The sequence below is a fragment of the Tursiops truncatus genome, chromosome 6, assembly GCF_011762595.2.
Source record: "Tursiops truncatus isolate mTurTru1 chromosome 6, mTurTru1.mat.Y, whole genome shotgun sequence".
NCBI classification, from domain to species: domain Eukaryota; kingdom Metazoa; phylum Chordata; class Mammalia; order Artiodactyla; family Delphinidae; genus Tursiops; species Tursiops truncatus.
This window is the reverse complement of record NC_047039.1, coordinates 21,243,972-21,316,060: the sequence shown is the minus strand read 5'-3', so window position 1 is coordinate 21,316,060 and position 72,089 is coordinate 21,243,972. Positions and strand designations below refer to the sequence as shown.

Sequence of the window (72,089 nt, the reverse complement as noted above, 5' to 3'; positions counted from 1 at the left end):
GTCCATTCTGATGTGAGGAAGTGCAGAAGTAAAATGATTCCTGCCCTTCTGTCCTTGATATATAATTATACTTTAATTAGAACATAACTTTTTATATTCCCTGAAGGAACATTCTGCAGGAACCAAATTGATTGGTAAGTAATAAAGTTGTAAACAAATTGATAGTTAGTATTTTCCCACTGTGAGCATTGGATGCAATGCTTAGGTTTCTTACAATATTTGCTCTATAGCCCTCATGAGGTCCAGATAATATTATTCAGTATACAGAGCAGATATTATCATAAAGAGCAACTCATTTAAGCTTTTTAGAACATTCTCAAATTATGCAGCCTTTTGTTTTTAATTGGATTTTTGTTGTAGGTAGCAATTAGAGGTTTCCAAGGGAAAGGCTCATCTGGCAGTTCTAACATTATTATAGAAGTTAATCATAGATGCTTAGGTTCAAGATCCCAGGACAAAATAAAAAGTCACCCCATTTTTAAATCCAGTGGGCACAGGGCCTTTTCAGCCACCCTTGTAAGTATATCATAGAATCTAACTTTGACAGCCTGGACTGGGGCAACCAAGACTAAAACTTCTTAGAATTATAGAAGTAAATTACAGACCCATCTTTTCAAGGTTAACTGTATATTCCACAGCTATGACAGTGAAGCACAAACATATTTTTGGATTTACAATATATTCTTCTTTAAAAAATATTGTCATTCCTAAATAATATTTTCCTTTTTAAATTAAAAAAAGTCTATTATTCGGAGAAAACACACATGAACTTAAGATATATCTATGTGCTGTAGAATATGTGATCAGTTAACAATTAGCTGGTATTAGCTATCTGTAGCTGCATAAAAAATTACTCCAAAATGGAGAGAAATTACAACATTTATTATTCCTCCATCTTTGTGGGTCAGAAACCCAACCATGGTCCAGCTCTGGCTCAGGGTTCCTCATAAAGCTGCAATCAAGATGTTTGTTGGGGCTACCATCATCTCAAGTCTCAACTGGGAAAGTTCTGCTCTTGAACTGACTTATGTGGTTGTTGGCAGGATTCAGTTTCTCACAGGCAACTGGTTGGCTAGAAGCATCTCTCAGTTACTTGTCATGTGTGTCTCTCCTTAGGACAGTAAGCCTGAGTTCATCAGTGTGAGAAAGTGAAAAAGCCACACAGAGACTGAGCAAGATGGAGGTTACAGTCTTCTATAACTTACCCTCAGAAGTGACATCTCATCACTTTTGCCTTATTGGTTAAAAGCAAGTCACTGTGTCCAGACCCTAGACAGAGAGGGATTACACAGAGGGGTGAACATGAGGAGATGGGTCTTGGGAGCCATTCTAGAAGCTGTCAACTATAGCTTAGCATATAAGAAAACTGGCATATTATGAATAAATAGAATTCCCAAACTGAATAAATACTTCTTGGAGGTCCCTTACATCAACATTCTCCTTACAGACCATCATTACCCTCAGATTCAATCAAACAGAGACAGCAAAATTAATTTTTCTTTTTTTTTTCTATTCCTAATTGGTGATAAATTTAAAGTACTATTCAAAAGAAGTCACTCAATGACAAAGAGCAATCGCAAAAACACATAAACTGTCTCCATATTATGACATAATGTAATTAAATGATCGACTAATTATTTTTCTATAATATAAAATATATTATATATATAAATATCATATATAACTATATCATAAAATGAAATATTTTAAAAATCTGTACTAAAAGGTAAATTAAGATATTAATGGGCTACTGTTTTTCTCTTATCACATTGGAAAAATTTATGATTGAGAGTATATATGCATAGATTTTTAATTAAAAAGAATTTACACGAAACTGTAGTGAACTGAAGTGTGCAGTTAAAGAAGAGTCGAAGTGACTCTGAGAGGAATCTGCAGAGTTTTAATTTGTAATGATGAGCACGTACTACTTTTATAAACTTACTACATTTTTAATAAACAGGGAATCAATAAGAGTAAATTCTGAAAATGTAACCTATATGCTCATTTATTCATGTGTAGTTGTTTAATGATGAGTTTAACAAGCCCTATCGGGTACACATTTGGTGTCATGGTACCAGGTTCAATGTTAAGTTACATACTAAAGGGAGACAGGCTTTCTGCATCCAGGTGTCATCCATACATATTATTCTAGTCTATATTATGTAATTGTCTTTGGTTTGAATAGGTTGTATTTCCAAAGGTTTTACCTCATAGACACCAATAAAGTGAAATGGCTCTGGGTGCTGGATACTTGATTCCAGAATGTCAAAACTATTCACAAGTTCTCATTTGTTATCATGGAAATCTTTTCTCAGCAATACATCCATCCTTTTTCATTTCACTCTCTTTCTGGTTGACAGTCAAGATGGTTTTCTGCACTTTCCAAAATCAGTATGGTTCAAGCATATAACTAAAGTGAGTTCCTACAGGATGATAGAAGTTGTTAAATATAAAAGATATTCAATGGTCAAATGCATCTGAGTACCACTTAAGTGAAATTCACCAGTAGCTCTACAAGAGGGCCTCTATGAGCAGGGTGCTGAGAAGCAGAAAGAACCTCTCCAGGAGCATGCATACCATATCTTCAGACTTCTCATCTACAGAAGCCCTTTCTCTTACAGAATTGATCTAATGCTCCATAGAACTAAAAAGGGGAAATGCAACTGTAGTCAACACAGTGATATATGCAAAAGATTGCCTCAATATATATTTTTCATATTCATAGAATTTTTTTTGTTTTCCTAGTCTAAGTGGTAACTATCTCCTGTGACATGCTGCTCTCTTCAGGGTTTTGTAAAGGCATGGAAACAGCCCCATGAAACAACAAAGCCAAAGCACAGATGGGAGAGGATAGACGAAGCCCTTGAGATTGATGCCCCTGCTTGATCCAGCACCCACATATTCCTGACAGATGCATATGTGTACATTTCAGAAGGAAGGCAGAACATCAGTAGTGCCCCGTCACTCTCAGACCTTAAATGTCTACAAAGGCCCAGGACTGCTCTACACTGATCCATGATCTAAGGAGTTACTTGCTAATACTGAAACCAACAAATTTCTTGTTCTTGTGCTAAATACTTTTCAGACAAAGACACTTTCCCATTATTGTGCTAAATAATAGTGGGACCAGAGAAAGATAACATAACTACTTGTTCCAGGAAATACTTGCTTGAAAGATAAGACTGTGAACCAACTATTAAAATAGCTTATTATCAAAACTGACATATAACCAATACTTTCTTCTCAACCTTCCCTCTCTATGCACACCAACCCCAGGCATAAATTCTGCCCAACCCAACCAGTTCCTTCATGGAAAGACTGCTGCAAAATCAGCCATCTGCATCCTTAAAACCCTGTGAACCTCTTCCCCTGACTTTCCACTCTGAGACACTATGACTACCAAGGTGGTGTTCTCCCATACTCAGTAAATCTAGAAAAAATTAACTTTACTTGATCAACATGAATTTGGGGACTAATTTTTTCTGGGCAATTGACAGCTAACATTTAAGGACCATGAACCTCTAAGAGATCCCTACCCTTAATGCAACATCACACAAATATGTGAGTACTCGCTTTGATTTAATAGGTTGATGTATTAAAATGGTCTTGAAATTGGCCATTAACATGATATAAGAAAGGCTTCATGTCCTATATTCCCTAGGTTTGTCAAGGTCCTCCCAAGACATGGAGGTGTTAGCCTCCAACTGATCAATATTTAGAAAGGGTTGAGCCTTTCTAGTACACTGGGCTCTAGACGAACACTTAAAGACTGACCATGAACTGCCTACCCCAGCCCAACTTTCCCTTTGCAGGTCCTTTGCACTGTCTTCCTCATATCAGCTACAGGATAAGTGACGATGTGCAGGAAACCCAGAAAACCACTCAGCTTCCTCAGTATTAGAAGAATGCTCTCCTTAGTAGAAGGCTCAATCAGGGAATTAGTTCTTATAACAGCATATTCACTAAGGATAAATAAAAAACTATTTCTAGTAGTCAATTAAAGTATGAGTGTTTGCAAGTGTGCATGGGTTTCTGTGAAACTACACACACAGGGGGCAGGTGTCAATAATCTCAGCTCATGAGTTTCCTGAAGTTACCAAATTAGAGAAATGATGGTTTAATAATCACTGAAATGATACAGTAATGGTGATTACAGCAAGAACATGTCTTTCTTGGACCAGTGTGTAATTTGCTCTATTGAAACTATAAGTCAGTGGCTCTTTCTCACATAATTCAACAGAAATATATGCACTTGGAAAACCTTCTAATAATGAAGGAGAGACAGACATCATTTATTGATGGTCTTCTACAGGCCAAGAAACTTTCAAATATTATTTTAATAATATTAATAAAAATTAATAATATTTAAGTTCTCTAAACCAGTGTTTATCAAATTTTAATGTTCCTGAAGGCCTTGTTAAAATGCTGATTCTGATTCAGTAGGACTGGGGTAAGTTCCAGGAGTTTTTTTGTGAGAATGGACCTATTTCATGTGTCTTAATTCTTACAGGAATTACATGAATCTATGCATGTCTTCAAATTCATAGAACTGTATATCAAAAAGTGAGTCTCTTTTACTGTATGATACTTTAAAAAATAAAATTTAAAGTCATATATGTATATATGTCTACTGATGTGAGACCCTGAGAAATTCATAACATCGCTATGTAGAACTCCTTCTGAAATGTTTATCCTCAATCTGGCCATGAGAAAACAATCCATTGTTCCAAATTGAGAGACATTCTACAAACAATTGGCCCAGATTCTGCAAGATTATCAATATCATGAGAGGGAAAAACAAAAAGCCTGGAAACCTGTCAGATTTAAAAGAGTAAATACAGAGAGATGACAACTAGATGTGATGTGGAACCCTTGATTGGGTCTTGCATTAGGAGAAAAAAATCACAATAATAAGTGATATTATTGGTATAACTGGAGAAATTCAAGTATGAACTCTTTTAGATAAAAGTATTACATCAATATTAAAGAAGCTGACTGTGACAATTCTACTGTTTACATAAAAGAATGTTCTTGTTCTTCACTTCATGCTGAAATGTTCTGGGGAAATGTGACATGATGTCTACAACTCATGTTCAAATGAGTCAGCCAAACACATGCACATATAGAAGGAAATTAAACATGGCAGATGTTAATCCAGGTGAAGGACATATGGTTGTGCCTCATACTATTCTTGCAACTAATCAGAAGTTTGAAATTTTCAAAATAAATATTGGTGTATTAATTTCCTATGAGTGCTATAAGAAATTACCACAAACTTAGTGGTTTAAGGCAGCACACATTTATCATCTAGAGGTCAGAAGTTTGAGATGGGTATTATGGGCTAAAATCAAGGCATTGGCAAGTCTGGTTCCTTCTGGAGGCTTCAGAGGAGAATCTGGTCCATGCCTTCCATAACCTCCTGCATTTCTTCACTCTTGGCTCTTTCCTCCATCTTCAAAGTGCGTTACTTCAGCCTCTGCTAACATCACCACATCTCCATTCTGCTTGTGGCCCTCCTGTCACTCTCTTATAAGGACCTTGTGATTTCACTGGGCTCAACTGAATAATCCAGGATCATCTCCTTGCTCAAGATCCTTAACTATCACATCTGCAAATTCCCTTTTACAGTGTTAAGTATCATAGTCACAGGTTCTGGGGATTAGGATGTGGACATTGAGGGGAACATTATTCAGCCCACCATAGTTGGAAAGTGAGTTTTCCAACCCTTGTGAAAATTTTTTTAAAGAAAATATTTTGAACAGAATAAAAATCACAGTACAACTTATCAAAATGTGTGGGATACAGCAAGAGCAGTACTTAGAAGAAAATTTATATCATTAAATACTTACATTAGAAAAGAAACAGATCAACAACAGATCACTTAACCTCTTGAACTTTCATAATTATTTGAATCATAGGTGTACTTATTTTAAAGTACACTTAGCACTGGCAGGAGCTGTTTTCACTCTGTATTGAACCTGAGTCTATTGGAGTTAGTGGAACCCCAAGAGATCCATGAACAGTGATTGGCTGGCATTAGATAACTACTAAATTTTCTATCTTAAGTTTGTAATGTTGTATACAGATGATGTGTGCGTTCTAAAAATTAGCCTTTTTACAGTTTAAAAGGCTGTTGAATACAACACCAAATTAGTGGCAGTAATTGAGTTATTTAGTTACACATTGCTTTTGCTTTAACTTATTTTTAAATCATTATAAATTTGTAGGAATTTTAAAAAACAATGTTCGGGATGCCCTGCACACATTTCATAAGCCTTCCCCATATCTCACAGCTATAGTACATATCAAAACCAGGATATTGACATTGGTACCATCCATAGAACTTATTCATATTTCATGAGTTATGCATGCACTTGTGTGTGTAGCTCTATGCAGTGTTATCACATGTGTAGATTCATGTGGCCACCACCACAATCAAGATACTCAACTGAACCATCAGCACAAGACTCCCTTATGCTACTCCTTTGTAGCCACCCCAACTCTCCCTTATTTCTAACATCTGACAAACACCAATCTGTTCTCCATCTCTATTAGATTATTTCATGAATGCTATAAAAAAGGAGTTACCCAGTATGTATCTTTTGAACTTGGCTCTCTTGGCTTTCTTCACTCAGTATAATTTCCTTGAGACCTACCCAAGCTGTTGAGTACATCAATAATCGTCTAATTTGATTGATGAGGAGTATGCCCTAGCATAGATGGACCACAGTTTGTTAAGCCACTCACCTATTGAAGGACATTTGGGTAAATTCCTGTTTTGAGCTATTACAAATAAAGCTGCTACGAACCTTCCTGTACAAATTTCTGCATAAAAATAAATTTTCTTCTCTCTGGGAGAAATGCCCAAGAGTGCAATTGCTGGTTCACTGGGCAAATTCATTTCATATTTTTTCTATGTTAAAAAACATGCTCTTTATAAAGTGCTGGAACCAACTCTTCACAAAGTAACCTCTGTATAGTCATATAAACCCAAAGAGATGTGAACAAAGATGTTTTGGTTTAGCATGCATGTTGGCACCTATGCTTGAAGAACAGGGGTTATCACCTGTGCCCACAGTCTCTCCTGAGAAGGTTCTTGCCTTACTTCTAACAAGATCTCTTATTGAAGGGGAGATTGGAAAGAATGCAAAGAGAGAAAAAAGACTTTCCTCCTTCTGAAATAAGGAGTATTGTGAATGCCCTTTCAGAAACAAGGCTTAAGAGCCCATTGGACCTGTGCAGCTTGGCATGAATAAAATCTCCTTGGATTTTGTGTGCCTGGCTAGCCTTTTCTCCTGCAGGTGACCATATGCCTGCAGAGGTCCTGCTACTCAAGTGGATCCTGGCTCCAAGGACAGGACCAATCTGGGGGTGGGGAATGAGGAGGTGGGGTGAACTTCTTTTCCTATTAAAAATGCTTACAACCCAAATTGGCAAAAGACCTAAATAGACATTTCTCCAAAGAAGACACACAGATGGCAAACAGGCTCATGAAAAGCTGCTCCACATTGCTAATTATTAGAGAAATGCAAATCAAAGCTGTAATGAGGTATCACCTCACACTGGTCAGAATGGCTATCATCAAAAATTCTACAAATAATAAGTGCTAGAGAGGGTGTGGAGAAAAAGGAACCCTCCTACACTGTTAGTGGGAATGTAAACTGGTACAGTCACTATAGAAAACAGTATGGAGATTCCTTAAAAAACTAAAAATAGAGTTACCATATGATCCTGCAATCCCACTCCAGGGCATATATCCAGAGAAAACTCTAATATGAAAAGATACATGCACCTCAGTGTTCATAGAAGCACTACTTATAATTGTTAACACATGGAAACAACATAAATGTCCATCACAGATGAATGGATAAAGAAGACACGGTACATGCAGAGTGAAAGAAGCCTTCTATAAAGAGTACATACTTTGTGATTCCATTATATGAAATTCTAGGAGAGGCAGATCTAAGTGACAGCATAAAAATATAACACTGGTTACCTCTGACGGGCGTTGAGGGCAGGGAATGACTGGGAAGGGGCATGAGGGAGATTTCTGGTGATCCTGTTCTGTATCTGGATAGAAGTTTGGATTACACACTTGTATGTATATGTCAAAACTCAGCCAATATATCACTTAAGATTCATACTTTTTGTTATATGTAAATTTTACATTAAAAGAAAAAAGAACCTTAGAAAATTACTGAACTCTAGCTAATGACATGCATACTGAAATGTTTAGGGAGAAGTGTAACAAAGTCTTCAACTTACTTTGGTCTCAAAACAATAAATACAACAGATGATGAATGTATAAATAGGGTAGCTAGATGGGAAAGTATGTTATAAAACAAGTTCAATAAAATATAAATTGTAGAATCTAAAAAAGAAGAAGACGTGGTATATATATATATGTGTATATATATATATATATGTATATATACATACATGTATATATACATACAATGGAATACTACTCAGCCATAAAAAAGAGTGGAATAATGTCATTTGCAGCAGCATGGATGGACCTAGAGATTATCATACTAAGTAAGTCAGAGATAGACAAATATATGATATCATTTATATGTGGAATCTAAAAATATAATACAAATGAATTTATTTACAAAACAGAAACAGACTCACAGACATAGAAAACAAACTTATGGTTACCAAAGGGGAAAGTGGGGGGCGCATAAATTAGGAGTATGGGATTAACAGATACATACTGCTATATATGAAATAAACAACAAGGATTTAAAATATAAAAGAACAAAAATAAATTTAAAAAAATCTTATATGGTATCCACCTTTTTAAGCCTGTCCTCATCAGGGATCATGAGGAAACTGTGTTTGCAAGTGATGTTGTCCAGACCTGCAGGGCTCTTTTCAGTCTCCTGTCCCTGTGTAGGCCTCCGGGCCACAGTCACCTTCCCCACACAACCTCCAACTGTCCTCTCCAATCACAGGAGCCCAGACCCACACCTCTTTTTTCCCTTTGTAATGCTTACATCATCTGCACTAACCCTTGGGTTTCTCCACCCAAACTGGGTATAGAATGGGACAGAAGCCATTGGCTGTCTGTTTCTTAGATATATCCATAGGATTTGGTGAAGATTCAAGGCTCACAAACAACCCCTCTTCATTTTCTTGAGGTTCCTATTTTTCCAGCATGTTGCTGTTCCTCTTTTTTTAATTTACTGCGAACTTTTCAGACATAGACGTTCATGCTGAGTGATGTAAAGGAAAAGTCTACTTCCTGTAAAGCCGAAAGGTGATTTTCACCTGCCACTGAAACTTCCTAACTACTAAAGCTTGAGTTTTATTTTCAGCTTTGCAGCCATGCACTACAGATTACAATCCAAATTTATGACCATTTGTTTTTACTGCACATATCACATCATTACCAAACCAAGTTCACTTTGCCTGATGGGAAGCAAGCCAAAACGCTGAGATGTCTAGGTTTGCAGCAAAGAGAAGGTTTACTTGCAAGGCATCCAAGCGAGGAGACAGGAGAACAAGTCTCAAAACTGCCTCCCCTGACACAAGGGGCTCAGGGTATTTATGGGATAATGAATAAAAAAGCAAGGTGGTCTGAGGCATGGGGAGCATGGGGAATGGTTATTGGAAAAAGGTGCAAATAACTATCGTTCTGTACAGGCGTAACTAAGCTACAGGCCTCTGCATATTCAAAAGGGTCACTGAGCTAGCAGACAGTCGCGCATGCCCAGTTGAAGGGTCAGTGTTCCTACCAGCCTCAACCAGCTCAGCTCAAACTAGACACAGCTGGAAACAACTCAAGCAAACATCATATCGTTTAGATTACATGCAGCTCAGAGGACATGCAAGTCTTAAAATGACCTTGAAGAAAGGTGAATTGGATTTGACTAATTACCCATGGTTTCATCATTTCTCAAGGAACTAATCAATTTCTATCGCAGACAATGTCAATGACATTCCACAGGAACTATTGGGTTGGCCAAAAAGTTCGTTCAGGTTTTCTGTGACATTTTATGGAAAAACCCGAACGAACTTTTTGGCCAACCCAATATAATGAATATAGAATTTTTATCAGAAGTTGATGGTGATATCAGTTCATCCTGTTGTTTTCTAAGGTGGGCAAATTATTTTAGTACTTTGGTGCATCTATTTATTTGTCCTTTCAGTGTAGGTAGAACTTAAGTATATGAAGCATGTGAGCATGATTACCATGGTTCAATGTGCCTTGGGGGCTTATAGAGAAAAACACTATATACAAATGTAATGTGTCAACAGTACAATTCTCTCTTTTACATAAAAATTTCCATTTCCCTGTAGTTTATAACTGATCAGTTTCCAGTTTCCATTTTTTGCTTCTTTTTGTTGTGGGGAGAAGAAGAGGCAGAAATACAAGTATTGTCAGATTTTGCCAAGGTTTCCATGGCTGCCAATGACATTCATGTTTTTCTCTTGATAGTGCATAATAAAGTATGTATTATGTAAATAATTTCAAATGCCATCTAAAATTATGTTTCCATGCAGAATTAGACAACTTGGAGGCTAAGTATGTCTCTTTTCCTTCAAATGCTCTAGAATCCCTCTTTTGAAAAATGATCCCACCTTCCTCCAACTAATTGTCATGGAAACAACTTCCAGTATTTAGAATTCACTCTCAACTGGTAGTAAGAGTCCTTGGATGCTACTCCAGCATTGGCTGCTCCCTAGAGCCTCATTAAAACCACCTACCTCACCTTTCCCACCTTAGCTGGTACTTTTATTTACAGGGAATTAAAGTACCTTTCCTCAATCCTCATAGGGGTATTCCTACCTCCAAAATCTTGCTCAGCAGGACAGCCTTCAGCAAGCTTCTCTGATGAGACTGTGACCTTTGTCTAAATGCACGAAATTGAACAAAATAACTAGTCAGTATAGACCAAAATGGTAGCTGAGATTGGCTAGGCAGACACTATCCTTCCCACATGGCACATGATCTCATTTCCAACCATCAGTATAGATGGTTGTAACCTCCTTCATAAGTGCATATTATCAATAAAAGCTGTAAATCTACCAACAGAAGGAGCAATGCTAGTCACTCAAGGTAGTTTCACTGCTTTTTAGCGGAAACCCTCAACCCAGCCAGAATGCTGGATTAGGGGGCAATCATTAGTGCTATTTACCAGTCATTTCCTTCCTCATTTGCTTCTTCCCTCTCAGAATATGAAAAAGCCATATTTCTTAGTTCCCTTAAGGTTGGGTCAAAACAGATGACTAACTCTGGTCAATAAATTGTGAGCAGAAATAATGTGTGTCACTTTTATTCCAGAGCTCCTGATTGCCTGTCTCAAACCCTCCAGAGCTCTCTTTCCTTGTGTCACAGAATTCACAGTATTTAATTTATGCTGCATTAACATCCTAGATCCTGTCAGAAGAAATGTCCAAGCTAAGGAAAAGAAGACATATAGGAGGATAAGAAATAAACCTTTGTTAAAATTAAAAAAAAAAAAAAAAGAAAGAAACCTTTGTTGCTTTAAGGCACTGAGATTCTGGGACTATTTGTTATCACCATGCAACAGAGCCTATCCTAACTAATACAGTTGGGAAGTTCAGTTTTTCACAACTAATTTCAATCTTATTTCCAGAGTTATTTGTGGACACTAGGCAATGAGATGATTCAGTAAAACAAGCAGAGGAGGGACTAGAAGAGGAAATTCATCCAAGTCACATTCAACAGTGAGAGCAATTCTAAATTGTAAGTAAAGGAGGTGGACTAGTCAGGGCCTAGAATAACAATGTCTTAGGGCCTAGGGGCACTCATGGATCTGGTAACCCTCCACCAGGAGCACTTCCTGGAGGATAAGGGGGAATGTCCTATCAGGATCAGAGAGGGAAGGATGCAATTTGACAGAAAAAAAAAAAAAAAAAAAGGAAAGAAAGAAAGAAAAAGAAAATGCAAGTCATTCTGAAATACCACCCACTGCATTTCCCCTGCCTTCCTCCACTGTTTTTAGTGGACACTCCCAACCAAGATAGAATGCTGGGATAGTGTGTGGTCATTAATTTCTTAAGAAACTGCATCAAAAAATTCTGATGTTAAATTATATAGCAAAATCATAAAAATGTTCTTCTATCAAGAGACTGGTAAACTCATCTCTGCCTCACTTAGCTCCAGGTTTTCCAGTGTGCCAAACTCTCGCTAGTCCTTGCTGTTGATGAGAGAACTGACTTTTCCTTTCCCCAACCCACTTACTGCAAGGCTCTGAACAGATTTCATACAAGGCCAAAAGCATGGAGACACCTAATTAAGCTGTTTTATTCTCTTAAAAATATGAGACATTTATATGCTGAAAGAACCCAATTTTCCCCTTCACCCACTTCACCCCCATTCTTAGTAGATAATAGGACTTCCTTGAGATTCTAATCAAACTTTTATAAGCAGAAGTGTTGCTTTTTCTGGTTTTCATATTCTTAGGAAGTTTCTTATTTCAGGAATTACCTAGAGGCAAAATTTGATGGGAACTGCAGAGAGGGAAATAGAAGGAGTTAATTGTTGCCACCGCAGGCAACAATAGGAGGATCACCTGAGATGACATCCTGCCTTGAAACCCCACTTTTATCTATGATACCCTCAATACCAAGGGAAATTAACTTTATTTATCATTGGTGGGAAAGAAATGGAAGCCAAATGGCATCTGGGGCACTATGAAATAATCATTTCTGCAATGAGTTGAGAAACATGAGACCTGAGCCAGCACTTAGCACACTCTGCCGCAGGCATCCACACTGCAGAATCAGAGCCATGGGTGCCTCACGCATCTGAGAGCAGCCACTGAGGATAAAACCTGTTCTCCATTAAATCAATTGTGCTAATTTGATTTTAAGTGATTGCAAAAATTGATAGTTTTGTTTGAAATTGCTGGGAAATTTTGTTTTTGTTTAAAGATGCATAAAAGCCAAAAGCTTAAGAAGTTCAACCAAGTTCTGTATTTTACATATTAAGTAACAATTAAAATACAAATAGTGTAGATCACTACCCAGAGGTTCACCAACCTCTTTCTTTTCAAAGTTATCCATTCATTATTCAAGTTAGAGAAGCGCTGTTTTGCAGTGAATAATTGAAACTTTGGGTAACTGCTGAGGATAAGAGCATAATGTGGTGAAGTTCAGAGACCCTTTTGTGTGTGTGCATTTGTGTGTGTGTGTGTGTGTGTGTGTGTGTGTGTGTTTGTGTGTGTGTGTGTTGGGTGGGAGTTAGGGGTGTGTCCTGAATTTTTTGGAAAAGACATTTTGACAAGGACAGCAACAAAGTCAAGCTAGGAATGAGGTTGTTTTTTATGATTCAGTCGCCTTTAGTTATCCCAGCTCTTCAAGGTTTCTGACAGACAAATACAGTTGTGCAGGGTGACAGCGTAAATAACAAAGGGACAAGGCAAGTATGCCCTCTCTCCTTTTCTACCAAAATACCAACTTCATTGTAGGTAGCCTGGTCTACCAGTAGTACTCTCACTTCCTTTGTGGAGGGGTGGCCATGGAAGATAATCCTGGCAATGAAATACAAGCGCAGGTTGTGAGGTAGGGATTCCAGAAAGCTCCTTTAAATGGGGCCTGCCTCTGCATGCTCGCTTCCCCTTTGTCTTTCCTCTTGCTTGCTGCATGGAATGTTGCACATTACTGGTGCTGAAGCAGCTATCTTTCAAGTAACAAAGATGGAGGTGCCTGGAGAAATCGGAGGACCCCTGCGATGCATCCCTTCAAGCTTGCTGATTACCAAGAGGAAGATCTTGTTCAAGCCATTGTCACTGGAGTTTCCTGTATATACAACTGAGCACAGGCCTTCAGAAGAAGGACACTCCAGCCCATCACAGCCCTCTGCTGATACTGTGTGGGGAGGGTAGCAACCTATCACAGAGACCCTGACCTGCAGTAAGGTGGCCACTGGCGTCAGTTGGCCTGGCAGCTGGAGGAGGAGGTCCCAAGACAACATGAGGGGCCACTGGAGTTTACATCAGGAAAAGGAAGTGAAACCCTCCCCCGAGCAAAACTTCTTCTCAAAGAACTCAAAGGGAACAGGATCTTGAAGGGAAGGATAAAACTGGCTCTTCCAGATTACCTATATTTAGCACTTCCTGAAAGCAGCTATTTTGAGTTGTGTGTGAATGAAAGCAACAGAGGATTTTAAAAGAGGAGAGAGAGATAGTGTGGAAGGAAGCAGTGTAAATTTAACCCAGAAGAAAAGTAATTCAGGGCGCCACATATTTTGTTTCGATTCTAGTTGATTCATGGAAAACATGGTCTTACAATTATAAAAAGAAAGAGGAAGACAAAGGAAAGTAGTATTCAAGATTGAATGTAGGATTCAAGATAAGGGGATTCAAGATAAGGAATGAGGTACTATCTCATGTGCCCTGGCTGGGAACAGCTCTCCCTGATTGAGGCAATCATTGCTGTGACATTTTGAGTGTTTACTATGTGATGACATTGTGCCAAATCTTTTGCCTCTGGGGTTTTATTCAATCCTAAAAGATATCCTAAAAGATATTGCTCCCAGTTACAGCTGAGGAAATGAGGGTATCCTTTTGCCCCCCATCACAGGGCAGAGCAGAGCTTACCCAGCCCTCCAGAGCTAGGCTTTGGCATTGTTATTTTCTTTTTATCAAGTTTTATTTTAAAAATTTCAAAAACTGTTGTAAAGCTAACTCAGGTGAAAAAACAAGTACAACATGTCAATGAAAGATTAAAAAATAAGTATAATGAGTGTGTATTGTGATAAGTCTAGTAGACTGCATACTAAGGAATGAGCTAAAAAAACAGGGACACATGCTAATGTATGTATGTTTAGATATTAGGAACATTATTAAAATGTGAATTACTCAATAATTAGCAGCAAAAAACTGTTTAATTTCTGAATTGGAGAAAGAGTCTTACCCCAAACCATATTTCCTCTCTCGTCTTCTCTCCCCAACCCCTGAAATTCAAAAAGTAGAAAGAGTTTCTGTCAATTATTTAAGAAAGGTTGATTTTTAAAATATTATTAGGGTTCTTATAATCATTAGGAAAACAGATGACCACACAGAGAAAAAATGGTTAGAGGGTGGTATCAGGCAGTTCTCCAAAGTAATATGAATGGTCAAAAAATTTTTGAAAATGTATCAGCATTTCTTGTAAATTAAAGTCAGACCTAACTTTTGCATATCAAATTGACTATTTTTATTATTATTATAATACATAGGATTGGTGAAACTGCTGGTAAAATGCATTTATACCTTGATGTTGGAGTATGAATATACATATTTTTGGAGGTCATAAACTGCCAAGTCTCATAAAACAAAATTAAATGTACAAACCTTAACCCTATCATTTTCTTTCTTTTAAAAAAAAAATATTGGAGTATAGTTGAATTACAATGTTGTGTTAGTTTCAGGTGTACAGCAAAGTGAATCTGTTATACATATATCCACTCTTTTTTAGTTTCTTTTCCCATATAGGCCATTAGAGAGTACTGAGTAGAGCTCCCTGTGCTATACAGTAGGTCCTTATTAGTTATCTATTTTATATATAGTAGTGTGTGTCAATCCCAATCTCCCAATTTATTCCCCCCCATCCCCTGGTAACCGTAAGTTTGTTTTCTATATCTGTGACTCTACTTCTGTTTTGTAACTAAGTTCATTTGTACCTTTTTTTTTAGATTCCACATGCAAGCAATATTAAGTGATATTTGTCTTTATGTGACTTACTTCATTCAGTATGACAATCTCTAGGTCTATCCATGCTGCTGCAAATAGCATTATTTATGGCCGAGTAATATTCCATTGTATATATGTACCACACCTTCTTTATCCATTCCTCTGTTGATGGACATTTAGGTTGCTTCCATGTCCTGGCTATTGTAAATAGTGCTGCAATGAATATTGGGGTGCATGTATATTTTCAAATTATGTTTTTTTCTGGATATATGCCCAAGAGCGGGATTGCTGGATCATATGGTAGCTCTATTTTTAGTTTTTTTGAGGAACCTCCATACTGTTCTCCATAGTGGCTGTACCAAATTACATTCCCACCAACAGTGTAGGAGGGTTCCCTTTTCTCCACACCCTTTCTAGCATTTATTGTTTGTAGATTTTTTGATGATGCCCGTTTTGACCGGTGTGGGTGATGCCTCATTGCAGGTTTTTTTTTTGCAGTACGCGGGCCTCTCACTGTTGTGGCCTCTCCCGTTGCGGAGCACAGGCTCCGGACACGCAGGCTCAGCGGCCATGGCTCACGGGCCTAGCCGCTCCGCGGCATGTGGGATCTTCCCGGACCGGGAAACGAACCCCTGTCCCCTGCATTGGCAGGCTGACTCTCAACCACTGCACTACCAGGGAAGCCCCTCATTGTAGTTTTGATTTGCGTTTCTCTGATAATTAGTGATGTTGAGCTCCTTTTCATGTGTTTGTTGGCAATCTGTATGTCTTCTTTGGAGAAATGTCTGTTTAGGTCTTCTGCCCATTTTTTGATTGGGTTGCTTGTTCTTTGATATTAAGCTGCATTGTTATTTTCTATCTACACTAACTACAGCAGAAACAGCCCAACTCTAAAGACTCTGCAAAGCTTCTTGTTTTAAGTGTGATTGCAAAAGTCTCAGTTAAGAGAGTCTTCAATTAATCGAGTGTTCCGGGAAATTTAATTTCCTGTCTTAATTGAGCACTAACCAGAAAAACTTTTCCAAATGTTTTTCCAAAGTATACAAGACACACTTTCCTGACTTAGTAAACCTGATTTAAATTTTCTTCTATAATTAAGTCACTGACAGTGCCTCGGGCTGACTGTTCTCACCATCCAATAGCACACAGAGCTTGGTGTTGTATAGACATTTTTAGGTTTTCTCCAATCTTCTACTAATTAAGGCTGAAAAGGACATCTCTGAGCAGAAGACTATTTCTTCTATATTTCAAATTAGTTTCAGATGTGCCTAAAATGAAATATTAGGTCACTGGGTTATAACATATTTCAGAGTTTTTTTTAATGCTTCCAAAAATATTTCCAAAATGCTGAACCAGTTTTCACCATAGTGTTGCCAGCCCTCAGTATTATAATTTTTAAAAAATCTTAGAATGTAGTTGTTTGTGATAAATATAACAATAAACTGGTAACTGATGAGCTGGGACCCCAGTGAAGAAGATTCTAGTCAAAGTAGGATGAAGATGGGTAGCAAGCAGGAGGGTAAGAAAACCCTCAGAGAACAAAGTCTCAGAGGGCAAAAGAAGTAAAACACTTTCATACATTGCAAGCAACAGTGTCCTGGTAAATGTTTAACAACCAGCTCTTCAGGGGAGGAAGGGGAGGGAAGGAGAAAGGAGGGGAGGGAAGGAAAGGAAAGCCCTAATCTGCAGAGATTGTTAGGATGTACATGTTTCTGTTGTGGCTGATCTCAACTCACTTAACTCAGAGTTAGGAAAAAATGGGCCCAGTTGACTGTTTCGATGCAGTAGGAGCTGGCACCAGCACACCACTGACTACAGGGACCAAGGGGACTATTGGAAGGGGTAGTAAGGATGAGGATCCTTGGGTGTGGATGTATCACCACATCCTCCACACCGTGCCCTGTGAGACTTGCCATCCAACAGTTCTGGACACTTACAGGGACCTCTACACAGAGAGCTGGGGGCTGGATGCTCTGTGTGGTCAAGAAAAACTCATATCCCTTGACCATGGCACAGCTGAACCCCACATGAAATTTCCTATGCTTGAGAAGAGGTGTCCTCTAGGAACAATCATGTCCCCTAATCTTTTCAAGAGGTCTTTTTCAATCTGACCAGACAAGGGATGCCTTGAACCATGCATCAGACTTCATAGCTTAGTCAGTATCTCTCTCTCTCTCTTTTTAAAAACATTTATTTATTTATTTATTTGGCTGTCTTAGTTGTGGCACGTGGGATCTTCATTGCTGCGTGTGGGATCTTTAGTTGTAGCATGTGGAATCTAGTTCCCTGACGAGGGATCAAACCCAGGCTCCCTGCAGTCTTAACTGCTGGACCACTAAGGAAGTCCCCATAGTCAATATCTCTTATTGCTCACCTATTTCTACCAAATTAGAAAAACCTAACAACCTAACAACGATTTTGGTTAGGGAGCAAGTAACACTCAAAAGCCAGAAGTTAAAAGTTTCAATGGAGAGATCATAGCAAATAGATTCTTAATATAGTCACTTATTTCATTTGGCTTTAGAAAGAGCTTCTTCAATGTTTGTTTGTTTTCTAGCATTTGGATATGGTTTTAAAATATTCGTTGCCTTATTTCTCTAACAAAATTAGAAAAACATAAGATATTGGGAAAATGTTGATTTGAGCCATCTCATGAAATCTTGATATCCTATCCATGACAGAGATTGCCAGTGTATTTATCATGTCTTGTATTTTGTGTATTTCTGATGCTTTGACATCTGGGGCTTTATTGACCCTGGAAGGACTGTCCCTCCCAGGGTTAGCCAATCCCCAGAGACAATAAACAACTTACCTATGAGCATACCTTTTTTATGCAAGTCAACTGATACAGAGCCCACATCCCAACCACCTACTTTCTGGGGCTTTCACACTCAGGTCCTTCCCTAATCACCCCAAAGCCAGATAACAGACAACCAAAAACAGCCCTTTTGCCCCAGAGTCTGCTGAAATTATTCAAACTAGCCAGTCCTAAACTTGTTCACCCTGTCTTGCTCAGCTCATTCCTTCCCACAGAAACCACTATAAAGGCTCTTGTTCACATTTTCCCTTCTCCCTCTGCCTCCTGGTACTTCCCTGTATGCTCCCCCACCCCACAGCATGGCATGTCATGCCCCTCTTCTTAAGATCTATGAGTATGACAAACTATCTTTTCAATGACAATTGTTTCCTAATCTGTTGGTCTAACCATACCTGAAAAATAAAACCTACATTTTAAAATAGCCAGTTGCCTCTCAATACCCATTTCCCCCCTCTTAATAGCAGATCCCCAACTTCTAGAAAAGCACACTGCCTCCCAGATAGAAAGACAGTCTTTCTGGAGTGTTCCTGGCCACTAGCAGTGGTTATATGAATAAGTTCTACTCAGCGAGGGGACAGAAGTGCTGTGGATTATGCATACTTACTTTTGTGTCCATCCTCTTACTGTCAGCCTGCAGAGAGTTTGATGCCTGGAGCTCCAGGAGCCATAATGGGTCATTAGTATGTGTCCCACACCCCAGAGAAGGGGAAGCTGAATCATCTAATGAATCTAGATCCCTCATGATTTCATGAAGCCATTGGACTCCTTTCAGTAAGAAGGAAAAATATATATATTTTTTGTTTCAATAACTATCATTTGAGATTCTGCTGTTACATTCAGCCAAATAAGTACATATAATACATTCTCCTTAATGTAAAAATATCATAATATCTTGACCTGAAGTAAGAGTTCAAGCCTGTCAAGGTACTCAATGTGTCCCCAAAATATATCACTTGATCATGCTACTGACATTATCAGTATCAAAAAGAAAATAGTTTAACTCATTTTTAATGTCAAAAACTTGGTAAATGCCTTTTCTTTCAGCTGTCAACATACTCAGTGCTGAAAAGCAACATGCTATATGTCCTGGCCTCTCCGCTTTTTCTAAACTTAGAAGACTGCCAAGGTGCTGGTGGCTGTGATTTGATCATATTCCCAATTTTCACTTCTTCTTTGAACCATAAATAAGGAATGGGAGGCAAATCATTAACCACCAGTTGCTTTGGAGAATAAAGCAGTGCATGATTTGGCACTCAGGTGAAACCTTTCCCTACCAGTTCTGACCACAGTGTACCTTCTGCAGAACATATTTCCTTCTACAAAATAATCACAAATTAAACAAATGACAACAACAGAACATCTTCTTTTATAGCATGAATTCTCTGTTGACCCCCCATGTGTCCCACTAGTACACTATGAACTGACTCAAGTATGGAACAGAATCAGCCAACACACTAACACATTGGTCACTGTCCTTCTACATGGTAGGCCATTAGTATTACACAATATCTAACAATAAATAAAGGAATTTTAACAAAAAAAACAGTTGTGTTTTCTCTCTGAGAACATCTGTAATAAACGTAGAGTCTGGTCTTAGAGGCCTCTCTGTGATAATATGACTTGTGTCTCTTTCTATGACAAAAATACAATTTGTGGCTTATTCATTTTCTTTATCAACAATTCATTAATTTCACACTTAAAAATATTATTTTGTATTTGTTCTGTAAAAAAAATAGATCATGATTGCTTTACTCATCATGGTAAAATTTTGATGAATTAACTTTCTGAAAGGACAACGCATTGACCTGATGAGTCCAGACACATAATATCAAATTGTTAGATATTGTCCTCTTATTTCTTAAACACCTTTGTTTAAAGGGTGAGGGAGGAGATTGCTGTCTTAGAAAATGATCATGCTCACAGATTGACAGATTCACTATATTCACAGAGAGACTCCCAGTGCTTTATGACATTATATGTTTAGTGTTTTGCTATTCTTTCATCTTGCCATTATGCTTCATTGAATCATGAGTTAGACATTAAAGAATGCAATTTAACAAACCAATAAAGTCCATGCAACAAGTATGAAAACACACTAGCAAAGGTGAAGTGCCTAATACCTGCCCAGAGAACATGGCAAATCCCATTGCCTCTGGAACAGCTGCTGAGAACACAACTATTAGGATCTCAATGGGATTCTGTGAAAGTCAATTTGTTTTATAGTTCACATTTGTAAATTGTATAGAATTAAACAAAAACTGTTTCACTGTCTTTCCCTTGAAAACTATGAAAATCCCTACAGGCTACTCAATTGACCACATTTTGAATCATACTGGCTTATGGGGCAAAAGCAAGACATCCTGGAATGCCTGAAGAGGCCTCCGATGCACCAACTTTTTTGCATAATTTATGTAAACTAATTCATTTTTAGTTGACATTAGTCAACCTAAAGTTGAGAATTTTTTTTAATAACCTGTCAAAGGAGAATAAATAAAAAAAAAAAAAAAACTTGAGGGCTTCCCTGGTGGCGCAGTGGTTGAGAGTCCGCCTGCCGATGCAGGGGACACGGATTCGTGCCCCGGTCCGGGAAGATCCCACATGCCGCGGAGCGGCTGGGCCCGTGAGCCATGGCCGCTGAGCCTGCGCGTCCGGAGCCTGTGCTCCGCAACGGGAGAGGCCACAACAGTGAGAGGCCTGCGTACCGCAAAAAAAAAAAAAAAAAAAAAAAAACCTTTACAAGTGTGACTCTGGCATGTTCTAAGAATTTCATCCTTTATAGTACCATATTTATTGTATAGGTTTTATTTATTCACTTGCTATTGTATAGGTTTTATTTATTCACTTGCTATTTTAAGAGGAAAAGTTTGATGAGAAGGAAATGCTAATCTTTGAGATCATAAACCAGGAATAATGTATTAGTCAAGACAGAGTGGGTTACACTTCTATAACAAACAACCCCCAGAATCCAATAACACAAAATAACAAAGGTCTATTTCTCCCTTGGGGTATGTATACACTGCAGGTTAGCAGGGGGCTTTGCTCCCATCTCACCCTTGTCCTCATTCTGAGATGCAGGCCAATGGACCAACCCCTGTCTGGAACATCGCCACTCCTGTGCGAGAAGTGAAGCAGAGCTCAGAAGGGCCCCTTATTGAGGATTAAATGCTCCAGCCTAGAAATGACAGGTATTTCTTCCATGCACACACCTTGGCCAGAAATGGTCAGATCCAACCTGATGATAAGAGCACCAGGAAGTGCAATCCTACCCTTATCCATAGTGGGAGGATGGAAATGTTTGTAGAACTGCACAGAATCCCACCATGAGTGATCAGGTGGGGTTGGCTGCTCCTTCTAACAAGTGTTTACAGGGCATTCCTGGTCCAAAGTACGGTTCAGGTTGCCAAGAGAGTTCAGCAATGATTTCAGGTTAAATAGTATGGAACAAATCCGGACAGACTCAAAAATCAATTCAGAGTAACAAAACATGTCATAAGAACCAGAAAAGACAGGAAAAAATGAATCAAGAGGACTTCTGAATAGGGAGAGAATTCTTTTTTGATTTAAATGACTGGGGAAGTCTTCACAGAGGAGATTTTGGATAGAAGCCTTAATATAGGAAAAGATTTTAATATGCAAGGATGGGACCAGGAGACAGAAAGAAGGGATTTCTGAGCAGAACAAACAGCATGGTGAAAGTAATGAATTTTGACACAGCCACTTTATAATTGTATGTTGTCAGTTTTACAGTGACAATGATATCTTAAAGTTCATTTCCTCACCCTCCATGGAGTGCCTGATACTTACCTTATGGTTGTCTTATTGGGGTATTGGGCATACTTATATCAATAGTATCTAACTCTGAAGGCTGTTTTATTATTATGGTTGACTGGGGGCTATTGAGCACTTGGAGAGGTACTTCCTGAAACTATGTGTCTTTGTTATTAGACGAACCACAAAGAACGTAATCTTGAATTTTGACAGGAGGGAAATAACCATTTCACATCTACTTTATATCCCTTGTTGCCCCTAATTAAGAAACTGCAGAAATTTCATTGTGAATTCATTATGAGTGGCTCTATCTCCACTTAGGAAAAAGTAATGGAATGGGAAAGCAAATGAGAGAAATACAGAAATGTGAAAATAGGAAAGCATGCGAGGTCATATCCCGTCTGCAGCAGGACAGCTGTGGGGCAGAGCCATTGCCTCAGGTCAAAGGAATGAGGTAGCCACTGAGTGTTGAATGTAAGAAGCACTGAGCACTGATCACATTCATGTTATCGGAATCAGGGCAATAGCAAATCAGCAGAGCTAAGGCATGATTGATAAGGGGGCCATGGGACTTTGGTATTTGCAGGCACTGAAGAAACATGAGGAGTTGTCAAGAATGGAGTGCATGGCATGCTGGGATTGGGCTAGGTAAGGATGGGACACTCCAGACTGCTGCTGGATTTCAGACCCAAGGCCAGTGAGATCACCTCACAGTTAGAGCTGACCAAACTGCTCTAGGTGGGGCGGTGGGTGGGCACTCTCTATCTGGATTATAATTTCCTCTCAATGCCAATCTTGGGAGATGCTACACATAGAAGAGGTTATGACCCTCACACCAATTTCACCAGTTTGATTCCTGGAAAATAGTCATTGAAGGGGAACTTAACTTAATAAGCATCTCCCCCACCCCAGGAAATTTATGAAGCTGACAGGCCTTCCCAATTAAACCTGGCTAACAGTAGTGGTTCTTAATCTTTATCCCACACTCCAAAGCCAAAGCCACATTCCAGACCTACTAAATCATGATTTCTGGGGTAGGGCATGGATGTTGATGGGGCTCAGGGCAGGCCGGGGCAAAATATGTCAAAGTGGCATATTGATTATTTTGAATTAAGGTTCCTTAGCAAAAAGCCAGTGCAAGAAGGACACTCTGACCCTCATTTGTCCCCCTGAAAGCAGGAAATAAATCTCCAATGTGAAAGGTATGCTTCCCTGCACCAGGAAGTACAGAGAGACCTTTATCACCAGAAATAGGGAATTCAGGGCCCAGTGTGTAAACAAGCTCTGCTTAGATTCTTCACTAATTAGTACCCAAATCTAAGTTTCTCCGTCATGTCAGTTCTCAAGAAATGTAGTTTCTTTGTCTAAAAGGTATAAAAGCTGTCCGCTTTGGTCACTTCTCTGGGCCTCATATCCCTATGGAGCCCCTATAAGTACATAATTAAATTTGCTTTTTCTCCTGTTAGTCTGCCTCGTGTCAACTTAATTATCAGACAAGCCAGAAGAACCTAGAAATGTAGAGGAAAGGTTCTCCTTCCCAACAATTGGTTTAGTTCGTAGGATCTTCACTGGCTGGAAACTGCTTTCTTTCAGGACTGGTGCAGATAAAGAGATTCTGGGAACCCTGACAAAACGCCACAGAATGTAAGAATTCTTATCGCATGAGTCTCCTGAATCTCTGTTTGCAAGGTCTGGTGGAAGTAAAAGTGGTGAGAGTCCTTTTTCTCTTTTTCTAAATGTATTTATTTATTTATTTACTTGTAATCTTTATTGGAGTATAGTTGTTTTACAATGTTGTGTTAGCTTCTACTGCACAGCAAAATGAATCAGATATATATATATATATATATATATATATATATATATATATAGCCCCTCCCTTTTGGATTTTCCTCCTATTTAAGACACCACAGTGTATTAAGTAGTTCCCTGTGCTAGACAGCATGTTCCTCTCAGTTGTCTATTTTATACACAGTATCAATAGTGTATATGCGTCAATCTCAATCTCCCAATTTCTCCCACCCCACCCTTTTCTTTTTCTAAATTTAGATTAGCAGAAAGTATTTGTGGAGTTTGTTCCTTGGATTTAACAACTCTGGTGAAAATTTGGTAATGAGTACGCTTATTCATCCCTTTTTTTTCCCTAGAGATGGTCACTGCTTTCCCTTTTCTCTGTCGTGTTGTTCATCGTACGGAGGAAAAAAAATAGGGCAGAACGCTGGCATGGGCCCCATAAGGCTACTGTTCAAGCCGACCTCTGGTACATTCAGGGATCTCATCAGACCCACATCTGTTTAGATAAATTTTGCTGGGGGTCTCCTAGGTAAAAACTAGATGAGGTTTTTCCTTTTATTTTATCTTATGTTCTGAGACCTTGGCTTTGTAACCAGTGAGAATATATTTTCTGGCCTCTGCCATTTGGGAGGTGCAGCTTACTGGGGTGCATCTGGTGGCCAGATGAATGAATAGACTGGAGTTCCAAGACACAAAGTCAAAAGCAGCACTCTCTTTATCTGGCTGTGCCAGATTTCAGGGCAGTTTGTCACAAAGGGTCACAGTCCATCAGGGGCCTTTGTTGTCTCAACTATCGTTGTTTTGTTAGTGCTGGAAAATACCATTCCATTAGCACCTGCTTGGTGTCATAGATTATTAGATTTGTAACTGGACACATCTCATGGTTTCCCTGTGAGACCTGAGACACCATTTTCACTGCACCATCCTTCCTTACCACCTGTGCAATTAAGGTTTTTGCTTTCTCAGGTTATCTTTGAGAATGAACTTGCTGAATCTTGTGAGGGCTGAACTCTTTTGTGAGATGCCTCCTGCATCCTTGGTTAAGCCATAAAAAGGCTTATTATTGGTTTGGGTCACTATTAAGATCCAGCGTGCCAATAGCCAGATGATAACCCTTTAAATTGAAAATCTAAATTGATATTTTTTACAATTGTCTTATTGGTGTCTGTGGACAGACCAAATTAAAAAGTGGATACAAAGAAATATAACAGCTAACCTTACAGACTCCCTAACAAGATGAAAGAACAGAAATTAAACTTAGAACAAATTGAAGTTCCCATCCGATATAAATTTCCCTTCTTAAAATATAGCCCCATCTCCTCAAGCAAATTCCCTTAACTCCCAAAACTCCTTCACCTTTCACGGAAAAGCCTTAAACACCCAGCTGCTTATTTTAACTTCCCTTTCTCTACAAATTTTACAGAGAGAGCTCCAGCCTAATTTCTAGAACCAAAGTCTACAGGTTACTCATATTAGTGCTCTAACCAGGAAATAAATTAAGCAGCAGCACCCAGGATGGACAATAAGGTTTTGCCCTCCTGTCCTCCATTTTGCTGAGCCCTATAATCAGGCTTTCCAGCTTCAGGTCTTCCTATGCAACGTCCTTTGCAGATATATCCTAGACCCCCATCCCAAATAATTAATGTCCTCTAGACAGCAGAACATAAAAAACGTAAAAATATTTTGATTTCCATCTTAGCTGGAAGTTTTCTCCCTGATATAAAAAGGCAAATTCAAAATAGTGTGATTGAGTGAGCAAATCAACCTCGTTTAAACATAATGAAAAAGCCTACCTGATTCTTTGAAGACAGCTTACAGAAATGCAAAAAAGTGTAAAATCAACAATATTCAATTTACTACTTGAGTCTTTAGAAAAACAAAAACATAATTCTGAAATATCTCAGAATCCACTCAGACATTTTCCTATTTACCACCAGACGTTTGCAGATATTACAAAAATCAGGATACTGGATGTACAATTGGTCTGTACTTAACAAAAAGAAGATAAAGTTTAAATAGTAATTACGCTAGACTTCTATAATAGTCAAATACACCCCAAACTCCTAAGAGAAAACTTGCATTCTTTCTGTCTTCTGAAGTTGTAAATTTTACCATGTCTATGTAAACATCCTGGAAGGTAATTAAAAATCTGCCCAGACTGAAGAAAAAAAGTGAGGTGGTGGGGGGAGTTGCCTTTTTAAAATACATACTGTTGGAAAGACTGTCTTGTCCAAAATCTAGTGCTTGGCCTTCTTAAGATTACTTGTCGGAAACAAATACAAAGCTTAAAAGTCTTCCCCATAAAGAGTACAAAGCTTTAGCCATCTGCACATATAAACTTAACTTATTCCAACTGTTATTTATAAACCAGTGAGTTCTATATTGTTATATGTAATTCATGACTGAAAATTTTAAATGAAAGCTATAAGATCTCTGTTTGTGTTTGTATGTCTATGTATGTGTATTATAGATATGGTATTTTTCTACCTTCAGGTACAATTGCCAAATTTAATTTGTAAAAGAGCTCTATTTAATTGGCTTAAAATTAAGCACTTATCAATTAAGTATATTTAAATCTCATAAATATAACAGAAACTAACCCATATGTTTTTCAAATTTATGTGATCTACAATAATTTTTGGTAAATAAAATCTAGTTTAAGTTTGTTGGTTTAATTAATACAGGTATGTCTTTAGAGTTATCAACATTAAGTATAACACTTTTTTTCTACCTAGGTTTACTAAAACTCAAATAAGTTTATCTTATCTCTGTTATAAAATTTGTTATCAAGAAAAATAAGGTGATGGTTAATAGCTTGAATGTATTGTTAAGTCTTCAATCTTCAGGAGTAATCTAAGTATGATTATCTTTTAAAAATGAATTAAATAGATGTAAATAAGATAAGAATGTTTAGGTGAACTTTTTAAGTTAAGTTAATTGCTTTACGATATATCCATTTAATTTCCCAAATCTCTTTAACTTCCACCCTTAGAATTTTGCTAATTGAAATGATGGGGATTTATTAAATGTCTGATAATTTCCAGATAAGATAAAATACTGAGACATTAATTGCTGAACAAGTCTATCTAATTTTGACTTCTTATTACAGAGTCTAAAGATATTTTAGCCTATTCATAAACATGACATATGCCACATTGAAAATTTGTGCTATGAGGAAATGTATGTTTCTAGAAATTATGGAAAGTATTCATAAATTTGCCAGTCTAAAGACTGCTGGTGTAATAGTTCACAATTGCTTACTTCATAGTTTTCACTAGAAATTAAAGTTTCTAAGGGTTAAGAATTCTAATTAACATATATGATTAAAGTTACTGGAAATAATAAGGGAAAGAACTTTATATGCAAGGAAAGTAGGATGTGTTTTTGGTTAGAAAAGGTATGAGATATGAAGATGCATTTTTGTTGAGGGAAAATAAAATAATTTTTTCCTAAAATAAAGCTGAATGGTAAAAAAAAAACAAGGGATGAACTAAAATGGACATAGAAAGTTGTAGAAGGTTTATGAAAAAGGAATCTAAGAAAGTTTATGTGTGATCAATGAATTTGTTATAAAGTTTTTAAAAATAAGCTTTAATATCAATAATGTACTTAGGTAAAACTAAGCCTTAATTTTCCTTCATCTGCTAAAAGAAAAAGGTTTATTGGACTATTTGTCTGCTCTTGTGAAAGGTTTTTTTTTTTTTTTTTTTTTTAATCTTTAACGTAATCTGCCTAGAAAAACAAAGATTCTATGTTTTGCCTTTATCGGCTTTTTGATCATTTTTAAAAAATTGTATCTTTTCTATATTAAAATGCTAAAGCTTTGTACAACTATTTAACCTTCTGTATTTGCCTGTGAAGTCTTTGTTGTCATGGTTAAATGAATAAGTATTGTTTCACAATAAATTACGATCCTATTTGGCCAAGTGTTCTAAAATCTCCAATATTTTTGACAAACTTCCCCCAAAATCAAATTCTAAATGAAGTCTTTTTGACCAAAAACTAACTTTGAGAATTTCTAGAGGGCACCTGGAGCATCCCAAAGGATATATTCTCTCTACTTACAAAAGGAGAGAGATTAAACTAATTAGGTGTATTTGATATGTTAAATTACATGGGAAACATTATCAAATAAGTGATAATAAACCTTCTGAGGTTATATTGTATGGGTAAATGTTATTAATGTAAGTGTTCTAGAAAATATATAAAATTCCTAAAAATCTGATATGTCCTAGTATAATGTTATTGTTTGTAATTCTAATTACTATTTTAAAATGTGTGTCACAAAAATAACCAAATTTCCTTGTCAATTACATTAATGAATTCTCATTTGATAATCATGGTCATTTTTAAGTCTATTTGCTTTTTCAAGTATGTTTCATCTTCAGAGAAATTCATGGAAAGGACTCTTAACATATTCTAAAATACTGTCTCTGTTAACTTTCAGACCGTACCACTAAACTAGGTAAGAAGTTACAAAACACTAATAGAGAAACAGATGGCTTCATAAAACTACTAACTAAAGATCAAGATCAACAAGAATTAATTACATGGGACTGAATGAATAGGATGATTATAAATTTTACGACTTTTTTGTTTGAAACATTGTTAATGTTTTGTTTTCCAGATATAAGGAAAACTTTCCTCTTAAACTATGACTTACAGAAGTTTGGTAAATTATTCCTTTGAAGCAGACATTTACCTTTTTCTCCCTACCTGATTCTTCCAGAATTTGAAAATTCAATGAGTATTCTTTATGGCAATATAGTTATTTGCATAAGTTCACTAAGAATCTGTTCTCTTTATAACAGGACACAATTGGAAGAACTGGCTATATTACCAAGGCTTTGACTGGGATGTCACGCCTTTGAGAGAAGCATGCATAAACTCAGATATGACTAAACAGGTTTAAGGAACTAAGGTTGACTTAATGGAGCCAATAAAGCCCCTTGAAAAAAGTCTGGTACCTTGCTTACAGGGTTCCCGATAGCCTAACCAGGTAAAAAAGGTCACTTCTTGGCAAGTGCAGGAACCTCTGAACATGTTGTGGACCTCAAAATCAAAGGAATTAACCCAAACCTTTAGATATTGCAGGGGAAATCTGATGACAAACAAGTCCTTAGCGTTGCCTCCTAGTCTTGCGAAGCATTTAAAAGTTCAATCTGGGATTCCTTATGAAAAATTCCAGCAAAGCAGAATAAAAGAGTCTATGTGGTCAATCACTATTCTTGCTGCACTTATATAAATAGCCAGGCCAAGTGTAATGAAACTAGACTCATTTTTCAAATAAGTTAATCTTAATTTTTTTCTCTTTGGTAAAAATGAGGGTGATGTTGAGAGAGAAAAATTATGTCTCAGTAATATTCTTTTGTGGATATTAGATTCTGTTGCTGGAGAAGCGGATGCAGGAGAATGGTCATGTCCCATCTCTCCTGCGAGTTGGGAGAGTTCCTGGGGCGGGTTGCCAAATGAGGAAAGAATTCAAGAGCGAGCCAAAGTAAAGTGGAAGCGAGTTTACTTAGAGAAGTTTTTATGGGCTGGGTAATTACATATGCTAATGAGGGGGAAGAACATTCTAACAATTTAGAAGATGGGGTGGGGATTCCCAGGAATTGGGCCACCTCCCAGGTTTTGGCCTTTTATGGTCAGCCTCAGAACTCTCATGGCACCTGTGGGTGTATCACTTAGCATGCAAATGTGTTACAGTGAGCATATAATGAGGCTTAAGGTCTACTGGAGATCCAGTCTTCTACCTAGTTTGTTCTTGGGCCTAGTTTGTTCTAACTAGTTTTGTACGTAATTAAATTTTGTTTTTCTCCTGTTACTCTCATGTCAATGTAATTATTAGGACTGTTACTGAGTCCAAGCTCGCTCTGCTCGCCACACGACAGGCCAATAAATAGGGAGATGAAGAGTTGGGGCAAGGAATAGTGACTTATTCAGAAAGCCAGCAGACCGTGAAGATGGCGGACTAGGGTCCCCAAAAAACCATCTTATTGGGGCCTGGATGCCAGTTTTTTTTATAGAACAGAGACGGGGAGGAGGTGAGGGAGTAAAGTAAAAAGGCCATTTATCTTGCAAAATCGGAGGGGATGTGTTAATTTCTTCTTTTCTGCAGCCATTCACAGGTGGGCAGGGTCAGAATGTCTCTCTGTGGGCTGAACAAAGGCCTTTGTTTTAACAGTCAGGCAGAGGGGCATGGTTCCCTGTGGCAGGCCATTATGTATGCTTACAGCTATAGACAGTGATTATAATAACAAAAGCAAAGAAAAGCAAAGGTTAAAGTAAAAGAAACATATCCAACAAGGAGTCAGAATTGGCTCTTCCCTGTTACAGGCCAGCCAGAAGAACCTAGAAGGGTGGAGGAAAATTTTTCCTCCCCAACAGCATCAATAAGTTTCAAAACTCCACATGATTCCAATGTGCAACAAAATTGGAGTATAAGTAGATTACAACCTTGCTACTCAAACCGTGGTCGGTGGTCCAGGAGCATCCATAGAACCTAGGAACCTATTAGAAGTGCAGATTCTTAGGCCCCACCCCATCCTGCTGACTCAGACTCTGCTGAAGCACAGGTCTCAAGTGCTTTATTTGCACGTTAAAGCTTGATAAGCACTGGATGGGATGCCCTTTAATGGGGCCTAATGGGGCCTGCTGGTTGTTAATTATTTCTGTAAATGGAGAAATCCCTGAATAATGTAGTATTAATGATCTTGGGAGGGGGAGGAGGGGTGGAGTGTGCCGAGAGCCAGACTGGAGAAAGCTGTTAAAGAGGCTTAAAGAAACTGAAAGGTTCTGGCTGATTGCTGTATCTGCATAGATTAATTTTCACACTGCCACAGACCTTCGAAAGAGTCTTACATAGTCCGAGGGGGTTTATTTCCATTGAAGGCTCAAAATGTGACAAGACAGCTCCAAATGCTTTGTGCTTATGGTTAATTTAATTCTCATGGCCACTTATGCTGCGGATGCTAATGATTCCCATTTTGCAGAAGCACAGGAAGGTTAAGAACCTGCCCACGGTCATCTAGCTATTCAGTGGCTGAATGATGGTTTTGTTGTGTTGATAGTTGTTGTCTTTCAAAATCAAAAGTCAGGTTTATTTTATAGTTGGTGTTGAGAAGGAGTAAAGACCAAGGGTGTCAAACAGAAATTGTGCCTGGGAACAGTGCTGGGGCTTTGTACATCAACTCCACTTAACAGCCTGGCTTTCCTGAGGAGGCCAGGAGATTTGGGGGAAACAGGATTAAAGAGGAGTTTTTCTCCACTTCACTACTCCTATTCTAAGCCAAGGAGGGGCCCTGACCCTACTCCTTCCCTCTCACCTCACTCTGCCCGTAGCATCATGTCAGCCCAGCGACAAACAGTGAGGAAATTTCCTTCGAACACCGCAGGGCAGCTGCGGTTGCTGACCCCAGACCTGCAGGGCCTGACAATCTCCTATGTGGTCAACAGGTGCAAGAAAGCAGCTGCAGAAGAACTAGGGCGAGACCACCACAGACCCGCTATGCCCTGAAGAGTAAGAAATACCACCACCTTCCAGCCGTGTGTCAGAACCGAAGCTTTATTTTAATATTCTTATTTTCAGAATATCACTGGCAACTAGAAACTTGTATGCAAGAATGATTTTTACAACTGTAAATAAAATAGATAATGGAATTGTAACAGTAAATACACCTTAAATATAAATATACACATTGCTATCCCACATGTATAAAAGTCATGCTCTGTAAATGTTCTGTCCACACACTGTCTTTGTGGGGCACTGAATTCCAGGATGGATCTTTGAGGGTTTACATGTGTCCCATTAGTTATGGACATTTCCAGAGAGCTTATGTAGGAGCAACACATTACAAATTTTGAAAAAAAAATTAAGTATCACAGAACATTTTTGGGGGATATTTAATACTTCTGTTCTATAAAGAGAGCATTTCTTAAATATCACAAATGGTGAAACAAATATACTAGCTTACAGATATGTACAATGTACTACTTTATACTTCAAAATGCAGGAAGATAAATTATATATATTTTATATATATATAATTTTAGATCTAATGAACAATTCAATATTGCTCTTGTGTTGGTCTTGCTGTATTGCATGCATGCCCAGGGCACGCCCATGGCTTGTCACCAGATGGAAGAGGGATTGGCAGGGACAGAACGGGACCCATGGAGCCCCAAGCTTATTCCCGGAGTGCCATCTTCAAAGCAATATTTTGAGTTTTGTAACTTACTGTGGCAAGGTCAAAACCTTCTGTGTCCATATGCAATGCAGGACGTGTCCTCAAGAACCACAACTACTTATTCGGGGACTGGCCCACATAAATGCTAAAAATATCTGGTTCAGTGGGACTAACTCCTCCTGAATGTCCATTGGGGAGCTCCGAAAATATTATTTTGAGATAATCATCTATATCCTTAGTGCAGTTCATAAAAAATGATCTCAGAATAAAGACCCATGATTGAAGCATCAATGGCCTTCCAATAAACTCACAGGCAAAATACAAAGGAAGAAAATGTGTCCTGAATGAGAACAGATTTTCAATAATTACAAGCTTCTCATATTGATCAAGCTGTAAACACTTAAAAATGTAGACACTGCCTTGAGAGGGCTAAATGAATTTCTAACTTGGATTAGGAAGAATGGGGCAGTGACAGGGAGCCCACACACTGGGAGCCTTACGGACATTACAGCCTGTGGCAGACATCACATTTTACCATTAGTTTAACCCACCCAAGATCTCTAAAGTTCATTTTGGCCATGAAGTCCTGTTTCTTCTTCCACTTAACCCATATCCAGACTACAAATGGATGACATCTCTCTGAGAATAGAAATAGAAAAAAAAAAAAGGTAGGGACAAGTTGAAAAGCAAATGTTCTAGAAAACACACCAATGAGATCTCACTGTGAAGGCTGTGGAACAGCCACTTGGAACAGAAGGAGCCCATCAGAAGGTGTGTCCATTGGGACTTGGAGAGGGATTTGGTGGCACCCAGGCCACTTCTGTACCCTCCCTGTCCAAGTTCTGTTCTAGGAGGCCAAGAGAGGTGGGCTGACCATGGAGCCAATGGTTCTCAAAGTACCTCCCACACACTAAATACATCACAAGGATGAGTTATTAGCAGAGGAGAGGGGATGAGATGAAGGCAAGAAAATTTAACCAGAAAAAGATTAATTTAGGATCTGTTGAGAGCACAGAACTGCCCAATAGTTGCTGTAGCAGGAGGCACAGGAAAGACACAGCAAGTGCAGGAGAGAAAGGTATGTGCAAACGTCCGAACTTGACCATCCTGCCTCAGCTGGGCGCTGCTGCCCAGAAGCCGAGAAGCTCCCCTTACATGATCCTGAGGGCATCACTCTCTCTGCCTGCCAGGCAGGCAACAGGAAGGTGTGCTGAAAGGGAAAATTCCAGAGGAGGCCCGAGTGGGATGCAGACTGGAACAAACAGGAGAATTTACAGGCTCTGTCAGTGGGAATTTTCAGGAAGCAGAGCCAAAGCAGCCTTGAGGACGGCAGAAGAATAAGCTGAGTGGGCTATGCCCGGCCTGTGACGGAGCCTGCTGGACCCATTTCCACCTAGCATGCAGGAATCAGCAGTGGCCGTAATTTGGTTTGAAGAATTGAGGATGCACACGAGATCATTAGGAGGAAAAGATAATCATTTCCAGAGTGAACCCTGCATTGAACAGCTCTTAGAAGACATTTCTAATGGAACTTGCACGATAATCTATTACTTGAATGCATTTCCCAGGAATATACTCGTTATAGATAATCATCAAAAACACAGTGAACAAACTTTGTTTCAACGTATTTCATTAAGATGCAAAGTATGGCACAGACATGTCCGTGTCTGTTAGAAAATGGATGTGGCTTTTGGTCTTCGGATGGCCTTTGTTGGCTGTTACCCAGTTGGATACAGATCGAGTTATTGAAAAGAAGAAAATCATGTTGGAGGACAAAAATGTCTAAAAAATAGCTACTTTAATTGCTTTTATTTAAAATCTGAGGGCTGGAAGAGTTATACCCCTCATGGGTCAAAGGAAGGAAACTTCACATTTCTAAAACTCTCACAATATAACACACAGGAGCGTTATTGCAATGTTTTAGTATTGTCCACGATATCCTTACGCAAACATTTTAAACGGAAATTGAAGAATTTCTGACAGAGCGGCACACTCTTAGTGAATTCATCATTGTATGTGAAAAGAAATACCCTAAAAGGCTAAAACGATACCTGCTAATAACTAGACTTAGTGAGGTGAGGACCTCCCCTCAGAGTGGCAAGGCTCACAGGTCAGCTGGGAACTGACAGTGAACATCCTCTGGCGGGTAGAGAGGCTGTGTTATTTTTAATTCAGTAAAAGAACCATGGAACCGAACAACTTTGGCCTGGTCTTCTCACCTCTTCCCACCCCTCCCCTCCCCAAGGGTTGTCACTGGCTTCTGAGCAGAGGGGATGCCTGGTCTGGGGGTGGTGCTTGCAGCTCTGGGTTAACATGCTCTCACATGTATGCAGATAGTATTTCCCCCTATCGGCACACGCTGCTTCCGAGGGCACAAGCCCTCATGCCTCCTGATGGCGAACGATGCCTCCAGAAATGTCTGGCACCCCATTCGGTTCCCTGCAATGCTGAGCATGTTAGTTTTCATTTTAAGCATTTATCAGATTCCCTGATTCTGGAGAGGGGGTGCTTATTGGTGGTAGTGTAAAATGCCCTCTGAGGACAACAGCGCACATCTCGGTCAAAATGCAATATTTAACACGTGGGCATCTGACATGCTACCCTGACGACTGTGGGTTTCACGTGGAGGGGGAGGGGAGGAGAGGGAGACACACAATTGCTGCTCCCACGGGAGGGAGTTCACATGATCACGCACTTGCCCTTGAGCTTTTCTTTCCTCTTCTGCTGCTTGCTCTTTTTCCCATCGATCTGGAGGCTCACGGTCCTGCGCTTCTCCAGGTTGAGCAGCTCCTGGAAGAGCTCCTTCACATTGTGGTTGAGCTTAGCCGAGGTCTCCATGAAGGCGCACTTCCACTTGCGGGCCAGCACCTCAGCCTCGCTGCTCTCCACCTCGCGGTTCGGGCTCTCGTCACACTTGTTCCCCACAAGCATGATGGGGATGCTCTCCACATCCCCTTTGATCTCACAGATTTGTTCATAGATGGGTTTGAGCTCCTCCAAGGACTGCCGGCTGGTGATAGAGTAGACCAGAATGAAGGCATGCCCTTTGGAGATGGACAGCCGCTGCATGGCAGGGAACTGGTGGCTGCCTGTGGTGTCCGTGATCTGCAGGGTGCAGATGCTCTTGTCACAGCTGATGACCTGCCGGTAGGTGTCTTCCACAGTGGGGATGTAGCTCTCCCGGAATGTACCTTTCACAAACCGCAAGACCAGAGAGCTCTTGCCAACACCACCTGCGCCGAACACGGCCACCCGGTAATCGTTGCTCTGCTCTGGCATGTTGCTTGAGGGCTCCAACGATCAACTAGGAAGCACCTAGCAAAGGAACCAGATGTTGTTTGAGAGAATTAGTAAAAGAAAAATCTAGGAAAAGGTTGCTTTACCCTCTCTTGATAGCTTAAAACAAAATCGAAATGGTACAGTTTGCTTTCACTTTCCCAACACAAGAACAATTCAAATTTCATTTTATAATTCTGTAATTCTAAATCCAATAATTATAGCTAATCCCCAGTTTTCAACAGGGCTATTGATCTACTGAGGGGCTAACTGGAGCCAGTCTATTCCTCCTTATTGGACCATGGTTCTGAGCAGCTTTGCTCTCACATCACCCTGTGCTCAGGGAAAAGATGCCAAGTCAGCCCAAGGGAAGCAGAATCCAGGAAAGGTAATGGGGAGTGGAAATTAACCAAGCCCCAACATACACACACACACACACACACACACACACACAATCACAATCACAGCAGATCTTTACTATTTAACCTGAAGTACTGTGAACACCCAATACACTGGTCATAATATGTAATGTTTTAAAAGTACAAGGAGGGGGTTAAAGGCGAGGAGAATGCAATTTTTACTCAGTGTTTATGTTAACTCATGAAATCCTCACCAGCCTGCAGAACTGGTGTCATTATCCCTGTTGTGAAATGAGGAAACACAGAAGGAATAGGGGAATGTAATGTCCCCGACTTCACACAGCCAGCGAGAGGTGAGGCAGGGATGCAAACTGCAGTATCTCTGTCCCACAGGCTGCTGTCCCACAGGTTGCTGGACAGAGAGCTGGTCACAGGGGCCTGGGCACTACTCAGGCCATGGTGTGGACTCTCATTTAGCAGTAGAAGTTGACAGTTAACTAAGAAGCTTGGAGGGTCCTTTTATTAATCAAATTTAAAATGATTATGGGTGCTCTATTTTTAAGAATTATAAGAAGTCAAGTGTTACTAAGACAGTGATATAAACCACTGTTAATGGTCATTAAAATGGAGTAGAATGGGGTTTCCCTTCATCACAAACATCACCCGTTTCCTGACATACAGATTATCAAACATCTTTCATCCCGTTCCTTCTTTGGTAAGAAAGGACATATGACATGCAAAAAAGTAGACAGTCAAGAAAACAGCCAACATTTTTAAAACAAAGTAGACACGTAATACGGTAATGCGAAGCATGGAACCCATTTTCTCCAGGCAACATTGTGCTGACTTTCACTTTTCTAATCTTAGAGTAACCAAGGGACAGTAATAAAAGGCATTGCTCAAAGTCATTCTCAGAGACCAGTAAAAATTAAATATAATTAGCCATGGAAGGAAATGGGTATGTGCAGCTAATGTCTACTGGCAGACAGATCAGATCAAAGCCCAGGACTGTGGCATCTCATCTCCTGATTTTTTTCTGAGTTCACCATGTACATCTGACTGCAAATCTGCTCAATTAAATACTCAGCTGTTCTGTGTGCACTTGGTATCCCTAACCTTGCAAAAAACCGAAGAAGCATCTATATGTATATACATATATATGTATGTATGTATAACTGATTCTCTTTGCTGGACACCTGAAACTAACACAACATTGTAAATTAACTATACTTTGATGTTTTAAATGGTTACAATTTTTTTAAAAAAAGAACAAACTGAACCCAAAGGAAGAAAAATGAAAGATTAGATAACAGTGGAAAGTAATAAAGAATAGAAAACCAACAGAAAAAATTAATAGAACCAAAATCTGTTTTTTTGAAAATATCAACAAAATTAATTTTTGCACTAGACTGAACAAACAAAACAGTGAAAAGACTCAAATTATTAAAATCAGGAATGAAAGAGGAAACATTACTGATCTTGCAGAAATGAAGATTACAAGGGCATGACCAACTGTAAGCCAACAAGTTAGATTCCTCAGATGAAACAGATGGAAACTACTCAAGTAGACACAAGAAGAAATCAAAAATATGAATAGAACTTTAATTGAATAGTAATCAAAAAACTATCTAAAAAGAAAATGCCCAGGTCCAGATGGCTTCACTGGTGAACTCCAACAAACATTTAAAGAAGAATTAATACCAATTCTTCACAGTCTTCCCAAAAACTTAATAGGAGGAAACACTGCTTAATCTTTCTGAATCCAATATTACCCTGATACCAATACCAGACAAAGATGTCATGAGAAAACTACAGACCCGTTTCTCTTATGAATATAGATATAAAAATCAACAAAATACTAACAAATTGAATCCATCAATATACAGAAAGATTATACATCATAACCAAGTAGAATTTATGCCAGCAATGCAAAGTTGGTTTCATATCTATACATATATATATATATATATATATACATATACATATATATATATATATAAAACATGTATATAACGTAACACACCATATCAATAAAGGACAAAAACCATGATACCTCAGTAGATACAAAAAATTGACAAAATTCAGCACTCCATTATGTTAAAACAAAAACACTTAAGCCAGCAATGAAAGGGAACTTCCTCAACCAGATAATGGGCATATAATGAAAAATACCAAACTAACACAATACTTAATGGTAAAAGATTGAATGCTTTCTCCCTAGGATCAGGAAAAAGAGTTTCCACTCTTACAGCTTCTATTCAACATTTTGCTGGAGGTTTTAACCAGGAGAATTAGGCAAGCAAATGAAATAAAACCATCCAGATTGGAAAAGAATGAAACAAAACTATATTGCAGGTGGCATGACTTTGTAGATAGAATATCCTAGGGACTCCACTAAAAACTATTAGAACTAATAAAATAGTTCAACAAGTTTTCAGAATATAATACCCTTTTAAAAATTAATTGTATTTCTACACACTTGAAATGAACAATCTAAAATTAAGAAACTAATTCCATTTACAATGTCATGAAAAAAATAAGATACTTAGGAATAACCTTAACAAAGAAGTACAAAATGTATACTCTGAAAGTTACAAAATATTGTTGAAAGAAATTGAAGACCTACATTAGTGGAAAGACATCCATGTTTATGCATCAGAGGACTTAATTTTGTTAAGATAGCAATAGTCCCTGAATCACCTACACATTCAATGCAATCCCTAAGAAAATCCCAACTGACTACTTTACAGAAATTGACAAGCTGATCCCAATATTCACAGGAAAATTCAAGAGACCCAGAATAGTCAAACCAATGTTGACTGAAAGAAAAAAAGAACAAAGTTGGAGAACACATACTTCATGATTTCAAACTCACTACAAAGCTACAATAATCAAGACAGTATGATATTGGTACAGGATAGACAAATATATGAATGAAAATCTTCAGAGTCAAGAAATAAACTCTGACTTTTACAGTCAACTTATTTTTGAGAAGGATGTCAGAAAATTCAATAGAGAAAGAATAGTCTTTTCAACAAATGATGCTGGACAACTGATATTCACATACAAAGGAATGAAATTGGATCCCTCCCTTATACCATATACAAAAATTAACTCAAAATGGATCAAAGACATAAATGTAAGACCAAAAACTATAAAACTCTTAAAAGAAAATATAGGCATAAATTTGTGATCTTTGATTTGGCAATGGTTTCTTAGATGTGATATCAAAAGCATGAACAAGATTAAAAATAGGTAAATTTGATTTCAAGAAAGTAATAGGCAACCCAGAGAAAGGGAGAAAATTTCTACAAATCATATATCTGACAAGTGATTAATTCCAGAACATATAATAAACTCCTGTCATTCAATAACAGCAAGGAAAACCCAAAAACTAAAAATGAACAAAGCACTTGAATAGACATTTCTCTAAAGAAGCTATACCAATGGACAATAAGCACTTGAAAAGATACTCAACATTACTGTTACTAATTATTAGGGAAATGCAAATCAAACCACAATGAAATACCACTTCACTGCCACTTGGAAGACTTTAACAAAATCACAAATTAAAAAAAAACAAAAACAGAAAATAACAAATGTTAGCAATGTTGTAGAGAAATTGGAACCCCTGTGCATTGCTGGTTTCAATGTAAAGTGGTATAGCTGCTTTGGAAAACGTTCTATCACTTCCTCAAAAGCTTAAACAGAATTACCATAAGGCCCAGTGTTTTCCATAATTCTATACCCATGGGAAATGAAAACATAGCCACACAAAAAATTGTATGTGAATATTCATAGCAACATTATTCATAATAGCCAAAAAGTGGAAAAAACCCAAATGTTCACCAACTAATGAAGGGATAAGTAAAATGTGGTGGATCCATACAATGAAATATTATTCAAGAATAAATAGATATGAAGTACTGATACAAGCTACAGCGTGGTTGAGCCTTGAAAATATGATGCTAAATGAAAGAAGCCAGTAACAAAAGACCACACATATTGTATGATTCCATTCATATGAGGCATGCAGAATTGCAGATTTATAGACAGAGAAAGGATATTTGTGATTGCCTAGGGTTGGGGTGACATGGGCATTGGGGAGAAATGGGAAGTGACTGGACAGAATTTCCTTTTGAGTGATGAAACATTCTAAAACTGACTGTGGTAATGACTGCATGACCCTGTGAATATACCAAAAACTACTAAAGCGTATACTTTAATTGGGTGAATTATATCTCAATAAAGCTGTAGTTTTAAAAAAGACATTGTATAGGGCAGCATTCCACTGTATGTGATAACAGTGTCTACTGATTCTGAAACTGATTCGGTGCGAGAAATAATGTGCTAAACGTTAACAGGCTCGGCTTTATTCCTAATAGCCAGATGATGGAAACAACACACATCTTCACAGTAGAAATGATAAGCAAAGAATGGAATATTCATACTATAAAAAGAAATACACTGAATTAACTTATTCATACCATAAGAAAAAGCAACACAAAGAACAATACAAAGAATAATACATGCAACAACCTGGTTGAATCTGACAGTTGAGATGTGCTAGGCAGCCTGCTGGGCGCTAGAAATGTGCATATTTTCACATGGGTGGTGGTTACAAAGATGTTAACACTACACTGTTATAAGGTGGTTATACAGATTATTCTGAATGATTTTATTCTTTTAAAATTATCATGGAAATAAAATCACAATTTTTTTTAAAAACTGGGAAATCTAATAGGATTCATTCTCAGACCTCAGTTAAAGAAATACTATTGTTAGAGTTCAAGTATGATAAACCTAGAAAGTAAGGCTTTGATTTTGGAAACTAGGAAGTTGTTCAAAGATAGGGATATTGAATAACATTCCCCAAACTGAGAAGGAACTTCGAGACTGAAAAATGAAGCAGGCAACTCCATAAAGTAGAATTATGAAGTTTATTGAAGTGAACTTACATACAGGTTGGATCAGGCAGACAGCAATCCAGAAGCATTCACAGCTGCACTCCACCCTGCTGAGAGGGGTACAGGGGAATTTAAAGGGGCCAAAGTGAAATATAGAATCTGACTACCAAGTGAGAAGCACGTCTGTACCTGTCAGGAACCAGGAATTTTTCCTCCCCAGCGGGGGTCTCATGAACACCTGTGCCAGCAAAGGCACTCTTCCAGTTTTCATATCAGATGAAGGCAAGGGTAGAAGTTGATAGGAAATTTATCTGGCTTGGATGTATTCTTTGTGGGTTAGGCAAAAGCTCAGTCATGCAGAGAAGAGAAGGGCTAGGATTGCAGAACTAAGATGGAGCTGACAAAATGGAGTCAGTGTGGCTCAGCCGCACAGAAGTAAAGGAAGATTGGCAAAGTTTCAGTTAAGTGGTGTTGGGGAGTACAAGTCATTCTGCATTGGGTATGAGAGTGACGAGATGAGACAGCTACAAAGACAAGAAGTGTAGATTTCTCTTTAAGGAAATTTGGAGATTAAGGAAAGGAGAAGGGACAATTGGCAAAGGTTAAGGTAAGGGTTAGATGGGTGGGAAAGAGTATCTGTATGGGTCTGCTGATGGATATCTGATGGAGCAAATGTGGAAAAAAACAGGAGCCCCTGGGATTCAGGATGCACACACAGAAGGTTGGTCTTCAGGGAGAGAAGGAAGGGTAGGTGATGGCAGAGGAAGTCCCAATTAAACCTTCCCAGACCAACCCTGCTGTTCAGCTTAAAAACTTTAAAAACAAATAAATTTAAAAATAATGATATAATGCATGTACTTGGTTAAAAAAAAGAATAAACAAAATTGTAAAATACTCTTTTATCCACACCCAGACCCCTTCCTTCGGCAGCCCTAGTCTCTCTTTCCAGAGATACCCACTGTTAAAAAGAATGGAAACTCAGTTGTTTCCTGGTGTTCACAGTTAAATTTTAAATAATGCACTCATTGCTTGAATAATAGATCTTAATGTCTTGACTTACTGACTTTGGAACATCTCTCTCTATGAAATTAGCACTATTACCTTCCTCCATTGCCTAATTTTGTTAGGTATACTCTGTTTTTAAAGTACATACCAGTATTTGTGTTTTCCAGATATAATATTTGCAATTAGTTTCAAAATTTAAATTGTCTTCTGTGGTTCTTCTACAGGTTGTTTCTAAACCCTATCAATAAACAGCATTAAAAGGACTTTGTAAAGATTTTTCATTGCAGAAGTAGACAGGACTGGACCCACTGAGAGAGAAAGGTTATTTTCATTAAACTTTGCTGATTGCATAATTTTCTGTGTCAGCAACACTGGAGTCTTACTTTTTCTAGCTTTTTTGTTTGTTTTTTGCTTAAGTAATACAACTTTTGTATTTCAATTTATCACCTTCCTTGGACTCATTTTACGCTTTGGTATAAACATTACTGATAACTTCTTTTAGATGATGTTAAAATTTCTGAGCTCATGCCCTCACTTGATTGATAGAATTCTGCAGTCAAACTAAGGTCAAATTCTTTTTTCTTCAGATTTTAAAAATTATTTAATTTTATCATCCATGGTTACTGACATGAAATCCAAAACCAGTACGATATTCTTTCCTTTGTAGCAAAGTTGTATTTTTCCCTTCTCTGGCAGGGTTAGGATATTCTCTTTATTCTGGGAGTCATGACATTTCACTAGGATATATCTAGAACTGCTTTTTAACTATGGTGGGTTTTTTGTGGGGGCGGGGGGGTGAAGTAGATGGTTAAAAACATAACCCTTTCTGCAGCTTGGGAAATTTTTCTTTTTCTTTTTAAAATTACATCATCCCAAGCCCTATATCTTTTTCCTCTTTCTGAAACTTGTATTACAGGATGGACCAAGTATACCTGTTCTTGATTTCTCAAAATCTTTTCCTTATGTTGCCAATAAACTTTCTTGTACTCTGATATTTTTCTTTTTTAGAGAAGCACTTTGTTATCTCAGGAAAGGTGATACGATGCAGAATTTCAATAAGAATGCTAATTGAGATTTGTTGCTGCTATTCTTATCTGAGATACCTCTAGTTCCATTTCTTCATTGTGTTCCTTCTCTTTCATATGATTGGCTTCACCATATGTCTGTTGGTCTCTTGTAGCCCACTGATTTAAAGAAGAATCATATTGGCTGGGAAAGGCAGCTAGAGTGCGTTCTCTTGATGCGCAGATATGTTCACCAACAGCCTAGTCCCTATATAGGAAGGTTGTCTGGAATGACTTTACATATACCCTGCTACTTTCCTTTTCTTGAACTTGTCTGGACTAAACTGTCTCTACAGTCCCTTACACTTCTAAAAAGCATATACATAAACAGACAAATGAAGGAAAGTATCAAGGAAAGGCAGTAAACTATCCATCCCAAAATATCATAAAATATAAAAATGTGTGTCTTATAATAAAGATTCAAAATGAGACATTTTAAATACTGAAAATCAGGTTAGAGATGCAATATTTTGATTTATAAGAAGTATATATTTGGTCATTCAGACGACCAAAATGTATTTCTCATATATATATTTGGTCTTTGTCTATGGTTCCTGGCTTACAGCTCCCAAAACTCTTGGAATTTCATGAGTGGTAAGAGCAGTGGGAGCATCTTTTGTTAAAATATTTGGCCTCTTGTCCTTAGCTCCTAAAAACACTTCAGAACCATAAAGGTGTAATATGAGTGTTTTGTTATTCATAACAAGCCCCTTTCCATCACCTGGGTTGAGGTTAATAAGGTGACTTTGGGAAAGTACTTAAAGACTAGGGTTTGGTTGCCAGGATAACTAACCAACTTTCAGCCCCACCTCCCACCTCCTGGGAGGAGAAGGGGAGGAGAGAGCCTGCAGGTTGAATCAGTAGCCAATGGCCAATGATTTAATCAATCATACCTGTGTAATGAAGCCTCCACAAAAACTCAAAAGGACAGGATTAGGGGAGCTTCCAGGTTGGTGAACACATGGAGCCATGGGGAGAATGGTGCACCTAGAGAGGGCATGGAAGCTCTGTGCCCTTTCCCCATACCTTCCCTATACACCTCTTTCATCTGGCTGTTCCTGAGTTGTATCCTTTTATCATAAACCAGTAATCTAGTCAGTAAAATGTTTTCCTGAGTTCTGTGAGCCACTTTAGGAGATTAATCAAACCTAAGGAGGGGCTAGCAGGAACCTCTGATTTACAGCTAGTTGGTAACAACCTGGACTCGGCAAGTGGCATCTGAAGCAGGGAACAGTCTTGTAGGTGAGCCCTCAACCTTTGGAGGCTGATGCTATATCTGGGTGATAGTGTCAGAATTCAGTCAAATGGAAGGACATCCAGCTGGTGTCTGAAGAATCGTTGGATGTGTGGGGAAACCTCCTCCACATTGTAATTGGGTGCAGAATTATCAGAGGCTTATCCTAGGCCCACCTAGGATTGTAGGGAAAATGGACCTTGATTTCCTGAGTCACAAAAGTTGCCTATTCAAGTATCCTTTGGAAGACACATTAAATTCACGTGCATGAGATTAAAAATAAAAAAGGAAGAACAAAGAAGCAGCAGCAGCTCAGGTAAAACCACCATCTTTATCTGCATTATACCCTGAATTAAGCCTGCTTCAAAAAACAAATAATTGAAACAACGAGGTGCTATTGTATAGCACAGGGTCTTATATCCAATCTCCTGGGATAAATCATAATGGAAAAGAATAGTAAAAAAAAAAAATATATGTGTATAACTGAGTCACTTTGCTGTACAGCAGAGATTGGCACAACATTGTAAATCAGCTATATACTTCAATTAAAAAAAATCAATGACAAATGCAGGAAAAAAAAAAAAAACCAGTTGAAACCAGAGAAAAATCATAGATTACAAGAATTCAGCTGTCAGCCTTTGGAAAAGCCAGACAATTTAGTATACTATCCTGCCAAAAAGTCCCATTAACAGTCTGAGATCAAGGGTACCTTCATTTCCTGAAGTTTATACAGGCTATAACTGCTCAGTTTTTGCCTTGGTTTTCCACAATGCTTTCTCCTCAAGTAGATTTGTCTTCATTACAACATTTAAACTTTATTACCTTTAAGCAAATTCCATATTTAAAGTTGGTACTTGAGAGCCTATATTTAAAACTACTACTAATAAAAGGCAAATGGGTCATTTAAGTAAAAATAAGGACTATTGCTGATACTACAGCATAAATAAATATAACAAAAAGAAATTAACAATTTTTAACAGAACTTACATTCTCTAGGTAAGAGAGTGTACTTTGACGTATTTTTAGAATCTTAAATTTAATTAAGGATCCATCTTACTACCTTAGCTGAACATAAAAAATGAGAGATTTATTAGTGAGAAATGCCTGCCTGATTATAAAGAAGAGTTAAATATCCATGGCTCATCCTTCTCCAGAGAAGCAGAATCCTTTTTTCAGGAATCTTGTTTCATAGTGTTATGGAGACACCCACCCTAGCAATATTAGTGCAGGTGCTAAAGCAGGTGACACGTCTGCACCCAGATAATGGAGCCCCCATCCCATACATGGGGGGAATCCTTAGGCACTCATCACAAGACTCCTTATATCTGCAACAATGAAATAGAGAACTTGTAACATTTCTTGGAATGGAAGGGGGTAGAATAAATTTTTCTTTAAGAGTTTCATTACTGAGAGGTAAATAAGCCCACAGCTTAGGCACAGAAATACAGTTCACTGATGTTTGTCTAAAACTATTCCACTTGGGGAAAATATGACGGCCAAGAAGCCCAAACAGCCCAATAAAATGCACTTAGTGACATTTTGCAGACTGCCAAGAGCCTATGTTTGGGCCACTTTCTGCTTATTTCTTTTCTATGTGGGTAAGAGAGTAAAAAGGTAAACTATGTGGATTAAAAAGAGTATTGTCCTAGTCAAAGGATCAGTTACCGAGTTTGACCCTGAATGCCCAATGCAGCATGATAACCATGGGGGGAAATAAACACCAAAAGATGAAGACAACTGGAGGATGGAAGCTCTCCCAGCAAGAAGAAGAAATTGTTCAAAGCCAGGGGTGATGGCTTAAGGTGCTGCTGTGTGCAGCCTGGGGCCCTTCCTTCACTGTTAACCTATTGGAACATGATTCTATACGTGTACTTGGTTAGGTAGATTTCTAGTTTTAGCCAAATGAAAGTTTACAAAATTGGCAGGTGGATAAAAAAGATCCCTTCACACAATCATGAACTAGTTTGTTACTCATGCTTTTGGCGTTATATCTGAGAATCCATTGCCATCATGAAGATGTACCTCTACATTTTCTTCTAAGAGTTTTATGGTTTTAGTTTTTATATTTAGGCCATTGATCCATTTTGAGTTAATTTTTGAATATGGTGTGAGGGGATCCAACTTCATTCATTTACCTGTGAACATCCAGTGTTCCAGCACTATTTGTTAACGAGACAATTCTTTCCCCATTGAATGGTCTTGATCCCCTTATCAAAACTCAATTAACCGTAAATGTAAATTAGGCTTATTTCTGGACTCTTAAATTTATTCCATTGGTCTCTATGTCTATTCCTATGCCAGTACCACACAATTTTGTCTACAGTATCTTTATAATAAGTTTTGAAATCTGTAAGTATGAAGCCTGAGCTTTGTTCTTTTTTAAGATTGTTTTGGCTATTTGGCGCCCCTTGGGATTTGTTATGAATTGATAAATTGGACTTGATCAAAATTAGAAACTTTTGTGCAACAAAGGACAGTGTCAGGAAAGTTAAAAGAGAACCTGCATAATGGGAGAAAGTGTATCATATACCTGATAAGAATCTCATATCCAGAATATATAGAGAACACTTACAACTGAATAGTAAAAAGAAAAACCAATTAAAAAATGGATAAAGAACTTGAATATTCTCCAAAGAAAATATACAAATGGCCAATAAACACATGAAAAGATGCTTAGCATCACTAGGTATCAGGGAAAAGCAGATCAAAACCACAATTAGATATCACCTCACACCCACCAGAATGGCTACTATCAAAAATCAAAACAAAACACAAACAGAAAATAACAATGTTAGGGAAGATGTGGAGAAATTCGAATCCTTGTGCAATTCGACTAGGAATCTAAACCAGTGCATCCACTGTGGGAAAACTTCAACAAAGAATTACCATATGATCCAGCAATCCTCTTGTGGGTATATACTCAAAATAGTTAAAACAGATATATAATTGCTATATAGATATACAACTGAAACAAGTGAAGAGATATTTACATACCCATGCTCCTGGCAGCATTGTTCACAACAGCCAAAGCAACCTAAACGTCCATCAACAGATGAATAAACAAAATACAGTATATACACACAAATGAATATTATTCAGCCTAAAAGGGAAGAAAATTCTGGCACATGCTACGACACGGATGAACCATGAGAACATTATGCTAAGTGAAATAAGCCAGTCACAGAAGAACAAATAACATATGATTCCACTTACATGAAATACCCCTAGAGTAGTCAAGGTCATAGAGACTGAAAGTAGAGTGGTGGTTTACCAGGGGCTGAGGGGAGGGGAGAATGGGGATTAATTGTTTAATGGGTGCAGAGTTTCAGTTTTGCAAGATGAAAAGTTCTGGAGATGGATGGTGGTACGACAATGTGAATGTACTCAATGCCCCTGAATCGTACAATTGAAACGGTAAATTTTATGTATGTATATTTACTACGATAAAAATACATGGCCGTAAGTAAAATATTCTTAGCAAAAACAAAACTATGAATTAAAAACCACGCTCATAACGTGAGCACAATTAGCAGCACTGGCAGAGCAGATAGTCCTTCTCCTGTGTCATCCACATTACACAGTAATAGCAATAAGGATCTAATCCAATCCAACCAGGCTAAAAAAGTCTAATTTCTTGAGAAGACCAATTAAATTTTGCACCTACTTCCAGGCCCTAATTTTATACTGATCAATGGTACTGTGACACATCACTCTTAGCCACTGCATCTAAAACTAAGCCCACAGGACTGCATTGTCCAGTACTGTAGCCACTTGAAACTCAGCTAGACTGAATTGAGATGTCCCGCACTGGGTTTTGAACACTTAGTATAAAAAAGAATGTTAAATATCTCATTCATAAGTTTGATATTGATTACAGGTTGAAATGATATTTCATATATATTGGGTAAAATAAAACATATGATTTAAATTAACTTCAGTTGTGTATTATTTTAGATGTGATTACTAGAAAATACACAATTACATATGTGGCTCACATTGTTTATCTATTGGGTTGCACCACTGTAGAACAAATCTCTACCCTTTTTTAGCAAAGTTTAACACATTATACTTAATCCGGTATGTTACAAAATTTAACTAAACTTGATTTTTTTTTTTTTTTTTTTTTGCCGTATGTGGGCCTCTCACTGCTGTGGCCTCTCCCGTTGCGGAGCACAGGCTCCGGCGCAGGCCCAGTGGCCATGGCTCACGGGCCCAGCCGCTCCGCGGCATGTGGGATCTTCCCGGACCGGGGCACGAGCCCATGTCCCCTACATCGGCAGGCGGACTCTCAACCACTGCGCCACCAGGGAAGCCCTAAACTTGATTTTTTTAAATGCTTAGAATCTTATTATTAATATTGAAAGGCAAAATGCCACAAGTCATTGGAAAAAGTTATTTTTCTGCCATAGTAAAATATATAAAATAATACACCAAAATGCATGATGACAAACTAAAATGCATGCCTTTCTCAGAGTCCTGTATGAAGATAATTAGAAAACAATGCTGAAGGTGTAAAGAACCAATATTAGAAGTTTCCACAGGGGAGATATTTACTAAACAGAGCAAAGCAGAAATATTTCAAACACACTTCAGCACATCTATTATTTGTTGGAATGATTCTCTTTCAATAATAAAATACTTATTCTTCTCTCGGTATCTATTTATTTGATTTTTCTCTCTTGGTATTTATTTGTGTTTTCTCTCTCCCTCTCCCTCCAATATCAGTGCCATTAAGGCAGGGACCCCATGGACTTCACCTGCCAGCACATTATTTTATCCAACCCAAGCCGGACACATCAGAAACACTTTAGCGCATGTTGATTATCTGCTGTTGAAATACATTTTTGTGAGCTGACCAAGGAAAATTGTACCAGAAAAGATCAATGAACTCTTTAAAGTAACAAAATCAAGTTTTGAAAAATCTACGTAAGAGTAACCACTCATAGGTTGGCAATGTCAAGTGAAATAAAAAATTACACGAGGCTATGTGGTGACATTATATAGACAGAACCAGAGGTAAATGAATTTATTGCATTGTTCATCAGTCAGTTCTTGCAGCAAAGAAGCTGAAGCCAAAAGCAGGCAGGAGCTTCTGGATATCATGCATTTGGATATTTTATTTTTTAATATATAGAAATAAGACCTTTACGATGTAGTAGATTCCTTACAATAATTTATAAGAAGATGAGGAACCACCATGAGAATATTTTCTACTACATGATGGTTCACTAGTCATCTTGCCGCAATAAGTGTTGCAGAACTAAAAGGCAAGCCATGTTTTTCTATTACACAAAAAGCAATTGTTCTACATTGATAACCATTTTCTGGGTGGCAGGTGGCTGTTAGTAGTATGCCACACAGCAGGTATTTTCCAAAAATAAGTACCCTTCTCCATCCCTGTAATAGAAAGATGACATTTCAAAACATGAGGGAGGGATCAGTACCTGCTTTGGAAAAACAACTGTCCTATGGAGAGAGCATTTTGAAAAGAGATGTAATGGTGGAGGCATTTTTATACATGATTTTACCGAAAGCAATGCAAGTGTTTCCCTTAAAAGCTCTCTTATCTGCACAATTAAAAACTTGAAAATCATTATTTTATCATCTTAGAAGTCTTTCAAATGAAGGGTTTCCATGGGTGTGAGTGCATTTGATCAAAATACATCAACGCAGTATCTTTCAGTTACATTTTGAGGAGGTACAGTGGCCATCAGAGGTGGCCAGAAGCCAGAGAAGGGCTCCCTGGCAAGCTGCTATTAGAGCAAAGATTTGAGATCAGTGATGGTATGAATTCTGAATACCTGGGAGGGGAAAGAACAGCAGGTGTAAACACAGATGCTAGCGTGACATGTTCTAGGAACAGGGAGGATTCTAGAATGGAGGGAGGGAGGAAGGTAGATGAGACCAGCAAGGTAATGGGCAGGGGATGGGGGCTGGTGTAGAGGCAGCTTTTACTGTGAGAAGGACAGGAGGCCATGGAGGGCTTTGAGCAGAGAAGTGATAGGTCTGACTCACGCTGTGCCAAGACTTCCTTGAGGACTCTGAGGGGCAGGAGACAGTCAGGAGGTCCAGCCGGGGCGAGGGTGGTGGCAGGGGAGGTGGGTCAGTGTCATCACTCCTATTTAACAAGCCAGTAAGACTACCTCACACCTCCATCCTTGCTACCTCCCCCCACTCCCCACTATGATCACCCTCTCATCGGTGTCATCGGGTTTCACGTCTTTAGCTGCCATCCACATTCCAACAATGTCCAACTGCATACCCATGGGCAGGCTTCTCTCTTAAACTGCAGAGTCATATGTCTCTCTCCCTCCCAAACATCTCTACTTTGTCGCCTTGGGGACATCCCAAACATAATATGTGCAGAACTGAAACCCCTATATCACCCTAAACTGCTTACAATTTTCTTCATCTCAATCAGTACCCACATTCTCTCTCCAGCTGTCCAGGCCAAAACCCTTGGAGCCCTCCTGAACCCCTCTTGTTCTCTTGTACGTCATGTCCATCCCATCAGCAAAGTGTGTCAGCAGTATCTTCAAAACATGCCCAGACTTAGCCACAAATCATCTTCCCCACTGCCCTCACACTCTCGAAGCAACCGTCACCTCTTACTTGGATCACTGCTGCAGCCTCCTAAGTGGTCATTGCTTCAGGCCTTGAGCCACTCCAATCAGCTCCCCACCCAGACACCAGATTACATCGTTCCTGTGATTAAAACCCACTGGCTGCCCTGTCTCCCTGACAGTAACAGGTGAAGGGCTCTGCACCCACCCGTATTCTCACTTCCTACTATTTTGCCTCCCCAGCTCACTTCATTCCAGCCACATTTGTCTCCTCGTTGCTACTTGGACATGCCTGCCATGCTCCTGCCTCAGGGCCTTTGCACTGGCTGTTCCCTCTACCTGGAGCACTCTTCCCCCATTACCTCCCACACACCTATGTTCACATGTCACTTTCTCAGTGAGAATTTCCCTGACCACCTCATCTGAATTTACAATTCTAGACTCAACCCTGGCAGGCTTTAGCCTCTTCCTGCTTTATTTTTTTCCATAGCACATATCCCTTTCTGACACGCTTTGCAATTTGCCCTTTTAAAACTGTGTTTATTTCCACTACATTATACGCTCCATGAGGGGTTGTATCTGTTTCATTCACTGCTGTCTCCCCAGTGCTTGAACACTGCCTGGCCCATAAAAAGTGCACAATAAGAATACGTTCAGTGTGTGAATGAATTTGCGCTTTACTTCTAATGAACAAACTGGGAAGGCCAGGCCAAGCAATGTGCCTCAGGCGAGAGCAACGTGAGCAGAGACCTTGGGCTTCATCTCTACCTGGCGTGCACCTGCGGTAGTTACCCCTGCTTTGGTGGTGGGCTGGACGGGACCTCAGACGTGGCTTCCAGGCTACAATGACAGAGGACTAGTGTGGACCATACCACTATATCAATGGCAGGGCAGTTCTGCCACTGGAGATGTCTCGTCCACGGCCCTCTGCTACAGGAGTGTATTAAAAAAGCTGGACAAAGACCATGTGAGGGCCCTGTGCAGACAGAGCCCTCCAAACACTCTAAGGAGGGTGGCATGAACATCACTGTCAGCAAGAGGAAAGTGATATGAGGTGAAGCTAGTAGAAGGGAGGCATGGCCAAGATCATATGGGCTTTCAGGGGGCAACCCACAGCCATTGAAGGGGTCTGGCTTTACCATATAAAGAGGACAAGAAGTCTATTATAATAAATTGGGCCCATTGGGATTGACATACACACACTACTATACATTAAATAGATAATTAATAAGAACCTGCTGTATAGTACAGGGAACTCTACTCAGTACTCTGTAATGGCCTATATGGGAAAAGAATCTAAAAAAAAAAGAGTGGATATATGTATCCGTATAACAGATTCACTTTGCTGTACACCTGAAACTAACACAACATTGTAAATCAACTATACTCCAATAAAATTTTTTTAAAGTGGATGAATAAAATAAAATAAAAAGGGCCCAAAACAGACAGTTTAAACTAGCAGGAAAGACAGAAAACAGTTAAAGTGGCATCAACAGCAATGAGTGATGGCTGGTGGAGGAAAGAGTTAAGACGTGGAGTAAGAGAGAATGAAGTGTCAAGGAAAACTCCTAAGGATTCCAACTGGTGGAATGGAGAGCTGGGATAAGATCAAAGGCTAGGTTTTAGGGGAAAATCATGAGCTTGATTTTCAGCAGACAGAGCACCAAGTGTCTTTGGGACAGTCAAGGGCTCACATTAAGTGGGCAAGTGGAAATGCATTCAGGGCAACTCTAGCATCGGGGGTTGGAATGCACAGGTGGGAGTCATCTGTGCTGAGGTAGGGATTGATGCCAAGTCTATGGATCACATGGCTTGTAGGAACAGAGAAAAAAACAACAGGACTTAGAGACAGCCTCAGGAGACTCCAAACTGTACTGTTTGAAAAGGCAGTGGATCTGCAAAGAATTAAGAGAAGGCGTGAACAAATAGTAGAAACAAAAGCAACTGCACTGAAGGGCATTTTGTGGAAGCCAATGAAAGGGAGGGCTTCAAAAAAGAAGAGGGCTTGACCATGTAAACTGGTAGGAAGACGTAAAGTACAGTGAGAACACAAAAGCACCTGCTGGTTGAGAAGCAATGAAGGTCACTGGTGACACTAGCAAGAGATGCTCCAGAAGCACCCTGGGCGGAAGCTAGGTTGCCATAGGTTGAGGAGTGATCATGAGATGCAGACATTGATACAGGCAGCTTGGAAATATTTCCTGAGACTGGTTGTGAATTGGTGGCTGAGTGGTACCCAGTTTTGATTAAATATAGAGACATGAACATGTTTAAATGTTAATGGGAAGGTAACAATATATTAGCAAGATAAAGTGTAAGTTCTGGGAGAGGCTCAAGGAGAAGTTGAGCAAGGATGCTGCAGAATCAGATTGCTGTGGTCAGAGAGAAGATTCTCTCTGGAAGTGGGAGAGCCTCCAGCACTGAAGAGATCCCCTGTGACTGTGGGTGTGGAGCTTAAGAGGGGTGGAGGGAAAATACTGAAGTCACTTGGATGACATTTGAACATAAGGCGAGTGAGAAGACTAAACCAGAGGGCAATGCCCTTGGTGAGTGTAGAATATCCAGGAGTTCCAAAGCTGATGGAATGAGAAAAGGCAAGGGCATACAGTCGGGAACTGGGAACCATTAATCAGTGAATACATACTTGTGTCTGTTCTCTGGTTACTAGGCAGGTCAGCAAAATTCGCTGTAAAAGGCTATAGCTCCTGATGTGTCTAGAATCCAATGACAGCATAACACAGGCCGTTAGAACCACCAGCCCTTAGCACCACCAGTCCTTAGCAGGCTTCAAGGCCAGGACCCCTGAAGTCATTACATAGATAAATAGCTCAAGACCAGAATGACAAATCTATCCAGCAGGGATATTCTTGCATACTCAAAACTGTGAGTTCAGTTACAGAGTCAGGACTGCCTGAGGGGAGATGAGCTCAGTCAAAGACCAGAGGAAAAGAGTGCTCGTGAAGGAGGGAACATGGATTTAACCAGATACAAAATAGGGAGTCCTATAGGTCTGGCTTAAAGACAAAGATGTAAAGAAAAAAGTCAATATTTTTAGATGAATTGGAGAGTGTACATACTAGGTAAATCAGGAAAAGCTAAAACTAAAGGCCAGAATTCCATCCAGAAGTAGAGTGCAACTATGAGACAATGGGCTTCATGCCAGGTTGTAATAGCAACCACCAACACAGCCCAGGAGTCCTGACCATCTAGCCAGTGTTGAGAGGTCCCAGACAAGCTTGATCTTTAAAACGTCTCTGATTTGGGTATCAGCAGCCCCATTTCACAGATAAGGGAAGTGGGAACTTAGGTGGTTAAAGTAACAGTGCACTGATGCACAGCTAGTAAGTGGCAGAACCTGCATTCAAATCAGGTTTAGCAAACCCAGTAAGACATTCAGGCCAGTCCAAATTAGAAACAACTGAACAAGGAGCTCTGGATTATGAAATGTTGGAGGAAGATTTTTTACACTAACATGTAATATTGCCAAGCAATTTTCAGAACATCTCGTATTTATTTTAAAAAATGTAACAATGATGTTAGGCAGGGAATAATGGATGACTGTGATGTTTTCTGATTCATCAAAAAGGTCAGAGATGCCTTATAAAAGGTCCACATCAAAAGCTGAACTCTGAGCAACGATACCAGGTGGCTAATATAACACCTGCTTGTAGGAAAACATGGGTTATACTTACGTCATGGATATTTGAATCAGTATTTTAGCATAGTCCCAATGCCAGGGGCAAAAGTGTCCTGATAAGGCTGACCAGTGAAGGGCCAGGCCACATGAGACTGTAGTCGGAGTAGGAATTCTGATTTTGCTGGTCTTCACAGGTCTTAGGAAAAGGCAATGAGATGATACAAAAATGTTTATGACTCACATGCCTTTCAATGCTGAGTTAAAGACTCACAGTTCCTAATTAGTACAAGCCCTGCAATTAAGGTTTGGGTCACACTGGTCATCTCAGGGTTGTAGACCAACATCCCTGGGCCCCAAACCTGGCTTGTGTTTCCATAATGGAAACAGAACAGCTTCAATGGAACCTGGAATTGTCCTAAAGGACAGAGAGAAAATTCTCAGAATGTCCATGTAAGAATGAAAATAGTATAAAATAATAATCAGTGTAAAAAAAAAACCAATATGTCATGTTTGGAAATGAAATTATATATATATGATATATATATATATAATGACATTATATATATATAATGGCATATATATATGACATATATATATATATGTCATTTCCAATGCATTAACTTGATCAGGCTCGTTTTTTCACAGTAACTCACAGTGGCATCTTATACAACATGATCTCAGTTTCAATCACCAGAAAGTCAAGAGCACAAATCAAATGGGAAAGGAGGGTTTGTACTGAAACATTTAGTATGTGTTACGAGTTTAGTGGTATCAGGTGTTAACAAAATGGTATCTAGGCAAAGAGGGATAGATATCAACTGACAGCTCATTAGTGACAGAAGCACGCACACACAAATGTAGTGTGGTACCCAGTGTTCATGCAGATCCGTATTAGTACATACGGAGCCATATTGTGCTTTTTACCAGCTGCATAGAACTCCTGAGATGGTCCATCATTTATCAACCAGTTTCTCACTGACTGCTTTCTTTGCTCAACAAACATATAATTATCTCATCACGTTTTTGAGTCTACATGTAGACTAACCTCCTATAAATGGAACTACTGGATCAAAGTGTATGTGCATTTTAAATTTGGTAGAGATTGTCAGTTGCTCTCCAAAATTACACCAATTTGCCCCTAATGGTGTGTGACAGTGCTAGTTCCTCGCACCTGGCATAGCCCAGTGGGCCTGTATTATCAATTCTTGGATCCTCCCCAATGTAACAAGAAGGCTGTTTCTCATGACTGTTTAAATTGTATTTATTTAATTTGTGTGAGACTGAGCATTTCTTCATATGTTAAAAGTAATTTGTATCTTTGAGACCTGCATGATCCTGTGCTCTGCTCAGTTTCCTATTAGTTTGCAATGTCCTATTTCAAGGCGGTCATTCTCAAGCTGTGCTCAGCAGACCAGCATTGTCCCCCTCACCTGGGACTACGCTCCAACTGCCATCGCCCCAGAGTCTCTTGGGTTGAACCCAGCAATCTCAGGTTTAACCACCCCATCAGGTGATTTGAATGCTCAAAATCTGAGACCTACTCTATTAAGGAAATTAGACCTCATCTTAAATAAGTTGAAAATGTTTATTCCCAGCTGCCATTTGTCCTTCGATAGTGTTTCTTTTTCCTGGACAGAAATTTTAAATTTCTGAGAAGCCAAATTTAACAAGCTTTTCCTCTTTAGAATCCCAGTTTGGTATCATCCTTAGAAAATTCTTCCCTACTCTGAGATCATCAAACATTCTCTGTATCTACATTTTCATTCTTTATGTTTAAATAGTTGCTCCAACAATCTGATTTATTTCTGCATCTTGAAATTGATGGTATATTTAGAGGAATTTAAACTAACATTTAAAAGAAGGGCAGAACAAAGAAGAGGTGCCCAGAGTGCCATCTGTAAATCTACTTTGAATAATCAAAAATATATAAACATGTGGTTGTCATGATATCCTGGAAAATTTAGATTCTTTTCAAAATCTAGGTCACCCAGTCATTTCTATCATTCAACATTTCCAGGCTCTTTTTTCCTTGCATAGAGCTTACACAGGCCTTACACAGATGTACACTTACATACACCTCACAAAAACAGTAAGGTCAGTTTTACATTTTGCGATGCCCTCCCACTACTCTGTGGTCAAGAACCCAATGAAGCCCAAAGGGGCCTCAAAAGAGAAGCACAATTCTTCTTTAAGTGTAGGGGACTATTCCACAAACACTTTTCTTTAAATCTCAGGGGACTATTTCAAGAAGGCAATGATATAACCCACTGCTCTTATGGGTGTATATGTAAGTGGCAGGGTGAGGGGGGTGGCAGTTGGGTGGTGGTGTTGGGGAGATGAGTTCAAGTTTATACCAAAAGGAAAATGCCTTTGAGCTGGATTTTTAATGTAACAGAGACCTGAGAGAACTCCTGACTTTGCTCTGGATGCAGAGTCCTGGATACTGATCATTTTTCCTCTTTGCTCAGCATCATCTGAAGATAAACTCCAAAGTCAGAAGTCACAGAGGTGCTCCAATAAAACACCTCTGAATGTAAAGAGGACATAAGTTACCCCTGCAAAGCCTTCTCTGTCTAAATGCTGATGAATATCTGTACTCTTCTGGAGCCCAGCTTCGGAAGTTAAGGGGTGTGGGGGGAAGAGGGATGAGGGAGAGAGAAAGACACACAGAGAGACAGACAGAGACACACAGAGAAAGACACAAATTACTATAGGGAGGCCTAATGGAGTGTTCCTCTGCTCTCTTATTTCCTCAGAAAAACATCACTTTCCAGACATTAATTAGTTTTAGAAAAACAGTGCATAAACTCCTTTCATACACAAAAAAAGCTCTCTTTAAAGGTCTTGTTATGATTCCCGGGGCAGAAAGCCATGCAATGGAAATGGTACCCAGCACTCATTGATCACACAAGCTATCCAGAGACTGGGTGAAGAAACTGACATCTTTTCATTAAGGTATTCATTTCTGTGTTTCAGGAAGTCAGTACTCATGGATCAGTCAATTATAAAGCATTACCTTTCACCAAACTTTGTTTAATGGTGTTGAAATAGATAGATACGAACAAAGATATGCATGCTAGTGAAGGACAATATTAAAAGATCTAAATACTAGCTCACTAGTTATCTATTTGATTTTACAGTGGGTTTGCTGCCACTTGTCCAGTAAAGTAATTTAAATATGAAAATTGAATGATCTCCAATGAGGCATGGGACCTCAGGGACTGGACCAAAGCAAACTTGTGCAAAATGGAAATGCCCACCACTAAGTCTGCTCTCTTTTTTTCTGCTACAGTAGATCTCTAGGCTGCCTGCAGGTTGAATTCACATCTACTGGTTATTTTTCATAAAACCAGGGGAAGTATTTGACCCAATCCTCTTGTTTTACTGATAAAGTAGTAAAAATAGGTTCAAGACTGCACAAGTACTTAATCGCAGGGCAGGGTAGGACACAGGTCTTATAGCAATTTGAGATCATTTATATATTTATTTTTGATAGTGTGTAACCAGTTTAATTTAATATTTCAGCTTTTAAATTGTTTTGTCAAAAGGTTAACGTTCTATAGTTGTGCTGGTCAATATAACAGCCTCTAGCAACATGGGCTATTGACCTCTGGAAACATGGCTAATCTGAATTGAGATGCTCTGTAAGTGTAACACTTAACATAAAAAATGTAAAATATTAGTATTTGTATTGACTACATCTTTAAATGTTCATTTTTTTATATACTGGGTTAAAGAAAAAATATTATTAAAATTAATTTCACCTGTTTATATTTACTTTTCTATTGTGACTACTAAGACACGTTAAATTATGCATGTGGCTCAAACACTTTATTTCTATTAGACGGTACTGATTTATGGGAAAAAACTGCACTAAGGAGAGAGCTACAGCAATCTTCCTTTCCTGAATTTGCTAGTGACAAGAGCAAAGGAGGAGAGGATGAGACGGCATTTGTTCCGAGTACTTTAAAAAGTACTTACATGGTCAAGGAAGCCAGATTTGCAAGCCACATAATAAAAATAAAAACTAAAACATAATTTGAAATCAAATAATTTTTATGTTAATCCTTAAATGTGCATGCATGTGTCAATTTTACTTGTAAAAGAATGTTAGCAATTGTGACAACATGACAATCACCACCTCCCCTTTTAAGAGCAGCTATTTTCCTAGAAAAATCAGAACCAAAACCAGTGTCCTAGAAATCAGCTCTGCCTTTAAAAAGACATCTGTCCATTATAAACATCCATATCAAGTAGATAAATAAATGATTAATAGCTGGATGATAAACAGATGATAGACAAGACAGACAGATAGACTCGATTCACCATATAAGCGGGAATGGGGCACCATGGTCATCTGAACTGAATGTTACAGGTCAGCACTGAGCCCATTTTAACTTAAAACAGCTGGCAGGCAACCTCCTCACCCAGACAGGCAAATGTTCCTCTTTGTAACAAAGAAATTCTCTACTGCAAAAATTGACTTCCTTTATCTTGGGGGGAAATAATGATTTTGTCTAAATTAATGTTATTTTCCAATATACTAATATATATCAACTATGGCCACAAAATTAGAAAGATGAACATATGTTTATTATCACAGCTACACTCTTGAAAAAAAGAACCCTGTTATTTTTCAAAGGTTTTAGTTTTTCAATAAGATATGCAGGTATTAGATTAGAGACAGTATTTACTCCTGAAATAATACATTTCTAATAAAGTCAGGTGTGGTTTCTAGGAGATGCACAGCATAAAATGAATAAAGTCTTCTCTGTTCTCATGGTGAGATGGCACTGCTGATTGCTGAGAATGCTAGCTTGCTAGAAACAAGCTGAAAAGGGACTTCCACAACTTGGAATTCAATTCAGGTGTTTTCTGAGTCTCTTCTTTGGAACAACTCTATTGAAGATGTAACAAGAAAAGATTCTGGAGGTTTCTGCAATAACCGTGCACATATATTTGCCATCTTGCAGAGATAACTGAGCAGCAATACTGTGCGATGGTGGAGACAATCACCTCTCTCTCCCCTTCCTTCCTGTGTTCACCAGGCACCATGGTCCCTATTACCAAATTAAATGCCATGTGTTAAATGGGATGAAAATGCTTCCCTGCTTTGTGTCTTCTGTTTCTATAAAATGAACTATGGATTTTCATTTACCTCAGCCCATAGGATCTCCTGCATTTCCAGAGATAGAATTCTTGACAATTTGCAATTTCAGGCAACAACCAAAAAAATAGTATTCCCCCACAAATTTGTTAAATTTATTCTAATTTTATCCTCCTCTTTTCTCTCCCTCCCACTCCACCTCTTCGAATCCAAATGCCACTGGAAAATAAGCGCATTTGGACTGATTTGGAATGTAAAATTCTCCAGCCTTTTACTGTTACCTAGAAAATCTTCCATAAAAAGAATATATATATTTTTTAAGTTTTTAGTTCAAAGCAAAAAAGGTCCCCTATGCTAAGACTGGCTTCTCACACGTTAGGGGGTCATTCAAAAAACAACGTGGGCAAATATGTAGAATAAATTCCTAAGGAAGGCAAGCTGTGTCACTGCACAGCGGGAAGAAACAATTCCACCACAACGGTGTATTTCACCATTCAATGAATGTAACATGATTCACAGAGCTTCTAGTTTTAAAAGTCTCCCAAACCCCCATAGAACGTGAATAGGAGTTTTAAAGGAGGAAAACAGCATTTTTCAGGACAGAAGACTCAGGCAGGTTCCCACATGGTGAGAAGCCAGCAATGCTTTGCAGGCGACCCCGGGAGCTGTCAGCAGTCATTGTCATCTTAATGGGAACCACAATCTTACAACTAAAGATGGGATGCGGCGCCTTTCCCATCTTCTGTTCTTACAACAACGAAACAGGAGAAAAACACTTGTAACGTCATGAAACACATTCTTTAAAAGGAGAATTAAAATATTGAGCCAAGTCTCAGTCAAGTCTCAGCCAAGCCCGCGAAGGGCTCCGGTCTAGTAGGAAAACACGCTGAAACAAAACAGCAGCCCCTAACGTGCCTCGCATTTCACTCACTTTGGACCACATCTTTTCAGGACTTTCCTAAATCCATTAAATCAACTTCCACATTAATAGAAACACCTGCACCGTAGAATTTTCTAAAACACGAACTCCTGCTTTGGAAGGAATCCCAAATAATGTGTAAGATGCAGATTTCTTTTTAAGGACATGTTTTAGAAAAGTGTACCAACATGCTCACCCTCCCTGACAAGGATACAGAAATGCAGCTTTTTCCCCCCTCGCCAACCCCAATCTTTATATTGCTGACTCGCCCTCCCAGATAGCGTCCCTTCTCAGGGGCTGGCAAACAAGGATGCCAAAGCCGTCGGTGCCCCAGTGAAGAAGCAGCGAAGCCACAGCAAAGGAAGAGAAATCGGTTACCTGAGGATGAACACAACTCTGCTCTGGGCTTCTTCCGAGCTCGCCTCGCATAGGACAGGGCAGAGCAGGCTGTGAGGATGCGGGCTCCTCCCGCAGGCAGGCGGGGCGCGCGCTCCCTTGCGCCGCCGTGACGATGCTGTCAGCTGCTCGCCCGCCCGTGCGCCCCGCGCCCCCGCGCACCTGCGCCGCCCAGCCCGGGCGGGCCCGGGGTGGTTACAGCCGCCCCGCAGTCCTCCAACTCCCCCTCCTTCTTCCCCCTTCAATCTCGGACTTCTCAGCTGTGCCAGCTGCTGCAGCGGCAGATGCTCCTGCTTAAATGGCGTCTGCTCGCCTCCAAAGAGCTTTTAGGTGCCACCTACTGCGTGCTCCTGGAATAGATGGTCAAGACTGGAATTCTCAGCGAATTCAATGAGTTAAAATAATTTCATTGAAAGTGCACCAGATTCTTTTGTTTCAGTTGTTCACATTACCAGCTATAATTACTACTAAACGCGTAAGGCTCTCTTTCAGTATCCAGCTACTAAATTAAAAACCTCATTTATAAGGCAGATGAAATCGGGCCATGATGAACAGCCAACCACACATTGCAGATTAATACATTCTAATTTAATAGGCTCCTGTAACAATCTGGGGCTAAAACTGCTTTTACACTGAGTAGTTTCACATCAGTATTTCAGGGAAATAACCAGGTATATTTTCTGACACTGATAAAACACGTTGTCAAAGAAGCATTGACCAAAAACAGGTAAATCAGCAAGAATTAGGTTCATGGCTAACAATTCTGTGCCGACACTTAAAGAAAATGCTTTCCTATAACACTGATCCATATTTAAACTACACTTGAGGAAGATTTCTTCTCCCTATTATAACTCATTCTTTTTTTAATACCGAATTTTCTAAAAGAATTGGGCAATTTTTTTTGTTCTTTAAATTTGATTTTGCTTAAAGAATTGCATTTGTCAGTTCTAAGACTGCTTCCAATTTACAATTTCAGTTAGCATTGTCCTTTGATGTTCATTTCCAAAGTAAATTTCTGCCCTGCTATTCATAGGAAATATGTGTTGTTGTTTTTAATCTTACTTTAGTATGTATGTAATCAAGAAAATTTATTTTGCTCACTCATTCACCCTAATTCTGACCTTGAAGCTATGGCCATTGGAATATGAATAAAAAACCATTTTGTCATTTAAGGCTACCATCAGCAAATCCACTATTTTAATGATGCCTGAAAACAGGGTATCACTCTCTTCCCAGTCTTCTCTTCATTACAAAGGAGTGGATGGCCATTAGGAAAGCTGTCCCAAATGAGGTCTCAGAGACACAGACCCTCGGTGTCTGCCTCCATTTCTCCAATCTGAAAGAACCATCAAATCGAGGTGTTTCCCATGACAATCCCAAAACGTAGGTTATCAGGTTAAATGATAAAATGGAAGTTGAGGGCTGAATAGAGAAGGGTGAAAGATTTAAAGAGGTAAACATATTAAAGGTAAAAAGCAAATTCTGGCACCAAATTAGTAGGGAGCAAGAATATGGAGATGGTGAAGGAAGCCAGTTTGATTCTGCAAACTCCACACTGCAGTGGAATTCTGCATTTTGCCACATATAATCATTATTTGTTCTGAGAATATGAAGCAAGGGTCCCAGAGGGCACATTTAAACAAGGAACAAAATACTTCAAACGATGGCCCTGGTGTCTCTTGTCACTCTCCACAAGCCCTGACTTTTCATCAGCCAGAAGGAACAGATTGCTCCCAAGGCTACAGTCTCAGGATCTGATGTAATAAGATCCTCAGATTTCTAGGCTTGTTGGAGGCGGGATGCCAGTGTCTCTCAAACTCTAACTTGCATCAGAATCACCTGGGGGGAAGGAGCTTGCTAAACAGCCAGCTGTGCCACATCCCAGGTTTTTTGATTCAGCACAGCTGGGGCGGGTCCCAAAATGTGTGATTGTAACAAGTTCCCTGGTCACGCTGAGGTTGCTTGCAGCTGGGACCCACTGAGCTCAGCCACCCAGGTAATGAAGACACTGATAACAAGTGGTAATGGGCTCAGGTACGAGAAGCATAACATTCCTCTATTTTCTAAAGCACATTGAAACTGGCTCAGTCAACCCAGTGTCCCCCGTTCGGAGCAAGCCCCGTGCTTCTCCACAGACTCACACATGTGTCCCAGGACCTTTTGAGAGGTGGTTGTAAAAAAGAAGTTCCCCAGCTGCATTCTCACTTTGCCTTTCGACTTAAGACTCTACACAGGTACACTTAGCCTCTGTGCAAGTTAGAAAAGGGACCCTGCTCTAGGTGCACACAATCTCTCCCCACCTCATCCCCAAGACAGCACATGGCTTAAGGGACAGAGGACCCTTTGTGCAGAGAACATGCCTGGGGCAGGTGCAGCCCACGCCAGGTCCCCAGCTGGGTGAGTGGGGCACCTGCTGAACCCCAGCACCACTCTCGCCCTCAGCTGGTGACCTTTGTACATCATGCAAACCGCACAACCAAGCACATCAACGCCGCTCCTCCTCCGGGGCAGCATAGTCCAGGTGAGGGTTGGCAGTTCCATTGAGGACCTGGGTCTACAGATCCACAGAGTGCCAGACACCATCAAGGGAGAGGTAGAGCCACCTTCTAACAATGGGGTCACGAGCTGAGGGATAAGGCGCGACGCGCTCTAGTTTGCTGCTGAGCAAGCAAGCACATAATGAAAAGATACACCTTTGGGCTGTGCTCTTTATGTGTCTCGTCGTCTCACTTTCATCCTGCTTTCTCTAAAACAGTGGTTCTGGGCACCAGCAGTATCAGCATCATCTGGGACATTTTTAGAAATGGACATTTTAGCCCCACCCCAGATTTACTGTAAGAGAATCTCTGAAAGTGGTGCACAGCCATCTGCATTTTAGCAAACAATCCAGGTGATCAGGTAATTGTGATGATGCAGAGTAGAGTTTGAAACACATTGCACTAAAGTTTGTTTTTTAATTATATTTTTAACAAATGCTATGCCAACATATCTCCTTACAAATTGTTGAAAGGGTATCATCTGGATAGAATGTGCTCTGGAAGAAATACACCCCCTTCCCAGATGTTTCTTGTCCTTCAGATTTCCCCAGCACCATAGTACCTGGCTGTGCAGCCATCCCTTCTAAGTTTCTACCACGTAAGGGTGGGGTGCAGGACTCCACTGCCCAGAAGACCACCCCATTTCCCAGCAATCTTGTGAGCAGTCAGGATGTCCACCTCTGGGAGTGGCTCTCTTCTGCTCAAACTCCTACCTCTATCTTCTTCCCCATGGAGTCACTCCAGCCTAACCCCTGTATAGGCCAGATCCTCCAAAGTAAGATCTCAGCCCTGAAATGCAAAAAGGTTTTCACATCTATGTGGAGAAAAAAAACCCATGCCCATGAACATAAGAGAAGAAGAAAATAAAATTTTCATTGATTTTTGTCCACAAGTTCCCTGGCCCCAAAACAAGACCTCTGAATTTGGGCTGGCCCTTCAAAGATGTCCCACATTGAGAACCACCCCTGGATTAGTCATTGTATGTATACTATTCTCCCTCTAGGCCCTTTTGAGGGCAAGTCCCAGGAAGGAAATCAGTTGACAGCCTTCAACAGCAACACTCCAGCTACTGGGGCAATGAGGCTTCAGTCCTGAGGGGTGATTGTGGTGGGTGGCAGCACCCTCTTCAGAAGCCAAGGGTGACTTGTAGAGAATAGCATCAATTTGTTATGAATAAAGAATTTCAGAGGGAGATCTTTTTACAGAGAATAAAAGTTCTATATTATTCCATTAGTTTTCATTCTGCTTCTGTATTTTTAATCATCCTTCCAGGCTCTGTACAAATGTACCAGATGCTTTTAAGTCTAAGGTGTTTTTCCGTCTCTCCTTGCCTCCCTCCATACTATATTCAGCCCAAGAAGGACAAAGCAGCATGCTTGCTATCTGTTATTAATCTTTTCAGCTTACCCCGGCTACACAGATACTAAAGCTGACATCTGTTTTCTGTAATCTCAGAGAGTTTCTCATCCCTGCCTTATCTAAGGTTGACCTAGTTCTCTTGGTCTACTAAAATATTAGTGAATACATACAGATGATTCTATCCATAAAATGCAACCCTGTGCACTGCTCTGCACATCCCTGGATCCAGCCCATCAAACCCCTTGCCTTCCCTTCTCCCCTAACCTTCCATTCTAGCCAATGGAACACTTGTGCCTTATTCATCAAGTTCCTCTAACTCCTACACCGCTTTGTGGGAGAGTCTGCCACCCCTTTGCCCTAATTAAAAGTTCTCCAGTCCCCACTTTTCCTGTAGCATCTCAAAGAGAGATTGTTTTTTCTCTCTGCTCCATTACCTCCTTGGTTTCAATGAATTGTATCTTCTGAGCCATATCTCCCTGTCTGGCTGCAAAATACTGCCTGCTTTTACACTGTGACAACTTCTTCCATTCATCTTGCCATGCTTTGGGTCTGGTGGTCTTTCTCTCTACCTGGATCCAGTACCACCTAGCAGATTCATCCCACACTCTGCTCTCTTCTTTCCATTATCTCCTTGTTTCCAGTGACTTTTTCCCCCACCATACCCCAGCCATCATCACTGATGGCCACATCCTGCTCCCTGGCGTCATTATGTAAACATTACAGGACAATGGAACATTGGTTTCAAGCATCCCCCTTTCTAGCCACTCACACAGCCACTCCTCCTCCTTAGCAGGACAGTTTCTCTACTGTGCTCAGGATTACCTTCATTCTAAGCATTTGTCTCTTCTACATCATCATTTCTCCCTTTTCTATCTGTAAAATATGTAGCAGAAACAAGTCTTCTGTCCCTCTCACTCTTGTCCCCTTTGAAGAATCAAAAAGACTGACGGTATCATCGGATGAGTCTGAGCTTCTAAGCTCTCCCCCCTCATCTATGCTTGGGATCTCCTGTCTGTTCCCCAAGCAGTGAGGAGGAGTGAAGCCTGGAGGAGAATTCCAGAACTTCTAGAATCAAGCCCAACATTTATGTTGGCTCCCAAGGCTCTCATGATCCAGTGGCTTGCTGCTTCTCCAATTTCATTTCATGCCCTATGTCCTGCTGCTCTCAAGTGCCAGCCCAACTGGCCTTCTTTCAATTCCCCAAATGCACCAAGGCTTTCCTCCCATCAAGGCTGTTGCCCATGCTCTGCATCTTAGCTCTGTGAGCATATTTTGCCATGGTCATTCCACTACATTCTTTGCCTCAAATCTATTCCTAAATGCATTGCCTGGAGAGAGGCCTTTCTTGACTGCCCTGTTTAAACTTGCATCACCTCCTGCTGTGGGCTGAATTGTGCCACCCCCCTCAAAAAAAATATGTGAAGTACTAATTACTAGTAACTCAATACGTGACTTTATTTGGAAAAGGTTTGTGGCCACAATAACTGGTTAAGTTAAAACGAGGTCATGCTAGAGTACAGTGGCCCTTACTTTAATTTGGTTGGCATCCTTCTAAGAAGAAGAGAAGAGATACACAGGGAGAAAGAAAGCAGCTATCTGATGATGGAGGCAGAGATTGGAGTGATGTATCTACAAGTCAAGGAAAGCCAAGGATTACCAGAAAACACTAGATGCTAGAAGAGGCAAGGAAAGATTCTCCCTGGGTTTCAGAGGGAATCTGGCCCTGAGAACAACTTGAAGCCTCTAGAACTGTAAACTGTAGCTTCCAGTCTTCCAGCCTCCAGAACTGTGAGACAACAAATTTCTGTTTCTTTAAGTCCCTCAGTATGTGGTACTTTGTTGCAGCAACCCCAGCAAACTAATATACCACCCATCACCCAGTCCCTAGATTCTGCTTCCTTTAGAGTCTAGATTGTGATTAATTTACATCTTCTATTTGTTTATTTATTAGCTGTTTATACTTATTTATTTTGCCTTCCCCTTTTGACTGTAAGCTAAATGAATGTGGACACCATGAATGCCTCATTCATCACTGTCTCAGTATGTTGGGTTGAAGAAATTTGAGGGTGAAGTACATAAACGCCATGCACTCCCCACCCAAGATCTAAACCAGTTAAGAATATACAGGGGTCAAAAAACTTGAGCAAGGGCTTCCCTGGTGGCGCAGTTGTTGAGAGTCTGCCTGCCGATGCAGGGGACGCGGGTTCGTGCCCCGGTCCGGGAGGATCCCACATGCCACGGAGTGGCTGGGCCCGTGAGCCATGGCCGCTGAGCCTGCATGTCCGGAGCCTGTACTCCGCAATGGGAGAGGCCACAACAGTGAGAGGCCTGCATACCGCAAAAAAAAAACAACTTGAGCAAGATGGCAAACTGGGAAGGTCCAAACCCTTGTTCTCCCATGGAAACATCAAGTAAATGACAACAGACTGAGTGAAGTAAGTTTATGGGAGCTCTAAAAACCAGTCAAGAATATGCAGCAACAAAGTGAATGCCCAGTCAAGAAAAGGCCACACTCAAAGCAGTAGGAAATTATGTGTTGGTTTTGCTCACCCTGGTCCCAGTCTGGAGTCAGAGGCAGGAAGAGTGTGGTCCAGAGGAAGGCACCCAATTCCTAGTACCTCCCTTGGGTCAAAAGAAAAAAATGAACTTATCTGCAACATTCTAGCTTGTCTGGCAGCTGTCCAAAAGACAAAATTTCTGTCTTGCCTGACTCAGAAATCACATAGGAATGATGATGAAGGCGTTCAGAGTATGCCACCCCCAAATATACCACTTTGGCATATGAATTATTTTGAGCTGAAGGCAATAGAGAACCAGCAGACTCAGGAAAAGCTCTTTACTTCCCCCTTACCTGCCTAAGATAAAGTCTAAATTTCCCTATTTGTAAAGGAAATATACTTTTATACAGGAAATTTCCATTAGAAAAGATATCTATACCAGAAAGAGAGCTATTTCCAGAGAGAAATTTTTCCTGAGAGAATCTTATGTGCATCATAAAGCAACATTGATTTAACATACATTTTCTTTCCTTATCTTCCTAAAATGTGCTTTCCCCACACCTAGAAGTCCCAAACCCCTACTCTTTTCTTATCTCAGGATGGTATATAAACCTCCATCATCTGGCTGCCTCTTTGAGTCTCATATTTTTGTGAGACTCCTGTTCATACATAAATAATTTAAATTGTTCTTTCTCCTGTTAAACTGCCTCTGTCAATTTAACTTTTAGACACAGAACCTAAAAGAGCAGAAAGAGAAGTTTTTCTTTCTCTACAGTGGCAATATTTGTATATCAGGTGCCACAACACTTGAAAACTGCAGGGAGACCATAGATTACATAGAGGAACACAATAGAACATCTAATGCCATGGGAAAAAGCAGGGGTGAGACTCTTACGCACATTAAGACATTTAAAAGCCATCATGTATATGGGAAAATCAGGGAAAAAGCACATGTACAGTCCCAGAGAAGATGCATGCTCCCAAAAGGCCTAAGAAGACATTATGCCAGTATGCCAGGCTAATTAGTGTAGGTCTTTCCCTGCACAGATCCAGTCTGCAAAGACTGGGAAAGTTGGCTGTGTTTTTGAATTGCCCAGTTTTCCAAAAAAGTTCACAAAGCATACAAAGAAATGGGTAAATGTGGCCCATTCAGAGGAATAAAATAAATCTCTGGAAATGGACACTAAAGAAATTAGCTAAAGTAGAACATGGACAAAGAACAAAAAGAAATCAGAAAAACGTATGAACAAAATAAGAATATCAAAAAAGAGATCAAAATTACAATAAACAAACAGAAATTCTGAAGCCTAAAAATACAATTATAGAATTGAAAAATTCATTAAAGAGCTTCAATATCTGAATCAAATAGACAAGAAAAAGAATTTAAAAAAAAAAAGAATTAGCAGACTTGAAGAGAGGTCATTTCACACATTTTATCATGTGTGAAGAATAAAAAGAAAAAAAGATTAAAGAAAAGTGAAAAGAGCCTAAGGGACTTATGGGGTAACCACTAAGCAAATCAATATAGGTATTAGAGGAGTCCCAGAATTAGAAGAGAAAGAAAGGACCATAGAGATTATTTGAAGTAATAATGACTAAAAATTCCCAAATTTGAGGAAACACATGTATATGCAAATACAAGAAGCATAACAAATTGTAAATAATATCAATCCAAAGATACTTACACTGAGACAAATTATAATAAAACTGTCAAAAGTCAAAGACAAAGAGAGACTCTTGAAAATAGCAAAAGAAAAGCAACTTGTCAATATGAAGTATCCTCAATAAGATAATCAGCAGATTTCTCAGCAGAAATCTTGTAGGCCAGAAAGCAGTGGGAAAATGCCAAAAGAAATGCAACTATCAACAAAGAAATTCTGTATCCATCAAAACTGTCTTTCAAAAATGAAGGAGAAATTAATACTTTCCCAGATGAACAAATGCTGAGTGAATTTATTATCCCTTGACCAGCATGCAAGAAATCCTAAAGGCAGAACTTCAAGTTGAAATGAAATGATACTAGACAGTAACTCAAAGCCATATGAAAATATAAAGCTCTCCAATAAAGATAAAGACATGGAAAAATATAAAAACCAGTATTATTGTAATATTGGTTCTTAACTCCACTTTTTAGTCTTTTACAGGACTTAAAAGACAAAAGCACAAAAGCTAATAATAAATCTATGTTAATGGGTACAACATATAGATAGATAATTTATGACATTAAAAACATAAAGTAATGGGACAGAGCTGTAAGGGAGGAGAGTTTTGTAGGTGACTGAAGTTAACTTGTTATAAATTTGAAATAGATTGTTATACTTTTAGGATGTTATATGTAATTCTCATGGTAATCACAAAGAAAATATTTATAAAATATGCACAAAATAAAATGAGGAGGAAATCAAAATGTGTTAATAAAAAAAATCATCTTAAAGAAGTGAAACACAGTAAGAAGTAATGAAGGACAAAAAGGTACAAGACACACTGGAAGCACATAAGAAAAGTTCTATCTTATCAATAATTACTTCAAATGTAAATGGATTAAACTCTGCAATCTAAAATATAGATTGGCAAAACAGACAGAAAACAGGACACAATTGTATCGTGTCTATAAAAGACTCACTTTAGAGATAAGGTCACACATAGGTTAAATGTGAAAATATGGGGAAATTTTTTCCAAAAGAGAGCAGGGGTGGCTATACTAATATCAGACAAAATTAAACTTTAAGTCAAAAACTTTTATGAGATAGAAAGGATATATAAGAAGGATACTATATAATGTTAAAAGGGTCAATTCACACTGAAGATAAGACAATTATAAACATATATGTGCCAAATATCAGAGCTCCTAAATATATGAATCTAACATTGACAGAATTAAAGGGAGAAATGGACAGCTCCATAACAATAGGAAATTTTGGTATTCCACTTTCCCTAATGGATAAAACAATGAGAGAGAAGATAATTAACAAAAGAGAGAGTGTGAACAGCACTATATACCAATTGGTCCTAAGGCACACATACAGAATATACCACTCAATTTCCACTCTAAGGTGCGCATGGAGCATTCTCCAGGATGGACCATATGTTGGGTCACAAAATAAGTCTCAATCGATGTAAAAGACTGATTGGAAACAAAGTATCTTTTCAGATCACAGTGGAATGAAATTAGAAATCAATAGAAGAAGGAAAACAGAAAAATCCACAAATATGTGGAAATTAAGCAACACATTTTTTAATTTGTTTTTGCTTGTTTGTTTGTTTGTTTTGTGATATGTGGACCTCTCACTGTTGTGGCCTCTCCCGTTGCAGAGCACAGGCTCTGGAGGCGCAGGCTCAGCAGCCATGGCTCATGGGCACTGCAGCATGTGGGATCTTCCTGGACCAGGGCACAAACCCATGTCCCCTGCATCAGCAGGTGGACTCTCAACCACTTCATCACCAGGAAAGCCCAAACAACACACCCTTAACAACCAATGGATCAAATAAAAAAATCACAAGGGAAATTAGAACTATGAGATGCAGTGAAAGCAAGGAAAGAGGGAAGAGGGAAGCAAGCAAGAGGGAAATGTATAGCATAAATCCTTATATTAAAAAAGAAAGAAGGAAAATCTCTAATCAACGATCTAATTTTACAACTTAAGGAGATAGAAAAAGAATAAACTAAACACAAATTTAGCAGAAGGAAGGAAATATAGTGACTAGAGCAGACATAAACAAAATAGAGAATTTTTAAAAATAAAGAAAAATCAATAAAACAAGAGTTGGTTCTTTGAAAAGATCAACAAAATTGATAAAATTGTAGCTAGAATTTACTAAGGAAAAAGAGAATAGACTTAAATAACTAAATTTAGAAATGAAAGAGGGGTGCATTACTACAGAATTTATAGAAATACAAAGGATTATAATAGAGTACAATGGACAAGCATCTGTCTCCAAATAGGGTAAGCAAGATAAATGGAAAAATTCATAGAAACATATAATCTACAATGATAGTCTTATGAAGAAATAGAAAATCTGAGTACACCTATAACTAGTAGGGAAATTGAATCATAATTAAAAACCTCATCCTCATAATTTTAAACAAAGAAAATCCTCAAATCAAATAGGTTAATGGGTGAATTCTACCAAACATTTAAGAAAAATTAACATCAATCAATGTAATCCACTATGTAAGCAGAATGAAGAAAAGAAAAACCATACATTATCTAAATTGATGCAAACAAAAGCATTTAACAAAATTTAGCACCCTTTTGCACCCAACTTTCGCAACAACAGTTTCCTTCTATTTCCTTCTTTACTCAGTGGTGATAGGCCAAGGTTTTCCTCTAATATCAAGAAAAGGATGCCAGCTTTTGTCATTCCTATTTGATATGTACTGGATGTCCTACCTGGAGCAATCAGGCAAGAAAAAGAAATCATATATAAATTTGAAAGGAAGAGGTAAAATTGTCTCTACTTACAGAAAATATGACCTTATATGTTAAAATAAAAAAGCCCTATAGATTCCACACACACACAAAAAACTTTGAGAATTAGTAAACTAATTCAATAAAGTTACAGGATACAAAATCAATATGCAAAATTCAGTTGCATTTCTATCCACTAAAAATAAACAATTTATAAAGGAAATTAAGAAAACAATTCCATTTACAATAGCATCTGAAAGAATAAAATATTTATAAATAACATTAACCAAGGAGACAAAGACCTGTAGACTGAAAACTATAAAACACTGTTCATAGAAATCAAAGAAGACACACAAATAAATGGAACAACATCATAGTTCATGGATTGGAAGACCATATTATTAAGATGCGAACACTACCAAAAGGAATCTAAATATTCTATGTAATTCCTACCAAAATTACAAGTTTTTATAGAAATAGAAAAATCAATTCTAAAATTCAAATGGATCTCAAGGTACCCTGAATAGCCAAATCGATCTTGAAAAAGAACAAATCTGGAAGTCTCACACTTCTTAATTTCAAGACTTAGTACAAAGCTATGATAAT

General features: G+C 39.0%; 1 protein-coding gene across 1 annotated transcript; it reads right to left on the bottom strand.

The window, feature by feature from the left end:
- Window positions 1-31,575: 31,575 nt before the first annotated feature.
- On the bottom strand, window positions 31,576-60,892 carry DIRAS2 (DIRAS family GTPase 2). The gene is made up of 2 exons (XM_019936288.3): window positions 60,663-60,892; window positions 31,576-35,528 (listed from the first exon to the last, which is right to left on the bottom strand). Exon 2 carries the CDS (start codon window positions 35,490-35,492, stop codon window positions 34,893-34,895), a length of 600 nt encoding a protein of 199 aa, XP_019791847.1. The 5' UTR covers window positions 35,493-35,528; window positions 60,663-60,892; the 3' UTR covers window positions 31,576-34,892.
- Window positions 60,893-72,089: the final 11,197 nt, after the last annotated feature.

What these genes read in the sequence shown, in the direction of transcription:
- DIRAS2 (XM_019936288.3), bottom strand. Translation starts at nt 35,492, where the DNA reads ATGCCAGAGCAGAGCAACGATTACCGGGTGGCCGTGTTCGGCGCAGGT.